Source organism: Canis lupus, chromosome X (genome assembly GCF_003254725.2).
Source record: "Canis lupus dingo isolate Sandy chromosome X, ASM325472v2, whole genome shotgun sequence".
Lineage (NCBI taxonomy): Eukaryota > Metazoa > Chordata > Mammalia > Carnivora > Canidae > Canis > Canis lupus.
In genome coordinates this window covers 116,838,799-116,900,552 of record NC_064281.1, presented here as the reverse complement: position 1 = coordinate 116,900,552, position 61,754 = coordinate 116,838,799, and the positions used below count along the sequence as shown (strand labels likewise).

The 61,754-nt window shown below is 38.0% G+C and overlaps 1 protein-coding gene across 14 annotated transcripts; it reads right to left on the bottom strand.

Moving 5' to 3' along the window:
* Positions 1–1,054: 1,054 nt before the first annotated feature.
* Positions 1,055–39,150, bottom strand: FMR1 (fragile X messenger ribonucleoprotein 1). 14 transcript variants are annotated; one of them, XM_025460820.3, is made up of 17 exons: positions 38,831–39,146; positions 29,538–29,590; positions 26,199–26,292; positions 23,533–23,604; positions 23,072–23,220; positions 21,442–21,535; positions 21,242–21,358; positions 18,829–18,999; positions 18,661–18,739; positions 14,823–14,932; positions 13,937–14,071; positions 13,360–13,422; positions 10,940–11,026; positions 8,245–8,440; positions 6,512–6,694; positions 5,958–6,040; positions 1,055–3,465 (listed from the first exon to the last, which is right to left on the bottom strand). In XM_025460820.3, exons 1-17 carry the CDS (start codon positions 38,879–38,881, stop codon positions 3,304–3,306), a joined length of 1,899 nt encoding a protein of 632 aa, XP_025316605.1. In that variant the 5' UTR covers positions 38,882–39,146; the 3' UTR covers positions 1,055–3,303. The 14 variants fall into 14 exon arrangements, with proteins under 14 accessions (XP_025316605.1, XP_025316606.1, XP_025316610.1 ...); XM_025460821.3 differs by having other exon boundaries at positions 6,512–6,658; XM_025460825.3 differs by having other exon boundaries at positions 6,512–6,619.
* Positions 39,151–61,754: the final 22,604 nt, after the last annotated feature.

Sequence of the window (61,754 nt, the reverse complement as noted above, 5' to 3'; positions counted from 1 at the left end):
TAGTACCTGTTAAGCCTTCTAAGCAATCAAGATTTTCATCTGCTAAAGGCTGTTTCAGAATAACTGGTTACAGAGGCATCAGAAGGTCATGAGGGAAAGATGCTACTTTTGGCCACGAGACAAATGGACTCAACAGGGATCAAATCAGTATATTGATTCTAAAAGGCAGGAGCTCTAAGATCGCGATCAGATGGGAGAAATGCCTGAGTAAGCCAAGTGGAGTCTCAAGGCTGATGTCAACAGGCTATTCACATGCAGCATTGGAGCCCACTGTGAAACCAGGCACAAATTCTTCATAGATTGGTTTTACCTACCATATTTAATGGACTGTGCTCAGTTCTTTTGGCCCTGGAAGAGCCCAGAACCAGGCAGAAGAGATAGCAGAGAACCAGCAGGAGAATGAAAAACCAGAAAGGCAGAAAATGAAGATGGATTTTTCCAAGGGAGGCGTCGGGGGAAGGGAGAGGCAGTCCATCAATGTAGAAGAGACTGTCCTGCATCAGGAAGTTATTTTGGATTCTAACACAGAGGAGAACTTTGTCTTGATCACATCTCCATTTCTACCCTTTCTTCTAGGGTATGCCCAAGTTTCTTGAAGTGACCACAACAGCCATTTCAGGCACCTTCTACCTACAAACCCATCATTTATTTTATTATGGAGAAACCGATATCAAAAGTTTTGTTTTCTTTTTTAAACTACATAGACACATTTAGTATTTTCCAAATGGCAGGGTATATTTATGTGTACACAGACAGGAGTATGTGTTTAATACGGATGGTGGCACCCTATGTAATTAGTGTGTTGAAATCTTATAACTGGGAATATGGAGAATCACTTTCCAATAGTTATGTTTTTGCCCTTTAAGGGCACATAAAACATTATTTGCAAGGCATATATGCTTTGCATGATACATAATTGCCCCCTCCCCCCAGATACTGCTACTATTTGCTATATTTAGAAATTTAAGACCAGGAGCAAACATCTTTCAGACTAATTTTTTGCTTTTTCATAAGTGCAACTTTTTAATAAAAATTTACATCTAGATAAACAATCTTCAGATTTTTGAAACTTTAATAAGATTTTAAAAACATCATGACTTAGAACTGAAAAACATACACGTTTAGCACACAAATATTGTAATACGAATCAACTCCAACTCCATTTGAAAACATGTGAATCAAATTACAGTTTTAGAAGTTAGTAATTCACATTTAAGCAAGTTAGCGCCTTGCTGAATTCAGCCTTTGTAAAAAAAGAGACTTAGTGCATATTGTAATGGCACAATGTGCTTTTGTACCATTTTGTTGATTTTTTTCCACCTTATTAAACAAGATCAAGTTCTTGAAAGTTGGTAGATAACAGCTAACTTCCTATGACATGTGAAACTTCCAGTGGTAACAGTTACATTTTGTAACAGAACACTTCCTATAGATTTCTTTGCCTATCTTAAAATTTTAAAAGCAATCATTTGTAAGGATTGCATCAACATCAATTTAGCAGAGGAAGATCAAACTTTATTGAAACTGCTTGCATACAAAATATATTGCACTATAACCAAACAAATGTCAACATAAAATCCAATCTGTTGTCGCTAATATGTACAGAGAATATTGCCCAAGAGCAGTTACATTACAAGGTCATTCTACCTTGGTTAATTATCTACAGTATTTTAAACCAAACAGCTTACAGATGATGTGTGCAAGGTACCAATTTCTGTTTTCAAATACTATACATTCCCAGAATAAATAACTAAAAATCAACATTAATGTTTGGCAATACTTTTAAAAGACTTTTTAATATTCTTGAAATCATGTGCAGTTTGTTGCCATTTTTATATGCTTATTTGTATGCAAGGAAAAGTAACTGTAAAATGAAAATTCAAAGAAACAAACTCACAAAATACATCAGAGGCAGAACTTCGGTTTGCACGGCTCTGTACAGATTCAGTGGTACCCCTACTTGGAGTTATTTTTTAAGAAAAATATAACATCTTAAGAGTGAAGGTCCTTCACATATTTTTCCTCAGTAAATTTCATTCATAAAAAAGACTCAAAAACAGAACCAAAACCCAACACATCAAAAAACAAAAGAAAAAAAAAAAACTAAAGGAAAGAAGTATTTGTTAACCAATTCTAGTCTGCTTTCCAATCCCACTTATACATTAGACCTAACATTTCAAAGCTTACAAAACATTTAACCTGCTTCCAATGTTTCTTAGACAAAGTACCTGTACTTCACAGGATTATTATGCACACATGAAAATGACCTTCCTATCTCCCCCAAATAACCTTGAAATTAAAATATGAAAAACTTCACAAAACTTGGGGAGGACAAAATAAAAAAGGCTCTAAGTTAAAATTGGTCATCAGGCCAAAGAGCAGGCATATCCTACTAACTTTCGACCAGGAAGATTTGTTCCTAGCTGAAAACATTTTAGCCTCTCTCAAATGAAAAGATAGTTATTTCTTCTCCTGTCTATACAAAAAAATTACACATCCCTCTCAATAACACTATTTGTCAAACTTCAGTGCAACAAAACGAAAACAAAAACAAGTTCTATTCTTTATACTGCCTAACCTGATGTTTCTGTAAGGAAAAAAATATGGAAAGCATGCATTCTTCTATAAAGTACTAATGTTTGACAGGGTTTGCTACATCTTTAACATTTAGTGTTTCCAACTTATCTTCCCTGAACTCTGCATCCAAATATAATATTCCTACCTGCCAAGATATAAAAAAGGCACAGATCATACAACTTTTTTTTTTTTGCTAATGAAAATGACAAACGTCACATCACACACATCTCAGGGTCCACTAAAATACTGGAAAAGTGGACCAAACATAAACTGACACAGGACATGAAATGACATAGTATTTTCATGGACTTCTATAGGAGATTGAAAACGGAAGTGTAATATGATTACCAAAAATGCTATTTATTCAGAAAAACTGAAATGTACCGGCGAGTTATCACCCGATGCAGGAAAATGGTCCAAATCAACAACAACAACAAAAAATCACTGCTCAGTACTTTAAAAAATAAACCAAACTAAAATCCTGCCCTGAAATGCTAAAGTATTACTTAAAAGCAATGTTTCAAAATTTCAACGTCTTTTTGTGCAAATTTGAAAATTGTTGCTTATGGCCAATACCAAAAAAATAAATTTCCTAAACAGAATTTGTGTTCATTTCATGCCCTGTGCCATCTTGCCTACTATTTGTCTTTGGCCTAACAAAGTTTTCTAATATGGAATAAGAGTTATGGAAATGGTTTAGGAAATATAACTTCAGAATTATGCAGTTTAGGGTACTCCGTTCACAAGTGGTTGCTGACCATCCACGTTGTCTGGCTTCTCCTTCTTCTGGTTACGATCTTTACCCGTGCGCAGCCGATTACCTTCACTGGAGGTATTCTGTAATGTTTTAGTGTGGACACTCCTTTCATTATTGCAGTCAACTCTGATCTAAAACAAGTTATAGTTGTTATATACACAGACCATATCCTATTGTAATCTGTAATTGGCCTGATAAGAAATTTAAGCCTGAAGTGTAAGTTCCACATGTTAAAAGGGGAAATGGGAGTGAGGATAGAAGTAGTATAAGAAATTAAGGTCAGGTACAAGAAATTAAGGTCAGGTAGGATTTTTTATTTAGTTTATGATTTTAAAACACTCTTCTCTTCTTTAACCGGAACACACTGGTCATCTCATTGCGTCCAAAGTTAGATTAAAAACTCACAATCCTACCGTGTCTTCTTCTAAGCAGAATAAAATAATGAGAAATAGTTAATGAATTACTATTACTAATTATGAGATAATATATACCTATGTAATACCAGAGTTCAAAAGAATGGATTATTCTTTAAAGACTATGAAACCCAAGGGGGCAGGGCCCAAATCATTGCCTTCCTATTCCACCTTTACCAGAATAAGAAGTCAACTAACTTGTTATGTAACTAGCCTTTAGTTAACACCTGAATTGTCTACCATAGGTATGATTAACTTTCTCTATACTGAGGCTCCCACTGTCTTACACGAGAAAAATTTGAGCATTGCTTTCTTATAGCTTGTATTTTGGGCAAGGGAAGTCAGATGATAATACAACTTGAGCTCTGTCTGAAGAATATGATGGTATAGGGAAATTTGACAATACTAATATGTGGAAGGAGTAGAATCCCAAGACATGTGTAAAGATGAATGCAATTCAGAAAATAAAAGTATCCTATAAATCTTGGAATATAAGTGCCAACATGGAACACTTATAAGTGCCAACATGGAACACTTAAAACACTGCTAACAATTCCAGATGCTGTATAAAAGGAAGATAATATTGACCAGTGGGCTTAAAACAACTACAAATATTGATCTGCTTCCAGTACAAATGCTACATATATCTCAAAATGGTTTGCTGTAATTTCAAAGTGTGTTCACATGTTGGGTGTCTCAGTGTGTTTATTTATTTTAAGGATTTTTATTTACTTATACACGAGACGCAGAGGCAGAGGCATAGGCAGAGGGAGAAGGAGGCTCCCTGCAGGGAACCCAATGTGGGACTAGATCCCAGGATCACGCCCTGAGCCAAAGGCAGAGGCTCAACCACTGAGCCACCCAGGCATCCCTCAGTGTATGTTTTTTTTTAAAAGATTTTATTTATTTATTCATGAGAGACACAAAGAGAGAGAGAGAGAGAGAGAGAGAGAGAGAGAGAGAGAGGTCAGTGTATGTTTTAAATGTTTGGCTGTCAAGGATTTAGTGCTCTAACTTGGATCTATTCTCCTACACAGAAAATACAACCTTTTTATTTGATGTCCTGTTTTAATTATAAATATAATTATGAACACGCATCCTTTTAACCAATATGACCAGATTGCCAAATTCATGGGACACACTTTAAGTGGGGAATTACAAGGCCAACAGATAAATGCCTTACATCTTTGTAAAGCACACATATGTACATCATTTCATCATCTCTTTATCTCAATCTAAGGTCTTTTCTATTCCTTGGGAACTTGCCAATAGTTAACACTTACTTACAATTGCTATGACTCCTAAGGAATATTCTGTCATGAAGTTTCTGCTCTTAAAAAGCATCCCACTAATGTTGGTGTTGGTCCCAAACCAATCTGTAGTCAGTAAGGAACCCTAACTACTTAGACTAAGAACTGAGAGTTAAAGGAGCAGAGGAGACTATGGGTTCTGGGAATCAGACACCAGGGCTCAAATATCACTCTACTATATGTATGCTCACTATGTGACCACAGACAAAGGACTGAATCTTTCTAAAAGCTTCAGTTTACTCACCTAAAGAATAGAAAAATAAAACTACTTACCTCAGGGGCTGCTGAAAGATTAAATGAGATAACACAACACACACAAACCACTTAGCAACGGTGTCCGACATCCCCCAGGGGTAATTTTAAAATTATTTAACAATGGGGTCAGCATAGGTCATAACCAACTGAAATGGGATTCCCAGAATAGAGACTGGTTATAAACAAACAGCTGGCTGATTCAGCATGTACTAGCTGAGAGCATCATCAGCCCTCTCATATTACCTATGAGATAGACACCTTCTTTTCCTTACTTTCCACTCAAAGAGATCACCCTATCTCTGCAACTAAGGGGAAGAGGGATCAACAGGGTTTACTGAGGTCTCTCTCTCTCAGTATATTCCAGGATGTCCCTTTTCTTCAGGGAATTCGGGGAGAACCACCAACTTGGAACTAAGTCCTGATGAGCTGTCAAAGTCTTCACAAATGCTTAAGACCGCATATTCTCTAGGGAAATCTTTGTATACTTGTCATGAAAAACTAGGATTGCCCACAATGTAATGTTGAAAATCTTTCACATATACCAATTTTACAACTTTTGAATATGTTTAAAAATTAAAATAAACTTGTAAGTCTCAAACTACAGTAATTCAAATAATTTAGATGAAAAGTGGCACACAGGTTTACCTGGAGGGATCCATCAGCTGTTCTTCCTTTAGCCTCTCTTGGATTACGCGGGCGATTATCTGTTCGGGAGTGATCGTCATTTCCTATAGGTCATTTTTAAGACATTCAACAGTTACTGATTCTGACGTGCTTACTGGAAGTTCTTTATTCCCACATTCTCAACTTATTTAGAGCACAGAATCTAAAATATAATCAACAATCTAGTGATTCCAGGTACATAATGCTCAGAAATCTAGCATGGTACCAAGCAGGAGAAAATAGGCATTACAATTCTGCATCAATTATGTTACAGTCAGCCTGAGCTAATGATCACAGGTTATGCATAGAATCCCCAAAGAAGCTGAACTAGTCATCAGTGTTTATTTGTGTATTCTACACATACCATGGAAAGGCTAATGTTCTGTTGATTACTGCTGAGCCTTTCCTCTGGTGACCAGTATATAACAGGAAAAGAGGGTTTTAGTAATACGTCCTTGAATCACCACGATCTTTCACAGGACTTCAGACAGTTGTTAAAATTCACCTTTTATTATTAGAAAAGAACACCTCTGTACCTTTGAAGCCGCCTCCACGTCCTCTTCCTCCCTGTCCTCTTCCTCCACCACCACGTCGCCGTCCGTCTCCTCTGCGCAGAAAGTTCTCCCTCTCTTCCTCTGTTGGAGCTAATGACCAATCACTGAGTTCGTCTCTGTGGTCAGATTCTGTTTCAGAAGCATTTGATGCTTCAGAATTAGTTCCTATCAAGAGTTAAAAGTTATATACCGTTGTCCGACTTAAAAAAAAAAGTTAGGTTAACAGAAGCTTCCAGAGACGTTTCAGGGGCAATCCAATATTCTTCCCAATTTTACAAGCCCAAAGAGTATTATCACCTTCCATTTTGTAAAACAAATTATCTTAAATTCAAAATGAAGGGTTTCACAATATTTGAGGTAATTTTGATTTTAAATGTTTTTGGTTCTCGTTAAAAAAAAATAAAAGGTATTTTATTAGCCATCTAAGTTCAAACCTGAGTATGCCACATCATTAAACAGCTGTGCTCCTTTAAACATCTGCGCTCTCTGGAGGAAAAGTTGTCTACAACAGTTAAATGCAATACCTTGATAAACAAAACCTCTATAAAGAGAGTTCCTTTTAACAAGGTTTGGCCCAGGGACAGAGGGGAATGCATACATTTTGGTCACCTCTGAGAGGGTGGCAAAGGCCACCATGGCAACTGTGTCAGCGAAGGGTCTTTCGTGGGATGAGGGATTGAATTTAGCTGAAAGGGGATAGGCTTGCCTGATGCTTGGTCCACAACCTTCCCTCCCACTCCCACTGAAATAATTTATCATTAATAAAGGAATTATTAAGATAAACTCATTATGCATAGGGGGGTGGGTTAATGATATAGGGGGATGGGAGTGGGGGAATAGAGCTCTATGGTGAGGTGGGACTTCAACAGCAAAAAGAACAGACTGTTGGGAGAGGGGTTAGGGGTTAGGTTCAAGGTTGGCCTTAGGAGTAGGTGTCTCTCTCCCCCACTCCAGAATATCAACTCTACTACCTCTCTCTCTTCCTCTGTTGGAGCTAATGACCAATTATAGCTTCACCATTATAGCTTCTTTCCTGTGGATCTTGAAGGCTTTTCCATCTTAAAGAGTTCCTTTTTGAAATGCAAATATTTGTGAGATGGATTATACCTTATACCATCATTAGCAAGTTACATAGTAGATACACAGTTGAGCAAGAAAGACAGTAGGAACTGGCAGGTGGGGACAGTGTTCAATGGAAGGTACTGGGAGAGAAGAAAGAAGCACTGACAGAAAAGCTGGGAAGGCAAAGAGAAGCTTTGCCTACTTCTTGACTGTGCCTGGGGCTGACTTTGGCCATGACACTCAAAATCACCTTATGAGCCATAGGATGCAGAGCCCTGATTTACACAGTCCATCCAGCAAGTATGACCAGCACATGCCTGACAAAAAAATGAGCCACAGTACACAAATGAAAAAAATTTTGGCTATACAGTAATAAAATCAGGAAAGGCCTTAAGAAAGTCATCAACACACAAGGGCTTAAGCAGATTTATCCCCAGTCAGAACGTGGACAGAACTCACACCTGCCCTGTAAACTCTGTGTGTTATTATCATGTTTTAACTCTATATGTCTCTTGCAACACAATTTGACCCACTGTGAATCGGAAACCATGTAGTGAGAAACCGTTATAATGGGGTTCTAATGAATATTAGAGATTAGCAGCTATTAAGTCTAGGAACAGATAAAGTTACTGAGTAAAATGCTTAGTTTGTACCTGAAGTATATCCAGGACCGCGTCTGCCGTGCCCCCTATTTCTGTAAGGTCTACTACCTCGACCCATTCCTTGACCATCATCAGTCACATAGCCTTTTTCCTTATCTGTACGATTTGGTGGTGGTCTAGAACTAGCTCCAATCTGTCGCAACTGCTCATCAATTTGTAATCTCTCCAAACGCAACTGGTCTACTTCCTATTTAAAATATACAAGATAACAGTAAAAATAATTTGACATTTTACTTAATAATACCTTTCTCCTTTTCATCAGATAAAAATATACTGGAAATATTTCAATTTCAGTTCTAAATTTATAGTAAACACTGTTACACAGAATTATCAGGAAATTGAATGGTCTCCTTAAAAAGAAAAATTACTATAGATAACAGATTATCGATGTCCATAATTAGAGATATAACAAAAATACTCAGCATTAGAATTCTACTGTATAGAATTTAAAGTTGATTTGGTACTATTATCCAATAGAATCTGTTAAGGCACAGATATGCTAGTTTGGGGACTTCTTGATGATAGGATGTTGAATAAAGCAACTCTAAAATACAGGTAAATGACATTTAAGGTTTAACCAGCTAACCTTAAAAATCACACACTGTAAATAATCTTAACTGAAATATATTTGCCAGTTCTTATCTTAATTTATGAAGCACTGCGTTTGGGCCATCTTCCGCTTTCAAGGAACATATATTATGGTAGGTCTTTGGATATGATCACACAGTTAAGGAAAAATTATTTTCAGCAAACTGAAAATGCTCCTATTCCTTATATGGTAGGGGAGGGGGATATGACTATTTAAGAGCTGACCAAAAAAGTTAGACTTAACATCAAGCCTTGAAAGCTCTTAAAGACTACAACTGTGCTAGAACAAGTACAACAAAACAGTATTAATGTTGATCAAAATATACACCTGGGCTCCACTGACAGACCCTTACACACAGTGCTTCTGATATGCTGGGTTCTGTCAAATTCAGATGAAGCTTCAATTCTAACCCTTGTCCTTGCAATCTACCCAAAAAACATCTCCTTTACTGGCTATAGGGAACTGGATCCATAACTCTTAATAGTACTGGGTGTCTGAGGAAAGCAGTGGCCATCATAGGGACTGCCTACATGGACAGTCACTGGATAAGCCCCTGTTAAGCTAAGTTCTTAAAATCCTGGTTGTGGATGCTTCTGGCAAAGAAAGGGCAGATAGGTTTAATCTGTGCTCTGAACCAAATTTTCTGTTTTACAAAGGACTTGAGCAAAGGAGAGACTGAGTGAGTAGCTTACTCCTAGAGTATAGTTATAGCTCATGGAATGGGTGTATCTTGCAAAACAGAATGGTAGTCCAGGTTATCCCAATGGGGCAAAGCAGTCACCTTTTGGTGAGAGATGCCAGGCCCAATCAAGGGAAGATCTAGTGATGGAAAGAATAGCAACAGGACAACTGCTGATAACCAAAAAAGATTCAATTGTGAAGAATAAATAAAGGGATCTTAAAAAGAACATTAGTCAAAAGAACAAGGGATTGATTATAATGCAACCCTAACTCTCCAGGTCATCATAATTATTTAAGCTAAGAATATAAAAAAAACCACATACAACAGATTACAAATAAAACACACCTTAAAACAAAAATAAAAAGCAAACCAATGGGGTATCCTACCCATGCAAACCTTGCTGGATGAAACCTTCCCATTTTCAATTATTACGTGACCACCATAAGATGAGTGAAGCCTAACTATTGCACTTTTGTTCCCCTTATTTGCATCCAAATCAAAATTGTTTATTTCTTTCAAGAAATCAGCAAAAATATTCTTATTAAGATAAGATCATACATAAAATAGAAAGCTGGATTATTTTTAAATACTATTTAGTACCAATCACTTGTAATTTTGATGCATACAGATATAAAAAGAAGAAATTATAAAAGTGACATGGGTAAGATCTCATTTCATTGAATTATAGAACATTTTGGCCACAGGAAATCTTAGAAAAGCATCCAATATAGGCAGAAGTGACTTGCCTAAAGTCACATAAACTAGTCCATGATAGAAGACAGACTAGAAGCAAGTCACTGGACTGCCAATCCAGTGCTCCTTCCACTATATCTTGTAGCTTCCTAGTTCCTGATTTCCAGTTTGCAATCTAGAGAAGGCCTAACTGTACAAACACTAACTAAAACGAGCATCTAAAAGACATAAGTTGTTTATATTTTGTATAACAGAGTATAGAGAAAAATACAAAGGGTAAACATTTAAACAGACGACTTCATGAAACACTGAGATTTCCTTGATATATGACATAAAAGGGACAAACAAAGGCAAGTGTTAACAGACACAAAATTTGGCCTGGAAAAAACTCACAAAGGCTAGAAAGGATCAACTGAATGAAAAGGCTATGTACAGGAGTGCCTAAATTGAGTGTAAGGGTTTAACAATAGAATAATGGGAAATAGGGGAATTTACTAAGAACTGGGATATTGGTCCTTTAATTTGTAATGATAGAAAATGGACTTGTGTTTTCAGAAGGAATATAATAAGCAAAACAAAGTATTTTCTCTATTACCTTTTACAGGTCATTCATTGTAACGTACAGGCTAGAATGAACCTTCACTGCTGAAAGACTGCCTGACTGTGGAGTTTTTATATTTTAGTACAAAAGGATTAGAAGTTAAAGTTCTTCTTGTTCTCACCTTTAAATAGTTCAGGTGATAATCCAGAAGAACAGTGGCATTAGCAATGCTGTCCTTTGTTCCCACAAAAACAAATGGTACCATACCCTGAAAAATAAATGGCAACAACGATCCTATAACATCAATAATGGATTATTTGACAAAAATGCAAATAGTGACTAAATCCCTAACACAGGGCCTGACAAACAGAAGGTATACAAAGGTTTGTTGAAAATATAACTCAATACATGGAAACAAAAGTAGTTGGCAGATTTTACACATCTACTGTGAATAACGACAGATCAATACAGCAACCCCATGAGTGTACCATATTGTTATGTTTTAAATGCTACTATTAAATGTTGGCAAAATCACAAATTATGTAATTCAAAATTATACAAGCTCTGACATGAGATGCATAAACAAAACAAATACTTTAAAGTACTTTAATTCATACACTACAGGCTGAATCTAGATCAAATTCTTTAAAGAGAAATTCAAAGTTAAATACTAGGGCACAGAAATAAAAACTAAATCCATTTTGCTAACCAAGTCAAGAGAGTAAAAACAAAACACAAAAAGAATTAGGATAAATTAAAATGCACTAATTAATCTGTGCGGGGGAATGGGGTAAAGAGGCAGGTCCATGAGCACAAAATTTAGCATTTCAATAAATTTCAGTAATGTACTCTAAAAATTATAGAAGGCTGAATCATAAGGGAAGTTTGATCTTTTCCCCATGACACTACTTTAATGTAGATTTTCAGAAAGGAATATACTGAAAAATTTATACTTCTAGCCCATGAATACAAAGGAGAAAAAAAAATTTCTTGTCAGAAGTTCTAGGGAAGCCTAGGTATCGTGCAGATAGCTAGCAATGATGACATCTGAAGTGGAGAAGACGTCAATATTTTGCGACCGAAGAAATGTACATGGTTACTTATATTCACATGTGACTATAGAAAACCATACAGCTTTGATGAGGATAAAATTTTCTAGGCAAAGTTTTTAAGTGTGAAAAACCAAGAAGAAAAAAAAAAAAAAAAAAGAAAAACCAAGAAGCTGTGTCTTTAGAAAGTATCACCCCTTTAAATTAGAAAGAGCAATCATTTGATAGGTGTGGCTACTGTTGGGCTGCTTTTGCTTGCCTGCATTCAGGAAACAGCATCTTAAATGCATTATGGGGCTGAACAGGTTCCCCCCACCTTTCCACATGAACATGGCTGTTGATGGGGAACAAAACTGAACAATGAAGAAATAATGTTTGTCAAATGACCTGTATCTGGTAGGCAAGGCACTGCTTCCTAGCGCAATGATCACCTGAAGAGTTAGGTACCACTGAAAACCCATGGGCTTCATACAGATTTTTTTTTGCATCGAATAATATATGTACTGTGGAAATAATCAGGCTTATGAATCAGACCTCCGTTTCTCAAAAACACTTTTTAACTATTTTTCCCCCAACTAATGTTGTTACAAAGCAGTTAAACCTTATTACTTTCCAAAATGTCATATGATGAAATGCTACACTCTTCCCTCTAGATCATGTATGTCTAAAATAAACTTTAAAGCCCTAAGTCCCAGATTTAGTCTGATCACTCTGGAGCAAATAATTTTAAAACATATTCTCTTTCCCCACATCCAAACTGTTGTGGTACCCAAGTGCTATTCTAATTTGAGCACTAGGGGACCAGAATAGTAAAATGAAAAAGGGCCAAGAGCACAAAGGGGGGCCTTCAATATGGACACCAGGACAAAGGGATTCCTTGACTAGGATAAGAACTGAGCTGCCCGGCAGAGAGGAATATCCAATCCACTTGTGGTTGTATTTCTCTTTATAAAATGGTAGGTTTTGCTTTTCATCTCTGGTGAACCATAACATTTTTTCCCATAAATAGTTCTCATGGGCCACAGAGTGGGTCCTGCCCCCAAATAACTAATGATGTGGCCAAAGAGATTAACAAGTGAAAGTGTATGTAGTAAGTGCTACCAAGAGGGATGAGCACACTGGAACACAGAAGGGGACAAGGCCCTCGAACCAGCCAGGGGGAGGGGACCTGTGGCAAGTACACAAAGAAAGCTGCACAAGGAGCAAGGTCCAAGCAAGATGGCAAGTTGGAGGGTAAAAGGCACTCCGATGGAGGAAACATATGTACACAGAGATAATAGTGTTCAGAGAACTCTAAGGACTTCAGTATGGTTCAAGCTGCTCTGGAGGGTAAAGGAGGGCGGAGTGATAAGAGATGACATAGGACAGGTGAACATCAAAGAAAGGCCTGATAAGCCAACAGGAAGGAACTTGAGCTTTTTCCCCAGGGCAATGGATGAACATACCCCAAAACACTCTTCCACCATCCCCCAACCCTGATGGTCTTTCTTAACAAGGGGAATAAACATTAAAATATAAAATTAAAATTATTTTTCAAGGAATGTTTTCCTACCTGCCAAGCCTTGAGTTCAGGTTTCTGGGATTCCCCTGCTACAATTGATGAAACCACTAACACCTAAAGCAGTATAAGGAATGCAAGTGATGTCATTAACTATAACAAATGATACACAGAAGCCTGAACGCAGGACTTTCACTGTAGGACTTCTAAACCCATTTCTAAACAGTTAGGTTAGTTCAAATATTGAAAACCACTTTCTAAAATATGGCTCTAAGTAGTAACTAATGTATCTAACAGAAGGTACATTTTGAGCTACCACAACCTGCAAAATTTAAAAGATACAGCATGTAAAAATGAAAGACCACCCTCAAAAGAAAAAATGTGATCATTAATTGTAACCCCATATTTTAGGTTTATAGCATCATATTTGTCACTGTGAGTAAACTGAGAAGTAGGTATCACTTTGGTTTGTAATCTTTCATAAGCTGGCAATTAGATTTCAAAAAAAAAAAACACCAAAAAAATGAGTAGCCTATAAGCCTAATCAGAGAAAACACCCAAAACACCAACTGTGACATCTGGGTCAAAGAAATTACTTATAGTATAATTCAGAGTGACAAATATTTCTTACCCTCTGGACTTTTGTACTGTTAGGTTGAGAAAAATGAGTGCTGTTTTCCTTTATATCTATATGTTTTTTTTCTTCTGAGGGAGTAGGTCCAACCCTTGAGTTACTGGAAGGTAGGGAATTTGGTGGCATAATTTCCTTGGTAAAAAACACAAAACAGAGAAAAAAGGACCAATTTAAAAGACTTTATTTAGCTCCATTTTTGTATCAATGATCATATTTTAAGAATATAAATTACTATAAACATTTTTGGCACATGGAATTACAGAATGCAAATATTATGCAGTAAAACCCCCAAAAGCTAAAAGAACCTTGCACAAAAGACTAGTCAATATGTGAAAAACATGGCAATTTAGGGGGATTTTATTTTTAAACGGTATTGCTGTATAGAAGAGCACACCCTTACCTCCCCCAACCCACACAAATACTTTACAAGCTGCTACCAAAAAGCATATATTCATGAAGATAAAAGTGGAGATTATACAATTTAAAGACTGGGAAGAGACATTATGCCCAGATAAAAATTGAAAGCAACCACAAAATAAACACACATACACACACAAACTGAAAAGGACAGAGAACAAAAGGCAGAAAACCTAACTAGTGTCCCAACTTGATCTGTCAGCAATATTAAACAATATTTGAAAAATGCCTTATACTTTTTTTTTAATTTATGTACATCCATTTTAAAGATTGAGAAAGAAGATTTAAAGGTGTTCAAGTGACTAGTCCCAAGTCACTTTCCAGCTATAACAACGTTTGGCATGACTAATGGTCAGAATTTTCACATTCCCAGCATGTGCACAGTAGAGGGCTCTAAATTAACATGTTGAATAAAACAATATGAAACTTTTATCAGACAAATCAGAAACACATGACTATAACATACCTCTTCTTGTGGAACACTTTTCTCATTTTCAGCTTCAATTCTCACCCTCACAACTCCTGACTTGTCCACAATTTCCTGAATCAGTTTTCCATTCTTTCCTATTACCTTGCCTAAGTTAAGAAATGAATAATTCATGTTTGGTTTTAAAAACATGTTATCTCAAACCAGTAAGCACACCCCACTGTAAACTATCACATAAAACTGTAAGATTTCAAAACCCAAACAGAAACTCTTTTCATAAAGACAGAGTTAACCTGGCTTTCTGTTTTACTAGGTTGTCACTGTGTGGTTTGTATCACTCTGCAAAGTTCTGTAAAAGGAATGAGGGGAAATGACAGATAACAGAAAATATATTCATTCGTTTATTCATTCAACAATTTTAGTTCTGTCTGTATCTGATTTAAATCTGCTTCTTTGCCTATGGTAAATATTTTTAGAATCTTATATGTCACATTTATAAAAGATACTCTAAGTTGAAAAGGAATTAAGCAGCTAAACATACACTAAAAGAAAGGCACATTTTTCAGGCCAATGTGTTAAATATAATACTACTCCTGTGTATCACTCTTAGCTTGTATCAGTATATTAAAAGGTCAAGTATGACTTCTTAATCTCTAGTCACAGTCACAGAATAAAAGATTAAGAAATCACACTTTAAGAGAACTCAAAACCACAATGAAAAAACTTATAACCAGTTCAAGATTAAGTATTATTCAATACCATCTGTTCTAACTCCAAAGACTTTGAATACTGCTAATCAACAGGCATTGTTTCCCTCATTTTATAAAATTGAATCATATCCTTAACTGGGAAATGACCACTTTCATAGCCATCATCATGCATTAGTGTAAACCAAGACTCTACAAACAAAAAAAGAACTATTGGTTCTAGAAATCTACATGTGAATCACATTGGCTTCCAGGAGCCCTCTCAAGGTACCTAAAGCACCCTATACCAGCCAAACTCATCATGTGCTTGTTCCACCATCTCGTCTAAGGCAAGGATAGGGAAAAAATTGGAAGCCAAAATTTGCTTCAAGTCTATCCTACAGAAGAACTCAGGGAAAGCCTCATGACAAGATCTTGTGATTCTTCTAATCAGCATAACCTCGGCACTCTTGCCATGTCTGGCAGCCTCACCCCTATAATCTCCTTTGACTGGTTGGCGGTCAGGGAACAGAACTGATACTAAATCAGGACTCCCAATATAGGGAGGTCCTTTTGTCAATTGTTTCTGCTCCTCTTGTCTTCAAAGGAAAAGAGGTGGGGGAAGAGAGAAGTTACATGGAGTTGTCCCACAGTTTGTTTTTAATCTATGATACTTACATTTTTTGAATAAATGTGATTTTAATAAAGGTCTAAATGAGTTAGGAAAAAGAAAAATGAACTTGGCACATGTTGCTAATATCTCAACTATCCTAGGTATAACATGTTAACTATAGTTAACTGAATAATTAAACCAATTCACTGTCAAAGTGGATGAAAAACAAGCAAATTTTTAGAAAAGAATGACAAATCTGTGTCAGTACTAGAGAGTTTGTGAAAATAAAAGAGAACACAAATCATATTGTGGGACTCAAAGAAAACTCATGTAATACTAATTAGACCTCTCCCTAAAGATTTGCCTTGCCAAATCTATTATATAAAAATGCTTTCTCAAAAAACTCAACACTGCCAGTGTCATAGTAGACAATCTCTAAAACAGAACTGTTTTATTTTACTCACTAGAAACAAAACAAAACCCAGGCTGATTGTACTTCAGCAGGCTTTCTGGTGAAAGATCACTGCTGGGACCCTCTTCTCTTCAGGTATGACCACAGGTAGAACCTATTTTTAATAGCAGATGATGTAATTCTACTCCACACGATTATTTTCAAGTTTCAACTGACAGCTTACTACAATTCTGCTCTACTAAACTGGAATTGTTCTGAATCAGGAGGAGAAAAGAGAAGTAACATTAACAGGGTCCCCTACTACATCCAGAGCTTAGGCAATGTACATCTATCTATCTATACCTTTCTATCTACAATCTGTTTAGTTATCACAGCAACTCTGTAAGGTGGACACTATTATTCACATTTTTTTAGAGGTAAGAAAAATAAGATTCAAGGGGGCAGAATCAATTACAAGGTCAAATAGCTACCAAAAAGTGAATTAGAGACCGAAATCTAAATTCAACTTCAACTCCAACACCCAAGAACGTTCCCCTAGAGGCATCATGCCTTCTCCCAAATGAACTTTAGTGAATCTGACACCTAAGTTTCTGTTTGGTAATTACTGAAAAAAAAAAAAACCTGTCTTCTGACTATATTTTATAAGAATTTCTAAATTTAAAATAACTTTTCTAACTATAAAATGTATGCAATTGCTTGACAAACTATAAATAAAAAAGAAAATAATTATCATTTAAAACCCTGCTTACTCTGAAGTAATCAGAACAGTGCTATACACACAACTGTGTCCAAGTTATCTCAATAACATTGCATTCTTTAGCTGTCTGTAGAACACAGCTGAATGAATAATCCTGCATTCATTTCACTAGTCTTTATCCTTGAACTAATTTTCTTCAAGAGAAAAATATTATTCCAAGTGTTTTTAATGGCAGAGGAAGATGCTGATTAATTCTATGCTGATAAAAAATAAAAGCAGGTTAAGCAGGACAGAAACTATGGGAACAAAAATGCACAGGAAGGCCATATTTTCTCATTCTTCAAATCTTCCAAAGGGTGTGTGCTACTTTTTATAATCAGTTGTGTGATATCAAGTTCAGAAAATAAAAAAATGTATAGGCAGTATGTCACAATCTTATGTATAAATTAAAGACATAGGTAATATTCTTGATAAAAACTGCAACTTGTTTTGATATGTTCTGCTAACGGTGTCTGCAGCACCTGAAAGTATTGGTAGAGAGTTTCTGGTATTTGCTGGTACTTGTGATGGTGATAGTAATAAAACAATATTCAAAGTCAAAATGAAGAATTACTACTGATGTTGCAAAAAGCCCCAGAGACAGTTACTTTTAGGTTTGTAACTTACTAAATTTAAGTAACTGACATTCAGACCTTTAACTCAAAATGCTATGATTTTATAGACCCCTTAGATCAAATAAATACCAATATCCTCCAAATTATAAAGCCCTCAAATATCAATTCATTTTGAAAAAAACGTTTAAGATTGATTATTTAAAAGATGTATTTATTTGAAAGAGGGAGAAAGTCCCAAGCACTCTACACAGAGCACAGGGTCCGATGCAGGGCTCAATCCCACAAACCTGAGATCACCACCTGAGCTGAAACCAAGAGTTGGATCCTTAACCAACTACCCCCCCGCCACAGGGCTCCTAAAGATTTATGTATTTCAGAGAGAGAAAGTGAGCACAAGAATGCGAGTTAGGGGAGGGGCAGAAAGAGGAGAGAAGCAGACCCCCTGCTGAGCACAGAGCCCAACGCAGGGCCTCGATCTCAGGACCCCGAGATCATGACCTGAGCCCAAAATCTAGAGTTGGACGCTTAACTGACTGAGCCACCCACGCACCCTTTGAAAAAAATGTTTAATTTTAAGATATAGAAAATACACGCTCAAGAGGCTGTACAAAATCTATCCTTCCAGGCACTAATAGGTTTGAACTAGCACAGCAGTATCTTATATACTTTCTAATTTTTGAGTATTGTATTTATCATATATTTTCTGTACACTGTAACAACAGACCATATTTCAAAGCTTAAGCTTCAATTAAATGACACTCCCCCAAGTATATGAACATGGAATGCTATCAGTATTAACTAAATTGTTTCTAAATGGTGTTTTGTAGTGTATGTCAACAGTAATTTCTGACTCACCAACTAAGTTCCTTGGAACTTGAATGACATCTTCAGCAAATTCAAGAAAGCTTCTAGCCTTTTTCACTGCATCCTGATCCTAACAAAAAAGGGGAAAAAATAGGACAAAAGATGAGCCATGTGAAATATTGTTATTTTAGAAAAAAAGCTGTATTGTAAAATATTTACCTCTCCATAAATATGAAATGTGCAGGTATCTTCATCTAGATCAATGGCAGTGACCCCAGGTACTTTTCTAGCTTGCTGAATATTAGCACCATGAGTACCAATAGCTAGACCCATCAGATCTTCTCGTACGATAAATTGTTCATGAAACCTTGAGGCAAGTTGCCTTGAACTCTAAAGAGAAATGCACATCTGATTAATATGCTTTATCACCTATTAAGACAACTGTATTTAGGTCAGCCATATAAATTATCTTGACCCTATATATTGGGGGCCTATAAATTAGTTTCAATTGTAAACTAACAGGTTTTAGAAAATACCTTCCATGGCATAAGTACTTTTTAGGTTCCTGAAGGTCTATACCATTTGATATATTTTTGTTAATAGGAAAGGGCTTATTGTCAAGTTTCCAAGGTAACTTTCGAAAACCTATTTGCAAGGCTGCCTTAGTTAACCAATGATATCAATAATGTAATACTTAAGCAGATCAAATGTTCCCAAATAAAAACCAGCTCACCAGATCTGACAGACTCAATGTTATTTAAGTAAAATAAAAATTTAAATACCATCTTTACAGAAAATCATATTCGTTTTTATTTAAAGGATACATATACATACATATTTTTCTCAGTTTTTTTCCTGGAAACTGCACCATTTACGTAACTTATCATTAGATATTGTGATCTAGATATCCCTCTGATGAAATGGTGACATTAAAACAATACTCTCCTTCCCCTACCTCCCCAACCTGAGGAACAGAATCAAAAAAATTGTTGGTGCAGTCATTAAATCAAATGATTACAGAATGCCAAAGATTTACAACTTATCTTGCATACACACCTGCAACCTAATATGGGAGTCTGTAAGACCTTGTGGTCTGGATCCACAAGTATGATGAATTCTTTCAAATATTCAGTAATGACTGAACTATGTTATACTTGACACCTCAAACTTGTGGATAATTGCTCGCTCTTTAAACAGCATCATCAAAATTTAATGTTTAGTTCTAGCATGCCATTAATGAAAACCAAACATATTAGTGGCTCATGTTGAAAAATGGAAATTTCTTATCTGAATATGTGGATCTCTTTAATATTAGTAGTGAGGAAAGATAGGCATGCACACTAGTTTCTCAGTATTCAACATACCTGCTAATTTGAATGTATGAGTGTAACTAAACAATTCTTAAAAGTCTAATCATCCATTTTGTGTATCAGAGTAACAAAATGTATCAAATGTTCCTAGGACTTTTCAAGAAGTCTTGTTTTTTGAATCCTGGTTCATTCACCTGGTTTATTCTTTTCACTGATAAATGGTAAGTCAAAGGTATCATAACAGATCATTTAAGAAGAATTAGATGTTTAAGAAGAGGCATGAGTATATTTTCCATAATACAATGAAAATAAGGAGGCTGTTCTGGCCTAAAAGTTTGATGCTCTACCGACTGAGCTATCCGGGCGCTCTTTCTGGCCTAAAAGTTATGAGAGAATTACTAAAGAAACCACAAATGTGTGAACATAGGGACATCAAGAAAGAATGAGAGTAAAAACCAATTAAACAGACCTCCATGGCCGTAAGGAAAACAAAGTAGCAAAAGGAGGTATGAGAGTCTCCTCTCCTGCTAAGAGTTCAGCAATCAGACATCAAGTGGGAAGGTGGCAAGTTTTACAAGAATATAGCCTTGACTACCTTCTCTTAATATGCAATTTGCAACTTTTTTTCTTTATTATTTCAACTGCGTAAGTCTTTTCCCTCTAATGAAATGATTAATGACAAGGAACTCTGGAACCTGACAGTAATATACTTGAGTTGGGACATTAAAATCCATTTAGTTTCTATGGTAATGGATGGAAGTACTAGATAGTTATCAATGAAAATAAATGTATGGTGATGGAAATTATTGGAAGATTAATAAAAGTAGATAAAATGCACCTTAAGAGACGAAATAGTAAGTTAGGGAAATAGCCTCTGGCAGGAATCTGAAGACAGGAGTTTTAAAGAGTGACAACCAATTAGAATGAAGAAGTTCTATACCCTTTTAAACAGAGATAAACATACATAATGAAAGGAATATGATTAGATATTTAAATACTCTCTAGTACTTAAATGATAACATGTTATATGGAAGAAGCATTGCCTCATTTTATTAGCAGCTTTGATGAACTTCTAGAAAAAGTGAGTTGACCAAGAAGTTCCTTAATATACATCAACTGCTGCTTAATTCTGAAACCTTAGGCATAAAAAAGTTTAGTATGATTAGGCTTTGTATAATTTAATTTTTCAAAATATAAAATATAGGGAATTGCTAAAAAAAAAACAGTAAATAAAGGACAACCTGCCCATATTCAAGTTTTTAACTCCACAGTTATCATTTCTAGATAGCCTTACACAAGCAGCACTAGGGAAAGCCACATACCTCTAGCTGCTTACTGGCTTCTTCGTTTCTCAGTATCAGAGACAGCTTAGTGCGCAGACTCCGAAAGTGCATGTCAATTAGCATGTGTGCTCGTTTCGAGGTGACTTCATTAATGGACTAAAGGACATAATTTAACACAATTATTATCAAAGCAAATACTCCAAATGAGTATTCAAAATAGAGAAGTCAAAAACACTCACCAAAATGACAAGCTGATAATTCTCTGGATCATAAGTTACAGAAAAGGCACCAACTGCCTTTTTAAAGTCCTTATGTGCCGATTCTTTGGCACACCTAGAAATAAAAATAATATCCACTGTGAAGTTAAGATGAATAATTACCAACTACAGGCCTAAGTATATGCAGAGATTTGTACTTAGTAAAGAACTGTGAATTCATACTAAACATGATGCATGCAAAATGTTATATCCATTAAAAAGTTTAGTTCCTTTGCTGTGCATCTCTGAAATACTTTTAGCCTACTCAAGTATTTGAGATTACAAAAAAGGTTCCTTTGCTATTCATCTCTGTAATACTCAGCCCTTTCAAGGATCTGAGATTACAGAGAGGAAAAAAACAGTTATGCTCTTAAGGGATTGCTTGTGGTTCTAGATTACCAAAGGTGACATTATTTAGGAGAGTCACTCTCCTCTGCAAGTTTCCTTATTTCAGTTACATATGATTAGCAATTTTCTTAACCTTTGGGGATAACTACAGGGTACTCAATTTTGTTTTGCTGCTTCTTTTCTATAGAAAAACTTCTGACCAATTTAGGGGGGAGAAGGAAATGTATAGGAGTCAGAAAGCACAAAAATTTATACATATATGCAATCTCTCCAATCAAAAAAGGATTCCTATGTACTGTGAACTGCAGGTTAATTTTTATCTGAAGTATGACACATCCAAATCAAACTCAGTATACCCCCCCTTTTTAAAAAGATTTTATTTATTCATGAGAGACACAGAGAGAGAGAGACAGAGACACAGGCAGAGGGAGAAGCAGGCTCCATGCAGAGGGCCTGATGTGGGACTCAATCCCGGGACTCTGGGATCACGCCCTAAGCCAAAGGCAGACGCTCAACCGCTGAGCCACCCAGGTGTCCCTAGTATACCCCCTTGATGAAACCTTTAAAAAGGAATCTCTTATCTAAAAAGTCTTAACCATTACTCCAGACCAAGAATTAAAAGATGGAGATGACCTCTGGAAGCTTCGTTAACTCCTGTTACATATTTACCTGAAAATACTAACTTAAAGGAAAAAGACCTGGGGAAGTCTTCATTGTCTAGATTTTGATTTGTAACTTATGACAGATCTGTGCTACTCAGTTTTAAAATTTCAAAATTCTATGTATAAAGTTAATTTTAGGAAACAAATGTATATTAGCTATGTATCTAGCCAACTAAGTTTAGACAAGTGCAGTACTGGCTTGATTATACAGCTGAAAAGCTAAAGGCATTTTTTTCACTACTTTTGCAAATCATTTTTGCCAAAGGTCATCGAATTTAAAAAGTGTTTTCTATTATTTTAAAATTCGTATTCTTTGGGATCCCTGGGTGGCGCAGCGGTTTGGCGCCTGCCTTTGGCCCAGGGCGCGATCCTGGAGACCCGGGATCGAATCCCACGTCGGGCTCCCAGTGCATGGAGCCTGCTTCTCCCTCTGCCTGTGTCTCTGCCTCTCTCTCTCTCTCTGTGTGACTATCATAAATAAATAAAAATTTATTTAAAAAAATTAAATAAATAAATAAAATAAAATAAAATAAAATTCGTATTCTTTTAAATTAATTGCATATCACCTGTAAGTTCTCAGCACTTCTTGCATACCAACTTACATTTGTCGTAAGTCTTCTGGCACGTCCAGTTTGATTTTATGGAAAGTATCTTTTGTGGCAGGTTTGTTGGGATTAACTGATCGTAGACGTTCAATTGTGACAATTTCATTGTATGTAGCATCACATGCTGCATATTCTATCACATAAAACTGAGAGAAATAGATGAAAGTCATTCCTGGTCAGTTTTTAAAGTAAGAACAATAAGCTATACCTATACAGTTATTTTTAAGTTCTCCAAAGGGAAGAAAAAACACTATTTGCTCAATTAAGTAAAACACATGAAACATACTGAACATGTAGAGAAAACATTTTAATAAAATGACAAGTTAGATATTCCTTTAAAACAGACATCCACACTGAAATGTAATACCTGGGTTTTTTTTTTTTTTTTTTTTTTTTTTTAATACCTGGGTTTAGAAAACGCAAATAGTATAAAAAATTTTAAATATGCAGTTTCCTACCTCACCCTTTATCATCCTCACTTTAGCTAACCACCAACAGCAAGGTTCTTTTTCATTTGCTCTGGAATAAACCTACACAAAAATTACAACATAGATTATTTCATAATTAACATTCAGAAATCTATAGATTATCAGACATTGAAGAAAATTCTTAAAATGAGCCAGGTATCTCTTAAAGTCATTTGTTATATACCTTAAAGTAGACTGCAACCCTATAGCTAGGCAGAGAAACATAATCAGAAACTGCTTGATTACCTGGGAGAGCCCTGTACAAAGCACTTTCCTATTTCTTTGTTTCAGGTCTGTAATAATCAGTCCTCTGTATATGCATGCTCAAGAAAAGCAGATTGTTCATAAACCTGGGCATACTTTGCTTGGATACTTTGTGAGCTTTGAAAACATATCTAAAAATGTATATAATTGTTTTTCTTTTTCTCTAATAAGCAAATAACTAATTGGAAGTTATTGACCCTGGCCTACTGCCTGGTCACTAAATAGGTGAGACCTCTGACTACTCAGTCCACTAAGGATACCACCCTGGCATTCATGTCTCCTGGTGCCTAAATGAACAGATCCCTGGTCACTCTCTGGTCTCCTGTCCGCTTCCTCTCTCCACTAAAATGGACAACTCCATCCTGGCAATCCTGTGGATACCACCTTCCTGCTCTCACATACTGGATCAGTTCTTCTAACCAATCTCTCTGGTGATCACGTCAAAGTTCACTTACGATGTGCAGCATGGAACCTTTTGTAAAGACACTAGCAAATCAAAATTAATGGGACAGTATACATGGAGATAGAAACAAATACTCAGAAGCAGAAAGAAGCAGGGAGACAAGGAGGATAAGAGAGGAAAGGAGAGAGAGGTCAGAGCCTACAGGTGATGAGGCAGTTCTTGAGTAAAACTCCTTTTACAATTGAAGTTAACAGTCACACAACACAGTGACTAAATACAGCTTAACCTGCCCTTTCTCTCTTGCCCCCATCACTTCGTCTCAGTTCTGCTCTAGCCAAAGAAATAACCCAGTTAATTGTTAAGTAATACAGGGAGGTCATCTTGGCAACAGCAACTCACTGGTCCCCCATCTTTATGTGACAAAATTGGGGGGGGGGGTTCTCTCAATCAGTCGCTACCATGAGCATTCCTGATACAGACAGACCAAAAGACCCGGTGTCTTGTGTCCCTTTTATAGTCTAAGTTAATGGTTATAAAATACAGTGACTAACACAATTTAACCTACCTTTCCCTCTTGCCACCATCAATCCCTTTCATCTCTTTTCTAGCTAGAGCAACAATCTGTTATGTATCATTGTCAAGTAATACTGTAAGGCCACTCTAGCAAAGTATTTCATTGGTCTCCACCTGTCATGTGACTCAGTTGGGAAAAAGTCTCTGCTGTCCATCCCAACATTATCAGAGCATTTCTGACATAGATCAAATGTCCTTGCCTTCAGGAAGCCTGTAGTCTCCTAGGGAAGCAGACAACTGAAGGTCCTCAAGTACAGACAATGTGTTTCCTACTAGGATCCCTCACAACACCAAGCCCACTCGCTTATATCTAATAGATACTGAGTACATTTTTGGTAACTAAATAGTACTTTATTCTATTCTACTTTAGAAAGAGAAAAGAACACAGGCCTGGACATCAAGAGGCCTTCCCTGAGTATTGCCTAGAATACTACTCCTGCCCCTATTATCACCTTGCATCCTCTTACTTTTTTCCTTCCATCTGCCATGATATTAGCTACTCTGACTAGAATGTGACCTCATCAAAGGCAGGGGACTCTTCTGTTTCACTATACCATCTGTACCCTTGCACAGGAAATAAGAATTCAAGGACCTAGTACACTTTACCTTACCTGTATATAAATGTCTACTTAGCTGCCTCCTTCATACCACAAATATTCATGAATTTGCAACTATTAATAGGCCTTGTGGAAAAAAGAAGAGAAGCAGCTTAAAATGGTGTGAAAAGGGAGGAAGGAGAGGACACTACACAGATCAACTACAATATAAAACAGACTCCGAGTGCTTTAAGTCCTCAAACAATTTTCAGTGGCTAGAGAAATTATAAACACAATGTTTCTGTTAATGTGTTATATCTCTATAGCACATTTTGATCAAAGACATCAATGGCACATGCGCAGGTGGTTCACAGCATGTCCAGTGAAAAGATGTTTTCCCTATATGTGTTTATACTAAAACTCATAGATGAATTTTTCATAATACACCAGGAGGATTTACTGCTACTTAAAGAAATTCTAGAATGCTGCTCTATTATAAGGCATGACTTCTTCTCCTTTATGAAACTAATTTTCCTAATCCATTTTGCTTAAAATGGAGACAAAGTTGTAAGCCAACAATACATTATTCAAATAAAGATTCAGAGATTCAAGGAAAAGGCAAAAGGAATTTCCTAGCAGGCAAAGGAAATCAGTACTGACTTTCAATGATGTGCCCTCAGTGCTGCTTAAGAAGCCACATATAAACATCACGGGGTATTTTCAGATCATTATTAAGGTGGCTCAGTCAAAAGCACATGTCCATCACAGCTATAATTTTCAAGGTAGTCTAAGCAGTGTTAAATAGGAGGGGTGTAAAACACACAGGCAAATTCAATGCTCCCACTCCAGTGCTTAGTAACGTGAGGGCAGGGGAAACTTACCTCAACTTCATCACTTTCGTTTATATCTTTATTATAACCTACAGGTGGTGGGAATCTCACATCATGGAATGGAATCTGCCTCTCTGGCTGCCAGCTGCAAATAAGCAAATACATAATTAACATTCTTTCTGGTTTGATGGAAATAATGACCACACTGCCATCAACTCTTGGTTAAGTGTGACCCTCTGTTTTTCTAGTTTAAAGAGGCAAATGCTTTGAAAACAGTCAGTGTTCTGCTGAGTCGGGCATAATGGCAATGTAGAGACATTTCAACAAAGTATGCATGCAGCATAGCAGCCTTGTAGTTCTGTTTGGAATAGTCCTCTAAACACAACAGATCAACATTACAATTTTCCAAACAAGTCTTTCTTTCAGTAATATCAACCTCTAAGAGTGCTAAATGCAAGGCCACAACAGCAATTTCGTCTGATGCTTAAATTAAATGTTAGTAAGTGTTAGTAACATCATCACCATACTTCCACTTGCAAAAGAATTTTAAGCACATTCTAAGGACCACAGAAACTGGTCCTAAATGCCCTCTAATTCCCAAGCAAAATGGGGCAGTCAGCACATCAGCAATTCACAACTCACTTTTCCCCCTTTAAATTTTAGATCCCACGAGGTGGTCAATTCTTGCCATGGATAGCTGGCTGCTGATCAGCATGGCCTCGTGGGGTCTGCTAAACCACAGAAACCCGATGGAGACAGCCTATAGGAGTTTGGTAAGTTGCCTATGTTTTTAAATTTAAAATGATATGGAACAATTTTGAAAAACACCAAATTATTCTTTTATATCCAAAATGATATTAAATATTAAAAGACCAACTGCAAAAACATTGGAGGATTCAACTGCTGCAGCAGTCATTTCTTGTTTTCTGAAGAGCTTTCTTTAGTAAAATCGGACTGAAAAAAGTGCTAATTTTTTTAAAAGATTTTATTTATTTATTTGAGAGAAAGTGTGCAGGGGTAGGGGGTGGAGGAGGGAGAAGTATGGAGGAGGAGAGGGAGAGAATTTCAAGCAGACTCTGTGCTGAGCACAGAGCTCGACTTGGGGCTCACTCTCAGGACTTTGAGATCATGACCTGAACCAAAACCAAGAGTCAGATGCTTACACAACTGAGCCATCCAGGTATCCCTAATTTTTTTTTTAAAGAAGAGCCATATATAAGAAGGGTAGGTAATTAAGTCAGAATTTGTGGAAATCCAATTAGGCCTGTATTATATGGAACCCTTTCTCTGAATTATACACATGTGAAAACTATGAAGCTTTAGAAAACATTGTCTTTACTTCAGAAAAGCCTTTTTATATTTACCGAAAATGACTTTTAACATGTTACAAATTCATTGCTAAACGTGATTCAAAAAAATACATAATTTTCTAAAGGATGATTTATTTTAAGTCTTAATGTACACAGAAAAATTCAAATTCTTCATTCAAAAATGTGAAATATGGAAGGTAAAAACAGCATCTAAAATAAAGTGGTACTATAGTAATAGGAATTTATGACTGAAAGGAAAGAAAGGGTAAATACAGTCCAAAGTTCTATAAAACATTAGTTTTTTTTAACAGAAAAACAAAAAGAAAATGCCCAAGAAAGGGCAGAAACTACTTTGGTAGAGACCTATCATACCCTAGTGATGTGCTCAAACCCAGTGTTGAATTTCAAACATACTTCATGTACACAAGGAAAACAGCTTATTTGTTTCAAATTCTCAGGATGACATCTTGAAGAGAAACTTTTATGCAGCTATAATACAGAAGAGAATTAGAAGGTCCGAATGTAGAATTATTCTAGGTTTATAGTAGAAATCTGAAAACAAAAGAGAAACTGATCTGATGAGTTAGTATATTAACCAGACACATTCTTAAATGCATGGAGGAAATGAGTGTTTGCTTAACACTTTAAACACTATAGGAGAAATTAAAAGTGGAAAATAAAGAGAACTCTTCTTTTATGGGAAAGTGTTTATCTAATAATGGGAGCAAGCAGATAAAAGTATAATTACAAAAAAAAATTACTCTCAAGTTATCAAAGATTGTCCTGTTAAAAGTGTGATATTACAGTCTAGTGTATAACCACACAAATCCAAGGATACTAGAAACAGCAGAGGCAAATTCTGGAACTTTTGGCTCTATGCATTCAGAAAAAGTTATTCGATTATTCATACTTATATTCTGGACTGAGACTAGACTAGAGCTGAGAATAGGGTTGGATATTCTAAATCCTTTTATCTCTGTCCCCTAAATGTGTTACAGGCATCCAAGAATACTACTACTTTGTCCTCTCGGTAGCTAAAAGAATCTAACAGTCAAATTATAGTATGTCTGGGTCAGATATGATATTTTAACAAATTTACTGATGTCACTCACATACCATATAATCCATCCACTTGTGCATGTACAATTCAGTGGTTTTAAGTATATTAACATATTTGTACAACCATCACCAGCCGCATTTAAGAACATTTTCATCACCTCCAAAGGAAATCCTATGCCCTTTAGTTATGATTCTCCCCACCCCCACCCCCAAGCAACTACTAATCTCTTTTCTCTATAGATTTGCAACCTGCTTTTGGGATACTATCAATTCTCTTAGTACACAAAATCCAAAATGTTGTAGTTGTTGACCATTATTCAGAGTTCAATATGATCCTAAGATCATGATCACATCAACACTCTGGCTAAGCTGTTTATATGTACTTTAGAATCTTGAATTGCTACTCTGAAAATAGCCCTTATTACTTTTCAAAAAATTTAAGTCAAGAAATTTGTCTCTCTTGATAAAATGCTAACATCTATACGTCTTCATATGGCTAACATTCGTAGGCCTATAAGTATTTCTATTTACTCTTGTAGCAGAAAAGATTGGTTACCGCTGTTACTGATTATAAATACATGAAAACAGATGTAAAATAATATGATTATTCCTGATAAAATATACTAGACAACTAAAACCATCGATTTTAGATTTAACATTATAAAACCCGCATTAATTTTACCAATACTCATGAATTCATTCATTTTCATCTTTTAACAAAGATTTCTATCCAAACTCTCAGTTATTAATACAGAAGTATCGGTTTCTTTTTCACATTCAAGGGGACGGAAATGTAGGCATCAAGGTTAAACGAAAGGGATCTCTAAGGTCATTAGGCGGAACAGTCATTCCATTGGTTTTAACATGGAGTTGTTCAGGAACTTCCTGGTCAGTAACATGAAGATCCACTCCTGAAAAACACTCAAACTAGACCTGAAATATTTTAAATGAGGAATAAAAAGAATAATTACTATAAAAATATTTAAGAACCTGAACATTAACATTATAGCAAGACACTTACTTGTTTTCAAATGCAACTGTTATTGAATCTTCATGAACATCCTTTACAAATGCCTGTAAGAAAAACACCAGGTAAATTAACTTCTAAGCTTAAGACCACGTTTTTATTTAATTTTATAGAGATATCAAATATTTTCTGTTTAAGAAAAAAAAATGGAGCTTCAAATGAAAGTTTGTCTGTTTGTGAGGATGACCCATTCGTGGATCACATCTTTATTTAGCCACCTACTATGTGTGAGGCCCTAGGAATACGGATTAATTAAAACAAAACATGAAAAAAACTGCTCCAGATTTCAGCATCTAATGAGAGAGCGAGAGAGCAAAATAATTGAAAATTACAATGCAGGTGGTGAGTACAAACCTGGAGGTGCACTTTAGGCTAGAATTATTGAAAACAAAAATTTTTTCCACAAGCCACATGCCAGCCTGTATAGGTCTGTTGTAACTTATCTTTTTCTCCTTAATAAATTTTAGGAGAATACCACAGTAAATGACTAAATACAACCTCAAATCTAGGTATATACAAGCACACTAAATTTTCCTTAACAACAATATGCTGCTAATACCACTAAAATGTCCAATTACCAGAGTTTAATTAAATTCTCAATCTCAGAGGCACTTGAAGGAAAAAACAGTAATACAAAGTAGAGGTTTAAATCTTTTAAATCTGATGACGCAATTGCTAGTAATCTGCAGAAAGACATAACAAAAGTAATAGCTAACTAATTATCAAGAATTCTTTAATCAGCATGCCGTCCGTAATTCTATAAAATGACATAACTAAAGTAATAGCTAACTAATTATCAAGAATTCTTTAAGCAGCATGCTGTCTGTAATTCTATAAAATTAAGTTTTTAATAGGTGTAGGAAAGGAGGTTTTGCTTTTGTTTTGACAATTAGAGGAGTAGGGTAAAGCATAAAGAAACCCAAGGGGCTTTATCTCTTAATTCATTTTAAAATGGCTTGAGAGATTTAAGCTTCTTACTCAAAAATGTTCTGTACACGTTTCTCTCCTTCCTTGGTTTCTCTCTGCCTGTGGGATTATGGCCAAACTCCTTTTCTGGCTGTAAAAGGCCCTTCAAGACCTGGCCCCACCCCTCACCTCTCCAAGCTTCATCTTTCACATCCCTGGAGGCTATGATCCAGCAAAGTGCTAAACTACTGGGCCTCTCTCCCTAAATGCTGTTCCTTCTTTCTCATTGTCCTTCCCCTCTTTTCATCTAGCTACATCCTATTAGTCTTTTAGGTTTCAGTTCAGATGTCACCACCTAGGGGAAAACCCAGATTAGATTAAATTCCGTCGTTTGCATTCTTGTAGCATATCCCATGCTTATCCCTACCATAAACTTACCCCACCATATTATTATTATTTCCCCATTAAGAGTAAGTTTTCTAAGGTCTTAATATTTAGTTGGGCTTCAGAGCGCCTACTAAGAACTCCGTGAGTGATCAAATGGATCAGTGCCTAAGGGGTTCCTATCCTACCCTTTGAGGAAGACGTGCCCGTACACACATACTGTGCGTGGTGTTATGTTCATCAGGGAAGACAAACTGAAGAAGGTGAGTTTCCTTATGAAACTTTGAAGGCTGAGAAAGAATTAGCCACACAAAAGGGAGTGGAGGATAGAAGTCGGCCAGGCCTAAGGGGGAGGGGTAGGAACAAAAGCTCTGACCTGGACACACAGCTTAGGGTATGGTAGAAATAAATCCTTTGTGGGCAAGGAAGCCCACACAATTCGATGGGGAAAAAGAACAGTGTTTTTAACAAATGGTGCCTGGACAACTGCATATCCACGTGCAAAAGAATAAATTTTTGACCCTTACGTCAGACCACATACAAAAATCAACTTCAAGTCTTTTTTTTTTTTTTAATAGTTACTATAGGTCATAGTTTAATGTTCTCTCTTAGTGGCACATACAATAATGACAACTTAAAAATCAGTGTTTAGATTCTATGAGGAGGCTGGTTTTCCATTATCTGGAAGGCATTTTTTCCCTTCCTTAATTCATTCTCAGACATGTTTTTCAGGCATTATTTGAGATGACATCAGCATGTCCCCACCAGGGCACTTTGTTACATTTTTGTTTTTCTTAGATGCCAAAAAGATGGGACTTTCAAATAAATTTTTGAATTTTCAAATAAATCTATTTATTTGAGGGACCATGAGAGAGAGAGAGAGAGAGAGAGAGCGCATGCAGAGGGAGAGCTGCAGAGGGAGAAAGAGAAGCAGACTCTGCTCAAACTTCAAGTCTTTGAAGATGTTTACCAAGACATTTTCATTGGATCACTTGTTTGTTTATAGTTCTAGCTCTGGTTAGTTCTTGGTTATTCTTAGTTTTAAAAAGTAAGCTCCGCAAATTATGAAGAATAGGAATAACAGACCCCCCCCCAAGCCCCATTTCTCCCTTCTCTTTACCTGATAGCTAATACCGAATTAACAATCTGCTTTTGGGGGAAGGGAGTCCACCATGGGCTAAAATCAAGACTCCTATTAGGAGTGATCCTTTCTGTACCATGAAGGGCCATTGCTTCTGTTTTCATTCTTGTCTGAAGTTTTATGTTTGCATGTCTTGGCAGTAATTAACGTAAGTTCCTTATTGTATATTATGCTGAAAATGTTAAGTCCTTTAGTCAGTTAAGGGAACCTTGTTACAGCTAAGTGAGGAACTGTTCTCACTTAATCAGGCATCTTTCCGATACCACTGCCCTTGTCTAAAACTATTCTAACTATTCCACTATAGCAGCCATTGGCCGTATGTGATTAATTTAAATTAATTACAATTAAATAAAATGAAAAAGCAGTCTCCCGATTATACTTGCCACATTTCAAGTGCTCAATTGCCACACAGGGCTTAGAGTGCCTACTGTAGTGAATAGCATAGGTAGAGACCATTTCCAATACTGCAGAAAATTCCATTGTATGGCACTGATCTAAAACATTTACAGGGGCGCCTGGGTGGCTCAAGTCGGTTAAGTGTCCAACTCTTGGTTTCAGCTCGGTTCATCTCAGGTTGTGGGATCGAGCCCCACCTTAGGCTCTGCACTGGGCATAGAGCCTCCTTAGGATTCTCCTTCCCTCCCCCCCTGTTTCCCTCTCTAAAAAATAATAATAATATTAAATAATTTCCAAACATGGGGGACTGATTTCAAACCCACCTTAAAAGCATTCTAAAAGTCTTATTACTTTATAGCTGCATTTTTCTGTCACAAAGTTATTGCATAGTTTAATCATACTCATTCATCACATTTGCCTAGTTCCTAATATCAAACATTCCCTCAAAGGAGGAAAGTCTGCAACTGTTGTGACTATTAACAACCAAAGGCTTCGGAAAGCAATTCCGGATGTAGAGTGTCAGAAACAGTTTGAATAATCATACGGCCTACCAGCCCATGGCCTTCAAGTTAATGAGGCTTATCTATATGTGGATGTTTGCACAATTGTTCCAAAATCAGTCATTTTTAGTCACTTTGCATATTAAGTAAATACAGAAGGTAAGTAATACCTTCTCCTTGCTACTGTAATACACTGACTAAAACAAACTATTGGTCACATCTCTCCTGCACTCACACCAAGGACAAACACCTCTTTAGACTTCTAACGCCTTTTTACTAAACTGTCATCCACTTCCAACAAAGGTCCCATCCTCCTGCTGCTCATCACACTTTCTCCAACAGCTGTTCTTTTAGCCACCCCTCCCTTACTCCAATACTCTTCCCCTTGTTCCCTGGGTATCGCCAGAGCACTATCACCCCACCTGCCACCATCAGGAAAACTACATTTTGTTCTGATCCCAAGCAAAGTTGGCATTTGGGGAGAAGACAGGTTCAGGGGATTCCTGAGAGGTTACCAAAGAAGGCAAACAGAAGGAGTTTGAATAGAATGCACAAAAGGAGCTGCACCCTTCTGAATGAGAGCTAGGGATCTTATAGGAGTTGGTAATGAGACCTGGGTTCAAGATTTTGGTTCTACAAGATAAGCTGTGAGACTCGACTCTCCAAGTGGTCTCCCTGCCTCAGATTCCTCAAATGCAAGTACAAAAGGATACAGGGGAACTGGACTTGCTTTCTAAGGGTGCTGTAATGAAATCAAACATGTCTATTGTCTACTACAATGCCCGCATATCACATAGTTGGCACTAAATAAATGGGAGGTAAAGCAGAGAGGGGCGTATTTTATAAAAGATGCAGAACCATAAATACTATTGCAGTTGAGAAAGCTACATCTTAAAGCACACACACAAAAAAAGACTTAAAAATTGGGATACAAAAAGAAAAGGCTATTTCCTCAAAGAAATACTAGAAGGTTGTTTACAGACTCAGAGAAGACAAAAACGTAACAAAAATCTTTGGGGTTTGAGAAAGGTGCTAAAGTGCAGAAAGATATAGGCTCCTCAAAAAAAAAAAAAAAAGATATAGGCTCCTCATGAGGAGAATAAACAAAGAAATCAAAAAGTCATTATGTGATCCCCAACTTATTGGCAAATAGATCAAAGAAGCAATCACAAAATCATACTTACCAAAGTGTGCAATGACTAGAGTTATCCAATTCAAACATTACATTATGAGGATTGATGAAACTAAAAAGTCCATCCTTATTTGGGTGAACTCTTAACCCTCACGGTCAATCTCATACCCCTTAGCTTAGTAAACTCATGAATGAGTCACTGGTCACAAGAGCACTTGTACAGACAAAATTTCAATATAAGCCCCTGACCACCACTGACTACAACTACTACATTATCACCAAAGACAACACCTATAGTGTAATGACAACTCTCATTAGAAAAAAATGCAGAGCAATGCAAAATGTCCCTCTTAAAGAAAACGCATAGGACCAGAGGATAGGGATATATAATTCAAACCCAAGGCTTCACATATAAAATTAGTTACCACTTTGTCACCTTTGTTTGTAGGCACTAACAACATAAAGGAATGAACAATGGAGAGGGAAAAGCACAATTAACAGCATCAACAACCTTTCAAACCACACAGCACAGGTCCAGGAATACTTGACTTTGCTTGGACACTTAACACAAATTCTGAGAAAAATGCATTCTTTCTGATTCATCCTGACCCCAAGACAACACACAGGGAGGGAGAGAGAGAGAGAATAGTATGAACTTTCCTGTGTGTGTGTATTCTAACTTTTCAATACTTCAGTTCTCATGTGCTTCCAACATAACAAAAGCAGATTTTATAGCAAGGTCAGAGATTGTCAACTTTCTCTTTCCTTAGTAGGCATTCATATGATGAAATACAGTATAATACATCAAGTTGTGAGAGTTAATAAAAGAGGAAGCAGATAGGTAAGCTGAGTAGGTCATGACATCTTTGCATCAATACTAAAAAGTGGCAGCATCACCTTCCAACTGTAAAGAATGCTAAGGAGGTGTTACAGCAACAAAATATAATCAAGGATTATAATGAAATAAGAAAATAGGCAGGAAAAAAAAAAGAAAATAGGCAGGAAATCAAATGCAGTTCATTTTCTCAAGCTAAATTTCATCATTTCAGGAAGTCAATCTATCTGATCTCAAATTCCAGATCAGAGGACCCTTACTAGCTCTGCTGCTTAGTAGTAAGCCACTTACCTAATCTCTCTGTACATTTCCATCTTCATCTATGAAGTGGAAATAACAACAGGACCTCGGGATTGTGGTAGAGGATTAAGTAAATTATTTAGAGATGTCTAGAATAGTGCCTGGCACCTAGAAAGCTCTCAGTTATTGTGATCATGACTGCAGTCATCTCAGGTGCACCTTCCCACAGTGGACAGGAATCAGAAACTCAATTATTGTATCACTAAATTTTGCATTTAATTAATAATTTGGAGGTTTTTCAGAATGTGTGACCATGAAGTTGGAAAATGCACAGTTCAATGGGGGAAAAACAATGCTTCCACAAAGACACGGAACATTAAAAAGTTAGACTTGGGGAAGAAAAAAAAATGTGGTTGACCTGAATAATTCACTTCCTTGAAGTACATAATAACATCTGTATGCAAAGTTAGATCTAGAGACTTCAGAGAAAACACGAATAATGCCTTACGCAAGTTTATTTGTGGTAAAACACTGATTTCTAGCAGGCTAGGTAACTAACGTGACATGCTAGGCCACTAATGTCTTAAAAATATTTCCTCCTGATTGTACATTTTGTCATAGGTAGCTGCTAGTTCCATAATATTACTCACCATGTTAAAGCTATCCTGGTATCAAACTTAAAAACATAAGATATATTAGATGAAAATCTAAAAATAATACAATTTAGCTTTCTCACACCATATTACAATAACAAATCAGATACCAGTCACTATATTTTCAGAAAACAAAAAGGTGTTAAACCTTATGTTTCCAACACATGATTTATGCATCTTCAGCAATTTTCATACTGGTACCCAAAACCTAAGAATCAGGATATACTAGTATATTCATACCAGAATGACATACATTCTATACATAAAATGGAGTTAAATTCATTTTCATTCTCAGTACACCAAAAGTCAAGTCCCCCCTCCAAAGAAACCCCCAACATAAAAAAAAGGCAAAACACTATACTATTTTAGGTAGATGTCCCTAGAATAAAGACCTTATTTCAACATTATGCATTTAGGAAACACTTCGTAAAGATTTTGTGAGGTTTATCCAAGGGACTTCATGTCTTAAGTAACAGAAGAGGTTAAGGTGTACAGACTAACTTTCTAAGTCAAAGTAATACCTAAGCACAAAAGTAGTGGCTCTGACAACTACTAAATCTAACTTTCAAGTGTTTAAGAATAAACAGAAGGAAAAATAAAAATGAGCTGTCCAATCTTAGGGTTTAGGTTTCATGGTTCTGTTAATTCTGAATCCTGAGCTTTAGTTATTTTGCAAAGAAAGAATCCACATATGCCCAAGTATACTTTATCCAGTTTATACTGTAAACTTGGACCATGTGCTCAGAAGATGGGGAATCATTCCTTGCAATATGGTGGTTCTGTTAGGCAAATCAAAGTCGAATTCACTAATACTGAAGTCATCTGAGTTGTTCAGTTTTTTAAAGGCTTTTCTATCAATTTGATGAACAGGTCCCTATTTTTTCATGAATCTAACATTTCTCCACAGTAGTTCATTTTTTATTGGTCTTCATTTCCCATATTTTTTGCCCATCCCACTGGATAAGCAACTCGGTTAACTTTTTGCTTTACTTTTGTAACTCAGAACAATGAGTCCTATAAAAACTTGAACCTTTTTCTACCAATACAGACCATTCGAAGTTTTCTGAAAAATAAACTTTAAGTAAATGTAATAGCAATTTCTCTACACATATTTGACCAAGTTTCACATTTCTCCTCAAGGAACTAAGGGACTATCCATTTTTGTTATTCATCTTCAAATTAAGCAAATTTGTTAAAGACAATTAAAATGGGGGATTAATAGGAAAGATATAGGATTCTTATTATATTCCAATCACTTTGCAAGAAAAATCACCAGAGCAAATCATTCGTTGCTGCTGGAAGAGAACAATATGTCCTTCAACACCACGATGTGCTACTTAGTAGCCCCTCCTGTAGCAGGCAAACTTCACTGGAAGACGTTAACAGTGGTGTCCAATCTTACCAAATAGTACAGGCCTATTAGAATACTGCTCAATCATTAACCCCTACTTATATTTATTATAGCTAGTACCACAAATCTAGTGAGCAAAACTACCAATCTAGGAACCAGATGATTCCACACTAACTAGCAGGAATCACTATGGACCACTGAAATAAATACAACCAAAATTTTGACTGTGGAGTCAACTGAGACAATTTTATATTGGTGAGAATGTTAACATAAACGCTGGGTTTCTTCCTTTTACAGCTACAGGTTTTATCTTTTGGCTCAAAGTATGAACAGTTTACATAGTTTACCCACTTATGAAATATGCTGATCTCCAAATATCTCCACAGAACTGGTAAACATGAAGTCAATTGTTAATTTTCCCATTGCAAACAGGTCTGGTTTGAAACGTGTAAGTTATGCCATAATAAATTTAAGAATTGTGTTGGACAACAATAGCTAATTTCCATGCTTCTTCCCATATGTACCTTTTACTGCCAAAATACTGTACTAAGGTGGGATATTACCTACAGAAGTTACAGAGAAACATTCAAGAGAAAACAAGAGTCTATAAATTATGAGATCTAGACTAAGTATGTATCAACAGATGCACAACCGATACATCAACATATTTCTAAACCTCCTTTTGAAAATCTAAGCTATTAGTTGATCTGCAGTGGTGTAACGTAAAAAAAGAAAAATCCACAGTAATACTATGCATGTCTATTTAAAACCTGAATACCGTCGACTGCAACATTACACATTCAGAGAAGACAGTCAAGTACTTGGAGCACAACACAATTATCTCTACTCACGATTTAAAATTCTCTAGTAATAATGCACTCTCAGTTAATTGCCTGAAGTTTCGTGGCATACATTCAAGGCCTTTGGAGGGTTAAAAATTTTTTTCCTTAAGCAGCAGAGTTGCTATAATGCTTTTAGATGCTGAAGCATCTGAATTCCTGGATTTGGCCGCATTTATAACAAGGGAGAGGGAACGCGTATATTTAAGATTACGAGCTTCTCTAATGCATTACTCGGTTATGTCAGGGTCTTCCTGAAACTTTTGGATCTACAATCTCTTCTGAAATCCACAAAGAGAGGCCACCAAAAATCAGTTGCCATTGTGAGTCGGTACGGACTACAGCTTCTTACTACTCTTTCTCCACACCCCTTGCCCTGAACAGTGGAGCTCTCCGAAGTCCCAATGCTGGACCGGAAAAGAGAAGCCAAAGGAGATCTCAAAACCTCTTTGCAAGGCAGGAGGCGGCTCGACGGAAGCGCCCCCCGCTACTCAGCAACTACCCACACGTCAGGCCCGGATCCCACTGGGAGAGGATATTTAGGAAAGGGAAATCAGCCGTCGCCGGCAGTTCGCGCGGATACCGGCCCTTCCCGCCAGGATCCTGTACCTGCTGCCGGCCCTTGGCCATCCCCGGCTCTCCGTCGGCTCCCGAGAGGACACCTTCCTCTCCTTGCCCGCTCTCATTCCCACAGGCACCGGGGCCTCTCGCAGGAGAGGCAGCGGGGCTCGAGGGGCTTCCTACAGGCCCGAAGTCCAGTCCTTCTCTCCCAAACAACATCCCAACGAGTGCTCCCTGGCCCCCGGGAGCGGCGCTCGGGAAGAGGGCCCCAGGCCTGCCTCCCGCCGAGGCCGAGAAGAAAAGGGAGGGAAAGGAGGGCGAAGATGGGGCCTGCCCTGGAGCCAAGTACCTTGTAGAAAGCGCCATTGGAGCCCCGCACTTCCACCACCAGCTCCTCCATCTTCTCGAAAGCCCTGCTCGCGCCGGGAGCCCGCCCCCGAGAGGTGGGCTGCGGGCGCAGGAGGCCCAGCCGCCGCCGCCGCCGCCGCCGCTGCCGCCGCCGCGCTCTCGCACGCCCCCCGGCAGCGGCGCCGCCGTCACCGCCGCCACCCGCGCTCGCCGTCGGCTCACCGCCCGCTCCGAGGCGGCCCCTCACCGGAAGTGAAACCGAAACGGTGCCGAGCGCCTGACTGAGGCCGAAAGCTCCGACCGCTCCGCGTGTAAACAGTGAAACCGCGTCACGTGACCGACACCGCCCCTCCCCCCGCGGGCTTGGCCCCACGGTCCCGCCCTCTTTCTCCCCGCGGGCCCAGGAGCGCGCGCATGCGTGCAGCTGAGGCACCGGCTGGGGGCCGGGCCCAACGTAAGGCGCGCGGGCTCGGCGTGCGCGGGCTCGGTGGAGGGCGGGAAGGCGGGAAGGGCGGTGACAGGTTGCGCCGCTGGCCGAGGCGGCGGCGCTTGGCGTCGCTTGGCGTCGCCCGGCGAGGGCCAGAGCGCCTATGCCTGTAGAAGGTCAAGCAGAGGCGTGGGAACGGTGCTCGCGTAGCGTCACGTGTATGCACGTATCCGAGTCTGGGCTGCCTTGGGTTGGAGGGTTCGTTTAAGTGGGGCAGAGGCTCATTGAGCTGGGGGTGGAGGAGGGGACAAGACTACAGGTGAAGAATCACACTGAAGACGACTTTGAACTAGTAACAGTGGCCTCCACGGTGACCCAGCCTTGTGTGACCCTTAGAGGCAGCAGGTGAGAGTAACGCCGCTCCCTCCGCAAGAGCTTTTGGGCTGTCCTGTGGCTACATCCTGTGCCCTCTGAGGGCAGCGGACTGCGTCAGGACCTCTGGAAATGTCAGGCCGCCCTCAGACCCAGCACTGACCCGTGTACTTCCCTCGGCTCAGTTCCATACTTGACTTTAAAAAAAAAATGTCTTAAAACACTCGTTAAATTTCTTTACAATTTATTTTCCTACTGTTTGGCCCCTACTGTATGCCCACCCTGAATAGGAGGGTGGAGTGTGCGCATGTGTACAGCAGTCAGGTGACCTCTCTGCAGGGGCCAGTGCGCCTGTTTTCGGTGCAGCGCTCCCTCTTTACCCCCCCACAGTACAACAAACCTCAGCTCTTTCTTATTCCTGTTTCTGCACCGAGCTTGCATCCACGTTGACCTAGGTTTCCTTTGGAAGGCCTGTACTCCGTAGGATACAGGAGGCGTTTATTGAGCCTCTGCTATATGCCAGGCACTGTGCTAAGTGCTAGCGAGGAATAAAAAGAGAAAAGTTGCCAGCATTTCACCTAGGAACGTAGAGGCATAGATGGACATAAATTATCAGAAAAGTAAATGTGGAGTTGCAACTGCGATAAGGGCTGTGAAGAATTAGATACACCTATGATAGTGGCCAGGACCCAGTCTGGGGTGGGACAGGGGTGGTCAGAACTGGGAAGTGACTCCAGCTGGAATGTGACCAGAGAGAATTGGTGGAGGTTGGGTGAACCGCCCCAGGCAGGTGCCCCAGAATTAGAGGTATGCCTGGGCCTCCACTTTCCTTCCCACCCTACGCCTAGCCTAGCCAGAGCAGTACGGGTGGGGCTCCAGTTTTAAAGCAGTGGATCAAAGGCCACATTCCTTGAGGCCACAGTACACAAAAATGAACCATTGGAATAGGGTTTCTGAGGTAGTCACAAGCTGTGAAGACTGCAGGGTGACTGAAAGAGAATCTCACCACGGGCTGGATGGGAGCGGAGCCTGCTCTTTAACCCCAATGTAGTTAAAGGGGACAGATTGACTCGAATGGTTATACCATCCACATGTAGGGTGTTGTTCAGTTCATCCAGGGCTTTCAGACATTATCAGCTCTTCAAAACTTCTACAAGCCCTGCTAAACCTGGTGCTGTTCCGTGAATCTATGAGTCACTTCATGCCTCCATGTCTCTACACACAGGGATTATCCCCAGGATTACCCTTCTCCTTAGGGTTATCAGATGGATTCCGTTTTTAAAAGATTTATTTTAGGGGAGCCTAGGTGGCTCAGCAGTTTAGCACCACCTTCAGCCCAGGGCCTGATCTTAGAGACCAGAATCCAGTACATCAGGCTTCCTGCATGGAGCCTGCCTGTGTCTCTGTCTCCCCGCCCCTCCCCCCCCCCCCCCCCCGTGTGTCTCTCATGAATGAATGAATAAAAGATTTATTTGAGAGAGAGAGACCAGGGCAGGGGCAGAGGGAGAGGGAGAGAGAGACTCCCAAGCCGACTGCACACTGAGTGCAGAGCCTGACTGGGGGCTCGATCCCAGGACCCTGAGATCATGACCTGAACCAAAATCAGGAGTTGGATGCTGACTGAGCCACTCAGGTGCCCCTCGGATGGATTCCTATTAGCTAGTTATTTTTCCTCAGGTGCAGAGAGTTGAGTTAACTTTGCTCCTCAAAAACAACCAAAAAAAATAACTTTGCTCCTCGATTCTTAGCACATTAGCATCATCAGTCACTGCCAACCCTTCTTATTTTTATTATTTTATGTTGTTATTATTTTTCATTATCTTAATACTACTCTCATCCTTCTTCTAGATACCAACTGCGATGTGTTGATCTAGATCCTTGATAATTTAAGACTTGCAGTGTTTTGTGTATGCCTTTACATTTAAAGAGATGATATTGGACTGGAAATGTGTTTCTCACTGTTTTCACTCAATACTGTGTTCTTGAGTTATATCCACGTTGCTGTGTGTACACCTAGTTTTTGGCTTCTCACTGCTGCTGAGTATTCCATAGACTTTACTGATGATACATTTTCCTAGTGATGGGCTTCTAGGCTACTGCCAACTCCCTGATGTCACACTGTGGTGACAACCCTTGTGAATGTCTTTACGAATTTTTTTGTGTGTGCTCTCATAGAACTTTGTACACACGTCCTGCTTCGTCACCACACTGCTTGGCATATGGCAGGGAGTCAGTAAATGTTGGATACCTCTCCTATGATGCTTAATGTACTACAATCACTTATTTATATTTCTGTTTCCCTCATTGGACTGTGAGTTGCTTCCAGGCAGGAAAGATGTCTTATTTTTCTTTGTATCCTTGGCACAAGGTGGTTGATTTTAGGAAATGTTTGATGAATGAATACCTGCCTAGCTTCACTTCCTGTATCTGCTCTTAGTCTTGTTCTGATCTCTAGCTCTTGCAAAGCCCCCTTTCAACACAAGCTTAGCTGAAGCCAGATGCAAGCTCAGTCCCCTTTGTGAGCCTGCTCCTCCCATATGTTCTCTCTCTTAGTAACTGGCAACTCTTTAAGTTAGTTCCCCAGGCCTAAAACGGAGTCGTTGTTACCCTTTCCACCACACACCTAACCCATGAGCAAATCCTTTCAGAGTCTACAATCTGTTTTTCACCACTTGCACTGCTAAGACCATGTTCCAAGCCCCCATCTTCTCTTACCTGGATGACAGCAAAAACTTTGCTGGTCTCCCTGCAGCCACTCTTACTGTCTTGTGTATTCTGAACACAGAAGAGACAGTGACCCTATTCAGGTGTCAGCCAAGGCACTCTGCCACTCAAAACCCCTCCGGTTGTTCCCTGATTGTCTAGGGGTCAAAGCCAAAGTGCTTATTTATTCTGGCCTCTGTTAGCTATCTCACCTTCTACTTCCCCCTTCACTCCATTCCAGCCATACTGGCTTCTTTGCTGTTTCTTGAAAACACCATGCAAGTTCTGACTGTCTCTTCTCTCTAGAATGTAAGCTCACTGAGAACAGAGATCTTTGTTTCTTTTATTCACTTGTCCCCAGTGCCTACCACAGTGTTTGGAACATAGCAGGTGCTTATTGAATGAATATTTATTGAGTGAATGAATGAGTGAATATGTGTTGAAGACCCAGTTCAAATCGAGTCCGCGCCCATGCCTATGTTTATCTGATATTGGAATTGATGCTTCAGCACTTCTAGCCTTGTCTTGGCCCCTAGCTTCCATTAAGTTGCTGCCTGTTGTCTTTGCATTGATTTATTCTGTGTTATTTCCTGCTCCTTCGCAATTTGAGCCCTCTGAGTCTTTTTCATGCCTCAATCCCAGCTGAAATGCCCTTTGTCCTTTCTAATTCTAGAAACCCTATGTATCCTCCAGGACCCAGCTAAAGCTTCACTTCTTTCATGACACTCCCTCACACAATTTCTCCTCAATTTGACCTCTCCTTTGAACTAGATATTAAACAAACTTTTAAAAATTAATACTCTTTATCTTTTAGAACAGTTTTAGATTTACAGGAAAATTGAGGCAATAGGAGAGAGTTCCCATATCAGTTCCCCGATACTCCCCCCACCGGTTTCCTTTGTTATGAACATCTAATAATATTAGTACATTTGTTGTTATTGACGAACCAATATTGATACATAGTTATTAACTAAAGTCCATAGCTTACCTAGAGGTTCACTCTGTGTTGTGCAGTACATGGATTTTGACAAATGCATAATGCATCCACCATTATAGTATATAGAATTATTCTGATTGACTTCTTTCACTCAGCATAAATAGGGAAGGGGATCATAAGCGGAAAGGGGAAACTGAGTGGAAAAAAATTAGAGAGGGAGACAAACAATGAGAGACTCCTAACTGGGAAGCAAACAAAGGGTTGCAGAAGGGGAGGGGGGTGGGGTGATAGGGTAACTGGTGATGGGCATTAATTAAGGAGGGTACATGATGAGATGAGCACCGAGCGTTATACTCTATGTTGGCAAATTGAATTTAAATTAAATTTAAAGATAAAAAAGAGTAATCCCACTCCCCTAAAAATCTCTTGTACTCCACTTACATACATCAGCTGAACCCACTAGATTTTGGCAACCACTGATCTTTTTACTGTCTCCATAGATTTGCCTTTTCCAGAATGTCATATGGTTGGTTCCATACAGTATGGAGCCTTTTCATATTGTCTTCATTTTAGATTCTTCCTGTCTTTTCATGACTTGATAGCATGTTTCTTTTCATTGAAGAATAATATTCTATCATCTGATGTACATGGTTTGTTTATCCACCAATTGGAGGACATTTTGGTTGCTTTTACTTTTTGTCTATTATGAAAAAATCTGCTGTAAGCATTCGTTTGCAGGTTTGTGTGGACGTAAGTGTTCAACTCATTAGGGTAAATATCTAGGAGTGCAATAACTGGATTGTATGGTGACTATATTTGGCTTTGTAAGAAATTGCTGTCTTCCAAAGTGGCTGTATCATTTTGTATTCCCACCAACAATGAATGAGAGTTCCTGTTGCTACACATATTCACAAGCTTTTGGTATTATCAGTGTTTTGAATTTTGGACACTCTAATAAACGTATAGTGGAATCTTGTTCTTTTGATTTGCAATTCCCTAATGACTCATGGTGTTGAGCACCTTTTTATGTTTAGTTGCCATCTGTATATCTTCATTGATAAGGTCTCTGTTCAGATCTTTTGCTCATTTCTTAATTAAGTTTTTTATTGATGAGTTCTAATAGTTTGTTATTTGGATAACAGCTCTTCATCAGATAGTGTTTTGCAAATATTTTCTCACAGTCTTTGGCTTCTCTTTTCATTCACTTAACAGTGTCTTTCACAGAGCAGAATTTTTTAATTTTAAAAAAGTCTAATTTAGTAATTTTTTCCTCATGGATCATGCTTTTGGCGTTGTATCCAAAAAGTCTTCAGCAAACCTAAGTTCACCTAGATTTACCCCGTTAAGTTCTAGAAGTTTATAGTCTTGCAGTTTCCTTTTTTTTTTTTTTTTTTGCAGTTTCCATTTAGGTCTATGATTCATTTTCAGTTAATTTTTGTGAAAGGTGTAAGTCTGTCTAGATTCTTTTTTTTTCTTGCATATGGATATCCAATCATTCCATCACCATTTTTTGAAAAGACTCCTTTTTCTCCATTGAATTGCCTTTGTTCCTTTGGAAAAGATCAGTTGACTATATTTCTATGAGTCTAATTCTGGTCTCTCTTCCATTCATTGATTTGTATATTCTTTCATTAATACCATACTCCCTTGATTACTGTAGCTTTAAAGTAAATCTTAAAGTTGGGTAGTGTCAGTCCTCTGACTTTGTTCTTCAGTATTGTGTTTGCTATTCTGAGTCTTTGGCCTTTCCATATAAACTCCAGATTCAGTCTGTCAATATCTACAAAATAATTTGCTGGGATTTGATTGCAATTGCATTGTAGATCAAGTTGAGAAGAAATGCTAACAAATATTGAATCTTCTGTCCATGAACATGGAATATCCCTCCATTTAGATTTTCATGCATTTCTTTCATCAAGGTTTTGTAGTGTTCCTCATATAGGTACATATTTTGTGAGATTTATGACTAAGTATCTCATGTTTTTTGGTGTTGATATAAATGGTATTGTGTTTTCGAATTCCAGTTGTTCATTGCTTATATATAAATCTTTCTCTAACCACTGCTTTTGCTGCAACCCATAAGTCTTGATAAGTTGTATTTTTTTCATTTAGTCCAAAATATTTTTAAATTTCTTTTGAAACTTCTTTTGCCCATGTATTGTTTAGAAATGTGTTGTTTAATCTTCAAATATTTGGGGATTTTCCAGTTGTCTTTCTGCTATTGATTTCTGATCTAATTTTGTTGTCTGAGAACAGACATTATATGATTTCTGTTCTTTCAAATTTGTTAAGGTATGTTTTGTGGACCAGACAGTGGACTGTTATGGTGAATGTTCCATGTGAACTTGAGAAGAAAGTATCCTGCTGCTGTTGGATGAAGTAGCCTATCAATGCCAGTTAGATCGAGTTGGTTGATGGAGATGTTCAGTTCAACTATATATCCTTACAGATTTTCTGCTGCTCAGTCTATCAATTAATGAGAGAATAGTATTGAAGTCTTCAAATATAGCAATCCAGGGATCCCTGAGTGGCACAGTGGGTTTAGCACCTGCCTTCGGCCCGGGGCATGATCCTGGAGTCCCAGGATTGGGTCCCACGTCAGGCTCCCTGTATGGAGCCTGCTTCTCCCTCTGCCTGTGTCTCTGCCTCTCTCGCTCTCTCTCTGTGTCTCTCATGAATAAATAAATAAATAAAATATCAAAAAAAAACCAGAGTAATCGATTGGTCCATTTCTCCATTATAGGTCTATCAGCTTTTGCCTTAGATATTTTGACACACTGTTGTTAGCTGCATAGACCTTAAGAAATTTTATGTCTTCTTGGAGAATTGACTTCTTTATCATTATGTAATACTCCTCTTTATCCTTGATAATGTTCCTTGCTCTGAAGTCAGCTTTATCTGAAATTAATATACCTACTCTTTCTTTTGATTAGTGTTAGCATGGTATATTTCTCTCCATCCCTTTTAATCTATTTGTGTTTATATTTAAAATGGATATCTTGTAGACAAAATGTCATATCTTCTGTGACAGTCTCTGCTTTTTTAATTCATTTTTGTAGACTATTCACATTTAGAGTGATTACTGATATAGTTTGATTAATATACCATGTTTGTAACTGTTTTCTATCCATTGCATTTGTTCTTTGTTTCCTTTTTTATCTTCTTTTTCTACCTTCTCTGGTTTTAATTGGGCATTTTATATGATTCTATGTTCTCTCTTTAAGATATCAGTTATACTTATTTAAAATGTTTATAGTGGTTTCTCTAGAATTTGTAATATATATATTTATAACTAATTTAAGTTTACTTTAAAGCAACACTATATCGCTTCATGGGTAGTGCAGGTACCGTATTATAGTATTCTCAATTCTTCTCTCCTGTCATTTAATTTCACTATTTATGCTCAATAATCACCAGTACATTGTTGCTATTATTGGTTTGAAAGATAGTTTTATGTATTTTAGATCAAGATTAAGAAAAACAAGAGGTTTTTTTTTTACCTTCATTTATTCCTTCTCTTTCTGTCTCTCTAGATTTGAGTTTCTAACCTGCATTGCTTTCCTTTTCTGTGAAGAAGTTTTGACATTTCTTGCAAGGTAGATCTACTAGTTTGAAATTCTGTCAGTCTTTAGCTAAGAACATTTTTATTTCTTCTTCACTTTTGAAGGATAATTTCACTGTGTACTGAATTCTATGTCTTTTTCCTCCTTTCAACACTTCAAGTATTTTATTGCACTCTTTTTGCTTATATAGTTTCTGATGAGAAGTCTGAGGTAATTCTCCTTATGCCTCCATAAGTAAATGCCACCACCACCATCCCCTGACTTCTTCCAAGTTTTCTCTTCGTCTTTAGTTTTTCTTCGGTTTGAACATGATATGCCTAGGTGTGGATTTTTTGGTATTTATTAAGCTTGATGTCCTTTGAGCTTTCTGGAGCTGTGGTTTATTGTCTGTCATTAATTTTGAAAGATTCTTAGCCTATATTAGTTCAAATATTTTTTCTCCTTTCTCTCCTCTTCTGGTATTCCCATTATGCTAGTGTTACACCTTTTGCAATTGTTCCACTGTTCTTAGGTATTCTCTTTTGTTTTTTTCTTCTTCCACAACTTTTTTTCTTTTTGCATTTCTGTTTGGGAAGTTTTCATTTGCATATCTTCAAGCTCACTGATTCTTTTTTTTTTAATTTTATTTATTTATGATAGTCACAGAGAGAGAAAGAGAGAGAGGCAGAGACATAGGCAGAGGGAGAAGCAGGCTCCATGCACCGGAAGCCCGATGTGGGATTCGATCCCAGGTCTCCAGGATCGCGCCCTGGGCCAAAGGCAGGCGCCAAACCGCTGCGCCACCCAGGGATCCCCAAGCTCACTGATTCTTTCCTCAGCTGTGACCAGTCTACCAATGAGCCTATCAAAGGCATTCTTCATTTCTGTTACACTGTGGTTTCATTAATTTCCATAATTTTTTATTCTTTCTCAGAGATTTCATTCCTCTGCTTACACTACTGACTTATTATTTTTCATATTTTATACATATACATTTTTTATTATTTCTATTATCAAACTATATCAAACTTACAGAAAAACTGTGATTACATTACAGAGACTTTTTTTTCTTCCTGAACTATTTGGAAGTAAGTTGTTTACCTGATGCCCATTACTTCCCAATACTTCAGTGCATATTTCCTACAAACAAGGACATTCTGTGCATAATGACAATACCACCATCAAAATCAAGAATTAACATCAATAAAATACTACAATCCTATTATTCTATTCAAGTTTGGCCAATTATCTCTCTAAAGCCATTTATAGCAAATGGATTCAGTCTACAATAATACTTTGACATTTGATTGCCACATATATATAATAGTTACTTGATTTTACCTTGATTTTAATCCCCTTGACACATTTCAGGATTATAAGATATTTTGTACACTATCACTCAAATTGAGTTTATCTCGTATTCTATCAATATTAGATTCAGTTTATACATCTTCAGTAGTGATATTGGAGAATGACACTGTGTTTTTCTTATTTCCTTCTGTTTCTGCTTATTCCATTACTGCTAACATTCATGAAAATATTTTTCCTCAAATTTCTACTAAAACTATAGTGCTACTGCTGGGGATTTACCCCAAAGATACAGATGCAATGAAACGCCAGGACACCTGCACCCCGATGGTTATAGCAGCAATGTCCACAATAGCCAAACTGTGGAAGGAGCCTCGGTGTCCATCAAAAGATGAATGGATAAAGAAGATGTGGTCTATGTATACAATGGAATATTACTCAGCCACCAGAAAGGACAAATACTTACCATTTGCTTCCACGTGGATGGAACTGGAGGGTATTATGCTGAGTGAAGTAAGTCAGTCAGAGAAGGACAAACATTATATGGTCTCATTCATTTGGGGAATATAAAGAATAGTGGAAGGGAATAAAGGGGAAAGGAGAAAAAATGAGTGGGAAATATCAGAAAGGGAGACAGAACATGAGAGACTCCTAACTCTGGGAAACGAACAAGGGGTGGTAGAAAGGGAGGTGGGCGGGGGATGGGGGTGACTGAGTGACAGGCACTGATGGGGGCACTTGATGGGATGAGCACTGGGTGTTATTCTCTATGTTGGCAAATTGAACACCAATAAAAAATAAAAAATAAAACTATAGTGCTGGACATTTTAAGGTATAAGGGCAGGAAAAATATGATTAGAGATAATAGCAAAAATTATAAGCTGGAAACCACCAGTGTGTGTGGTATCTGATTTTGACAACTGATTTGTTCTTGCATGTTGTCTCCTTTTTCCATTGGAATCTTTGTATATAATTCATGGTTATTTTAAATTCCCCATCTAATAATTCTAGAACCAGTATCATATTTAAGTCTCATTCCTGTGCTTGCTTTGACTATTCAGACTGTGTTTTTTTCTTGCCTTTTCGCATACTTTGCAATTTTTGGTTAAAATTAAGGAATGAGGGCAGCCCCGGTGGCACAGCGGTTTGGCGCCACCTGCAGCCAGGGGTGGGATCCTGGAGACCCGGGATCGAGTCCCATGTTGGGCTCCCTGCATGAAGCCTGCTTCTCTGCCTCTCTCTCTCTCTCTCTCTCTCTCTCTGTATGTCTCTATGAATAAATAAATAAAATCTTTAAAAAAATAAAATTAAGGAATGATGTATTGAGTAATAGGAACCAAGTTAATTAGGCTTTTAGTTTGAGGTTTTATGTTAATTTGGTTAGGAGCTGAGCTGTGTTTATTTGTTGCAGCTTAGGTGACAGTTCAGTTTCCTTCAGTATCCTTACTTTTTTTTTTTTTTTGGTCCCCTTTGTTATCTTTGGGTTTCCCTGAGAACTCCTTCTTATATAGTCTACTACTCAGCTTTCTTAGTTCTAATCCACTATTACCCTGGAGTCCTGTTGACATTGTGGCAAGGTATTAGGGAGGGAAAGCATTTGATCATCTTATGACTAACTCCCAGAGTTTTAGTACACCTGAGTCCCTGGCCTGTGTTCTTCAGAAGCATCTCTTAGCTTTTCCCCCCAACCTTTAGGTGATAGAGGAAGGTTAGAGGGGACTAGTGTTAGCAAATAACCCCTCTGCCAGATTAGGACTGGCTCTGGTAAGTAATTTCCCTTGGAAGGCAGGCCTTTGTTATAGAGAACGGGGTGTATTTTAGAATGGTTGCTTTTCTCCATCTTCAGGAAACAGAAGGGACTTTTTCACTGATCTTCACTGTGAGAATCTGGTGGGTTTCTAGAGGCAAAACCTATGAAAATATAGGCCTCCCCTAAAGATTGGTCCCCCAGGAGTTTTTAACTCTCAACCAAGTCTACACCCAGCCTCGAGTAATTCATTAAAACCACCGTTTAAGTGTTCCTACCAATAATTGGCTCCAGCAGCTTCAGCCTTAAGTAACCTGATCTCTGCTCTGATACTCTGTAGGCACCTGTCTTTCCACATTTTAGGCTGGCAGTCTGCCCTATGACCTCAGTTCTCTGGGTCTAAAAAAAAGTCATTGCTTTTCTGTTTGCTCAGCATCTTTCTTGTGAGGCCAGGAGTGAGAACTTCCACATTCTCTACATGTCAGAGCTCCATATTAGACATTTGAGTTGGAATTTCTCTTGTACCTTGGCATTGTGTGTCAGAACTCCTATTCATAGCCCAAACGTCATTAATAAGCCTGCACAAGTAGAAGTATTAACTTTCAAGGTCAGTTAAGTATCTACTTCATTATGAGATAATTATATTATTTTCTTTTTATACATTAAGAACAAGTTAGCATGCAACCTATAGCAGGCAGTGGGCTGGCTAACTCCACTTCCATTCCTAGCCTTATTCTCCCCTTGGCTGCCTCTACCCTAGAGGCCAGAAAACATGAAGATGCATTTTTCCAGCTACCTGGAGGCAAAAAATGGCTACAGGGTTTCTTTCTTTCCTTTTCTTTTCAAAAATAAGATGTAAACCTGAGTTTATTGGGAAGTTTCTGAGAAAGTGCTTTTTTTGAAAAAAGGGGACAAATTTGGCTGGTGTTGCTACTTCCTCTGTAATGCCTGCCTTGATTGTGGATTTGATACCTAAAGCTAGGGAAACCAGGAGGGGATCAGTGAACCATTGCCAGCAGCCACCTATCACCAGATTTCTTGTGTCAGAAAAATAAACCTCTATTTGTTTTAGCCTTCTTAAGGTGGCTTTATACCTACAGATGTAATGCACTTCTAACTCATGAAACACCTAACCAATATGGAATCTGAGGTATAAAACCAAGAAATGAGTCTGATAGATAAACACTAGAAAGAGCAGGAAAAAGTTTGACTACCATGAGAGTGTAATGCTGACACCCACCTATTCAAATAACTAAAGCAAAGATTAGTCTTAATGTTGAAATACCAGGGACTAGAGTTTTGCTGATTGCCCTTTGTTCTACACATACATTTTGTGAAATGTGGAAGGAATGTTGATTTTGTGTAAGTTCAAAATCACAGTGACCAGTAGCATGAGAAAAGGGCAACTTTTAAGGAGATTGGAGCTATTGTAGTATCCCAGTGCTGCACAGATGAAATTAAACAAAGAATAGATTTCTCAAAATATCTGAATTAGGGGTAAGAGGTTCTTCCTTAACCAGTCTTCTTGGGCTTATTGGATCTCTGTGTGCTTCAGTTTCCCTATCTGTAAAATGAGGATAATAATAGTATGCTCACTGGGGCATTGTGAGCACTAAGTGAGATAATCTATGTGAAAAGTTTAACTGCTGTCTGCACACCAGAAGTATTGTATCAACAATGTTAGAACTGGATTGTGGACGTAGCCCTCTGCCTTGCATGGCCATTACTAGCCACAAACTCACACAGAACATTGCCTCACTCTGGAGTGCAGCACACATGACTGGCTTGTTCTTCATACATCAAGGAGTACTCCAAGGAGGACTCTTTTTTTTTTTTCCCCCAAGAAGGACTCTTAATAGCAGGGCAGAGAAACATTTCTTAAGTTGCAATGGAACCTTGATTTAACCATTGGGCCCGATTAGCTGCAAAAATTAAGTGAACTTTAACCTGGAGGGCAGTAAGTAAAGTCTTTTGGAAGCCTGAATTTGTTAGTAACAATCATGTTTAGAATTATTTCAGGAATTGACTAAGCTTGGAGGTCTGTATGTCCTCCTTGAAATGTGGAATATTGACATCTACAGTCTCCTGGCATTTTTCTCATTCTCTTGATTTCTCAGAGATTATTTTAAAAAGTTACCAACTGTCACTGCCTACCGTTGTACTGGGTCAGTACATGTCACAAGTGTGGCTCTGTTTATCTGTGTTATTATATGTGTATACATATCACTTAAGCCTGACAAATACTTAATAAGGTTTTTAAAATATTATTTTATTTATTATCCTCGTGTAATGAGAAGCCTGGAGATAGGCAGTGTGGAGCTAGTATGGGGGAAGTCCTCCTGCTTTCCACTTACTGTTCTTGATGTCCTCATGCTTGCAAGTTGACCGTTCCTTCTCCAGGCCTTAAGTTTATATTTTATTCAGGAAAAAGAGGGAAGAATAGAATGCACAAGGCACATACCAGCTGCTTCTTTTTTAAAAAAATTAGGAAAATACTAGCTTTTCAAAAGCCCCATCCAGTAGACTTTTGCTGACATGTTACTGGCCAGGATGATGTTTCATGGGTACACATAGCTGCAAGGAAGCCTGAGGATTGCCATCTTTTAACTAGACACATTGCAGTTCTAAACAAAACTGGGGTTTGTTTGGGTTTTATTTTGGAAGAAGATGGAAATGATATTGGGTATGCAGCTGGCTGTGGCTGTGAGTGCCACACTCTGAGTCCATAGTGTCAACTGTGGAACAATAATAGCTGAGGAGCTGACAATTGCAAACTAGTTGACAGAGCAAAGGGTGTTGGTGAAATGTAGAGATGTTTGTGCCTGGCCTCTATGGAAAGGTTGCCTGTTTTGAAGGAGTAAAGGAAAGTCTAAACTCAGAAATATGTAATTGCTATATTGTAAAGCTATATTCTAGAGCTTTCTTGCTTCTCTCTTTAATGGCAAACCAACCTTTTCAGAAGGGAAAAACTGGGAAAAAATATTTTTAAGGTTTTATTTATTCATGAGAGACACGGAGAAAGAGGCAGAGACATAGACAGAGGGAGAAGTAAGCTTCTTGCAGGGAGCCCGATGTGGGACTCAATCTCCAGACCAGGATCATGCCCTGAGCCAAAGAGAGAAGCTCAACTGCTGAGCCACCCAGGCATCCCTAATGGGAAAAAATCTTTTCCATAACCTTTAGTATCTAGGCAGAGCAGGGCTCAGACTCTTCCTATAAAACTGACATAAAAATATTTCAACCATTTAAAAATTATATGGACAAGAAAAGTCTGAGGAATGGTAATAGACCAAAGGTGACTAAAAAGACATGATGACAAAATGCAGTGTGGTATCCTAGTTTGGATCCTAGAAGAGATAAAAGAAGGTAGCAGAAAAACTAGTGAAATCCAAATAAAATCTATAGTTTAGTTAATAGAAGTGTACGGAAGTTGGTTTCTTGTGACAAATGTAACAAGGCGTTATGTATGTTAATGCTAGGGGAAACTGGGTGAGTGTTTATTGGAGCTCTGCATTATCCTTTGTAACTTTTCTGTAAACTGAAAATTATTCCAACATAAAACGTTCATGAAAAAATTAGGATAATGTTGGAGGAAAAATGGTTACATGACAAACTAAGTGTTTCTATTTATTTAACAGCAACTGTAATTAGAGTGAATGGGGTCCAAGTGTAAGGTATTTTCACAGCTCAAATTTAGGCATGTCTAGAAAACTGGTGGGAGGAAGGCCCACCATGAGTCTGTTTTTCACGAGGAAAAGACTGTTATTACAGAACTTATGTTTGAGGTGGAGAGATCAATGAAATGTGATTCAAGGACTGAGACCACCATGGGACAAGAGGACCAATTCTAAGTATAGTGCAATATCAGTCATTGAGAGTGTATCCCAGTTCTAGAATCCCTGGCATTATGCCAGATTTCTAGATGTAAGAGAAACATTAAAAGGCTCATAAAGTTTGCTGACAGAGGATGTAAGGTGTCAACTGCATAGGGCCCATGATTTTCTCCAAGCAATAGAGACATGACACGAACTTTTTTCAGAGCGATGGGAGTGTGCATTTTCTTATTGTAGCACTTTCAGCAATGGGCCCAAGCATCATTGGTCTGATTGGAGGGTGGAAGAATCAGCAGGGGTGCTTCTAGTTGGCAGCAGTAGCATCGTTTTAGTGATAGGAGATACCAATATGGGAGAAGAGGAGCATATAAAATGCCATGGAGCCAAGAAGGCTGGTTCTAAGAAAATACATGAAGCAAAGCCAGGGGACTCACCAGAAAGACGTATGTTTGAAGAGGCCAACATTTCCTCAGAACTATATAAGAGCAGGGGCAGAGAAATACTAACATGCAACCACCATTGCAACTTTCCTTTAACATCGAGGTTGACATGACCCGAGAATCACAGTTTATATGAGAACGCATTTTGCAAGGCCTCACTGTAGAACTGATTCTTACTTGCTGGGTTCTTTTAGTACATGAAATCTGACTCATGGATGCTGACCAAAATACAGAATGATAAAAAAGGAAATGAAAATCAGTTTGGCTTGAAAGATGTGTATTTGAAAATGCTACTTTCTTCAAGTAAATGGTGATCTTGTCTTTTAAGAGAGAAAATAAGCTACATTTTAAACATCATTATTATTCATGGAAACTGACCAATTAATTATTCAGAAGAAATTAATTCTTCAGCACTAGGGTTTGGAGCTGGTGTCAATCTGATCACTGACAGTTAAGTGTTGTGATAAGAAGACCATATGAAGAACACCAAAAAATGTTACCAATCTTGTGATTTTTAAAATCAGAAACTTCTTTACCATAATGAATTTCTGAAAATGCTTGCAATAAATCTAGAAGAAAATCAGGCAGAGTTTTAAAATTCAAAGTCAATTTATAGCTTGAAATAAAAAATTCCTCAATTTTAGTGGTGTTACAAAGTCTTGGAAGTGGAGAGGGAGACTTTGAACATACAGATCCCAACTCCAATCTCTCCCTCTTGAGACAGATGCTGACGCCTCCAGCTATTGAGTGCAGGTAAACCTTTGGGCTCTGAGTTCCAGTGGAGACAACTGCTGTGGGACTTTCTCCTCTACAGGCTACTGAAACACCTTGAGCAGTAGCCAGAAGTCCTGGGCTTAGGGGAAGAATGCTTTATATCCCAAGAAGAGCTTGGTGGTCAAATGGAGTCATCTTCAGTGCCTGCTTGCTGGGAACTTGCAATCTATTTGCTTATGTTCATGATTGTGGGGCTGAATCTTTTCTTCACTTGCTTCTAGCTGAAGGACTACCTCAACATAGGGCTCTTTAAAATCCAGAACTGAGCCCTAAAGAGGGAACCATAACACAAAATAACCATCAGCTCAGGGGCACAGGAGCCAGAGAAAAAGATCCATCAAGACACATTCAGGTAAATGGCCTGCTAGAGGCAACAAAACAAGTTGTATGGAAAATAGCAAAAGCATTTGAGGATATTCAAGAGCACCAAGAAGAGAAGTCTAAAGCTCTACAACTGGATCTCCGAACTACACAATACAGTAGATGAATTGAAGGAGAGTCACTGTGGGGATCCAATTTTGTGGCCTGGAACATCAACCCAAAATACAAAAATAGAGAGACATGGAAATCATGAGAGAAAATAAAAGGACATTTCGAGGACAGACACATATATAATGTGCAAGTTAGTAGGAGGCCTAAGAGGAGCAAAAGGAGCAGATGGGGGAGGGTCCACAGTAGAGACCTGAGAGAAGAAAGACCAGGGTCTATAGGATGAAAGAGGTCACCAGGTTCCCAACTGAGGGACTGGGAAGGGGAAATGGGCTTTCCAGGACACCAGAAAGCCTCAGGATAAGGTACTCCCCAGGGACACCGTGGCAATGACTCTGCTCCCTGCCCTGGCTGGGGCCAAGTTTCAGTTGAGAATCAAGAGAGCTCAATGTTCGTAAACCTTGCCTTGAAGGAAAACACCCAGATTATTCAGATTGTCCAGAATGTGATGTGAATTTGAGAATAAAAGGGCAGTGGTGTAGCAATCATTTGGCCACTTTCTCTGATCTGGGGGGAATCCTGCCTATAGGGAAAGTACCACTGGCAGCTGCACCTCCAGGTGGAACTTAGAAGCAAGTTGTCTCCCATTCTGAGACATTGGTACACTCTTAATGTTGCTGCAGTCTTTTTTTTTTTTTTGGCTTAGTCTTTTTTATGTATCATTTGTATTTTTTATTCACAGCAAAAGGGAGTTGGAACTCTGAATGGAGGGGAAACCAGACATTCAAGCCAGGGGCCTGAATATGTACCTCAAATGGATGCCCCCCCCCCCCGGTCCTATTACTGCAGATGGTAACACAGGAAATTAGAGATGTCTTGAGGACCACCTTGTGACCCCAACAAATGAACAGTTGCTAAATTTTCAGGCAGGGATTTGATAGTATCCAGGGCTTTTAGAAGTGGGAAGTAAGTGATGACAGCAATGACGAAAAAGTTTTAACTTTCATTCCTTGTAGAAATGGTCTGAAATATGGAGACTACAAAATCAGGGAATTTAAGTAGATACCTAAAGTTTTTTATTTTATTTTATTTTATTTTTTTAAGATTTCATTTATTTATTCATAAGAGACACAGAGAGAGGTAGAGACACAGGCCAAGGGAGAAACAGGCTTCCTGCAGGGAGCCCAATGCAGGTCTCGATCCCAGGACCCCAGGATCATGCCCTGAGCCGAAGGCAGATGCTCAATCACTGAGCTACCTAGGCATCCCCCTAAAGTTTTAAATGTAGGAATGGATAATAGTAATACCAGTAAAGTTTAAAAAGCTTTGTTTTTATTAACTTTCTCTGAAAAACAGGCTAAGGAGGAAATGGGCTTCAAGTTAAAAGTTTCTGTTAAAAGTAACTCTTGTGAAAGGTGTACTAAACTGTTCCCCTTCAAAGGCAGCTGGAATCTTTGAACTTTGTGATTTATGAAGGTGAATTATTTTCCTTTTAATTGATGGTCAGAGGACAAAGATTTAGAAATTATTTTCTACATGGAATTTGACCCTCCACCCAAAAATGTATATGTAAATGCAACATGGAACTTCCATTGGTTAATGGTCCAAAAAAACAATTTCTGCCTGATGTTTTGTTTAAAAGATAACTCCGTATATGCATGCATTTTGGGCAGGTAGATCAGATAGTGTTGGGACTTTTAATGGGTCTGAGCAATTAAGTTTTGGCATTTCTGTGATGATCTATATTCTGCAAGTGTACTGAACTGAAATTGCCTTCAGGTACTTTACCTAAAGGATTAAAATAAGTATAATTTTAACAAGTTAGGTACTTTGTTTTACTTCACACATGATTTTACTTAAGAGAGAAGATGATCTTGCTGGAATGGGATGCTGCTAAGACTGGGGGCAAGGGAGCAGTTGTCAATAAATCCAGACTGTTATTAAATAGTTCTTCCTCAAGGCTAGAAGACTTGGGAAAAGAGTAGTCTGCTTTTCTTTTGTTTTCTTCCTCTGAGAAAGTTTCGAAATCTCAGCTTGAGGCTGTAGTATCTGACCTAGCATATAGAGAATTTGGATTGTCCCTGTAATAAAAGCTGGAGAAATGCAGATTGCAAAAGATGGTAGGGGTATTAAATGGACAGTATCAGACAGGATGGAAATCTGTTGTGTTCACAGTCCAATAGTACTTCTGACATTGGGCACACAAGAGAAGAGAGAGTAGGAGGAGATCCAGCAAAACACTGGGAGATCTCTCATTTCCCCATGTTGCTAGGTCACAGCAGGCTCCTCTTGCAGGTACAGCCAGAGTTATCCAAAGTGAAAGATGTCAGTCTCATTTTAGACCTAAAGATACCTGCAGATTGAAAGTGAGGGTATGGAGAAACATCTATCATGCAAATGGATGACAAAAGAAAGCTCAGGTAACAATACTTATATCCGCAAACTAGACTTTAAAACAAAGACTGTAATAAGAGAGGCACAATATAATAATAAGAGGAACAATCCAAGAAGAAGATCTCACAGTTGTAAATATTATGCCCCCAACATAGGAGCACTCAAATACATAAAATAATTAATAACAAACATAAAAGAATTGATAATAATACAATAGTAGGGGACTTTAACACTCCACTTATATTAATGGACAAATCATCTAAACAGAAAATAAACCAGGAAACGATGGCTTTCAAAGACACACTGGAACAGATGGATTTTACAGATATATTCAGAACATTCCATCCTGAAACAGCAAAATACACAGTCTTTTGAAGTGCACATGGAACATTCTCCAGAATAGATCACGTATTAGTCCATAAAACAAGCCTCAACAAATTCAAGATCAAAGTCATACCATGCATCTTTTCTGACCACAAAACTATGAAACTAGAAGTTAACCACAAGAAAAAATCTGGAAAGTCCACAAATACATGGAGGTTAAAGGACAGGCTACTAAACAATGCACAGGTCAACCATAAACAAAAGAAATAAAAAAGTATATGGAAACAAATGAAAGTGAGAACACAATGGTCCAAAACCTTTGCGATGTAGCAAAAGTGGTTCTAAGAGGGAAGTTTGTAGCAATACAGGCCTACCTCAAGAAGCAAGAAAAATCTCAACCTAACCTTACAACTAAAGGAGCTGGAAAAAGAACAGCAAATGAAGCCCCAAGCAAGCAAAAGGAAGGAAATGATAAAGATTACAGCAGAAATAAATGACATAGAAACTTAAAAAGCAATAGATTAATGAAACCAGGAGCTGGTTCTTTGAAAAAAAATCAATAAAATTGATAAACCTCTAGCCAGACTTACCAAGGAAAAGGGAAAGGACTCAAATGAAATCACAAATGAGAGAGAAGTAATGACCAATACCACAGAAATACAAACAATTAGGAGAGAATATTATGAAAAACTATATTTTAACAAACTGGACAACCTAGAAGGAATGGATAAGTTCCTAGAGACATATAAACTACCAAAACTGGAACAGGAAGAAATAGAAAATTTGAACAGACTGATAACCAGCAACGAAATTGAATCAGAAATCAAAAATCCCCAAACAAACAAAAGTCCAGGACCAGATGTTTTCAAAGGGGGAAATCTACCAAATATTTAAAGAGGAGTTAAGACCTATTCTTCTCAAACTATTCCGAAGAATAGAAGAGAAAGGAAAACTTACAAATTCATTCTATGAGACCAGCATTACCCTGATACCTAAACCAGATAAAGACCTCTCTATAAAAGAAAACTACAGGCCAATATCCCTGATGTACATAGATGCAAAAATCCTCAACAAATCACTAGCAAACAAAATTCAATAATGCATTACAAAAGTCACTCACCATGATCAAATGGGATTTATTCCTGGGTTGCCAGGATGATTCAATATTCACAAATCAATCAACGTGATATATTTGACAAAGTATAACACCCATTCATGATAAAAAAAAAAAAAAACCCTCAATAGGGCAGCCTGGGTGGCTCGGCGGTTTAGTGCCACCTTCAGCCCAGGGCATGATCCTGGAGTCCAGGGATCGAGTCCCACTTCAGGCTCCCTGCATGGAGCCTGCTTCTCCCTCCGCCTGTGTCTCTGCATCTCTGTGTCTCTCATAAATAAATCAAGTCTTAAAAAAAACCCTCAATAAAGTAGGATTAGAGGGAACATACCTCAACATAATAAAGGCCATATATGAAAAACCCACAGCTCACATCATCCTCAGTGGGGAAAACCCAAGAGCTTTTTCCCTAAGGTGAGGAACAAGACAAGGATGTTCACTCTCACCAATCTTACTCAACTTAGTACTGGAGTCCTGGCCACGGCAATCAGACAATAACTAAAAGTCATCCAAATTGGTAAGGAAGAAACAAAACTTTCATGATATGCAGATGACATGATACTCTATGTGGAAAACCTGAAAGACTCTACCAGACTACTGCCAGAATTTTTTTTTATATTTAATTTTTTTTATTTTTATTTATTTATGATAGTCACACAGAGAGAGAGAGAGAGAGAGAGAGGCAGAGACATAGGCAGAGGGAGAAGCAGGCTCCATGCACCGGGAGCCCGACGTGGGATTCGATCCCGGGTCTCCAGGATCGCACCCTGGGCCAAAGGCAGGCGCTAAACCGCTGCGCCACCCAGGGATCCCAGAATTTATAAACAAATTCAGTAAAGTTACAGGATAAAAAATCAATGGCCAGAAATCTGTTGCATTTCTATGCACCAATGATGAAGCAGCAGAAAGAGAAATTAAGAAAACAATGTTTATAATTACACTAAAAATAATAAGATGCATAGGAATAAACCTAACCAAAGAGGTGAAAGATTTGTTCTCTGAAAACTACAAAATGCTGATCAAAGAAATTGAAGAGGACACAAAGAAATAGAAAGACATTTCATGCTCAGGGATTGGAAGAAAAAATGTTAAAATGTCTGTATTATCCAAAGCAATCTACACATTTATTCCAATCCCTATCAAAATAAGAACAGCATTTATAAAATAGAACTAGAGGGACGCCTGGTGGCTCAGTGGTTAAGTGCCTGCCTCTGGCCCAGGGCATGATCCTGGAGTCCTGGGATCGAGTCCCACATCGGGCTCCCTGCATGGGGCCTGCTTCTCTCTCTGCCTGTGTCTCTGCCTCTCTCTCTCTGTGTCTTCATGAACAAATAAATAAATCTTAAAAACATAACATCAAACAATCCTAAAATTTGTATGTAACCACAAAAGACCCAAAAAGCCAAAGAAATCTTGAAAAGAAAAGAAAAAAAAGCTGGAGGCATCACAGTTCCAGTCTTCAAGTTATATTGGGAATCTGTAGTAATCAAGACAATGTGATACTGGCACAAAAACAGACACATAGAACAATGGAACAGAATAGAAAACCCAGAAATGGACCCATAACTCTCTGGTCAATTAATCTTTGACAAAGCAGGAAAAATCATCCAATGGAAAAAAGACAGTCTCTTCACCAAATGGTGTTGGGAAAACTAGACAGCAAGATGTAAAAGAATGAAACTGGGCCACTTTCTTACGCCACACACAAAAATAAATTCAAATCGGATGAAAGACCTAAATGTGAGATCTAAGATCATAAAAATCTTAGAAGAGAACACAGGCAATAACTTCTTTGACATTGGCTGTAGCAGCTTCTTTCATGATATGTCTCCTGAGGTAAGGGAAACAAAAGCAAAAATAAACTACTGAAACTACACCAAAATAAAAAGCTTCTGCACAGTTAAGGAAGCAATAAAAACTAAAAGAACCTATGAAATGGGAGAAGATATTTGCAAATGACATATCCAATAAAGGGCTAGTATCCAAAATATATAAAGAACTTCTAAAACTCAGCAACAAAAAAATAACACCACAAATAATCCAAATTAAGAAATGAGCTGAAGTCATGAACAGACATTTCTCCAAGGAGGACGTCCAGATGGCCAACAGATACATGAAAAGATGCTCAATATCACTCATTATGAGGGAAATACAAATCAAAACTACAATATCACCTCTCACCTCTCGGAATGGATAAAATTAACAACTCCGGAAACAACAGATATTGATGAGGATGTGGAGAAAGGGGAACCCTCTTATATTGTTGATGAGAATGCAAACTGTTGCAGCCACTCTGAGAAACAGTGTGGAGGTTCCTCATAAAGTAAAAAATAGAGCTACCTTACAACCTAGTAAGTACAGTGCTGGGTATTTACCTAAAAAATACAGGAACACTAATTCAAAGGGATATGTGCATCATTATTTACAATAGCCAAGATATGGAAGCAGCCCAAGTGTCCATCGATTGATGTTTATATATTTATATACACAATGGAATATTACTCAGCTATCAAAAAGAATGAAATCTTGCAAATGGTGGGTATTTGTCGTTTCTAATGGTCTCATTCATTTGGGGAATATA

Bases quoted from the DNA above. Each gene is read 5' to 3' on its own strand.
- FMR1 (XM_025460820.3), bottom strand. From the start codon at position 38,881: ATGGAGGAGCTGGTGGTGGAAGTGCGGGGCTCCAATGGCGCTTTCTAC. The intron at 21,536-23,071 runs GTAAGTTGGTAT...TTTTATTTCTAG, and splicing joins CCAGAAGACTTACGACAAAT to GTGTGCCAAAGAATCGGCAC. The intron at 14,933-18,660 runs GTGAGTCAGAAA...TTCTTAACTTAG, and splicing joins AGTTCCAAGGAACTTAGTTG to GCAAGGTAATAGGAAAGAAT.